This window comes from Triticum dicoccoides, chromosome 1A, assembly GCF_002162155.2.
Source record: "Triticum dicoccoides isolate Atlit2015 ecotype Zavitan chromosome 1A, WEW_v2.0, whole genome shotgun sequence".
Lineage (NCBI taxonomy): Eukaryota > Viridiplantae > Streptophyta > Magnoliopsida > Poales > Poaceae > Triticum > Triticum dicoccoides.
Window position 1 is genome coordinate 244,900,263 of NC_041380.1, and position 72,089 is coordinate 244,972,351.

The 72,089-nt window shown below is 42.3% G+C and overlaps 3 protein-coding genes and 1 long non-coding RNA gene across 4 annotated transcripts; all 4 read left to right on the forward strand.

Annotated features, from left to right (window-relative positions):
• Nucleotides 1-27,404: 27,404 nt before the first annotated feature.
• LOC119279321 lies at nt 27,405-27,788 on the forward strand. Its single transcript, XR_005138057.1, has 3 exons — nt 27,405-27,458; nt 27,567-27,668; nt 27,744-27,788. It is a non-coding gene; the product is annotated as an uncharacterized LOC119279321 (long non-coding RNA).
• An 844-nt stretch (nt 27,789-28,632) lies between these two features.
• LOC119352582 lies at nt 28,633-31,139 on the forward strand. Its single transcript, XM_037619159.1, has 9 exons — nt 28,633-28,638; nt 29,488-29,599; nt 29,694-29,770; nt 30,018-30,134; nt 30,242-30,316; nt 30,428-30,583; nt 30,658-30,720; nt 30,797-30,886; nt 30,957-31,139. Exons 1-9 carry the CDS (start codon nt 28,633-28,635, stop codon nt 31,137-31,139), a joined length of 879 nt encoding a protein of 292 aa, XP_037475056.1.
• A 770-nt stretch (nt 31,140-31,909) lies between these two features.
• Nucleotides 31,910-32,757, forward strand: LOC119352593. The gene is made up of 4 exons (XM_037619165.1): nt 31,910-32,008; nt 32,091-32,216; nt 32,295-32,498; nt 32,569-32,757. The coding sequence occupies exons 1-4, from the start codon at nt 32,006-32,008 to the stop codon at nt 32,755-32,757; spliced, it is 522 nt and encodes a 173-aa protein (XP_037475062.1). The 5' UTR covers nt 31,910-32,005.
• Nucleotides 32,758-34,328: 1,571 nt separating this feature from the next.
• LOC119267546 (ATP synthase subunit gamma, mitochondrial-like) lies at nt 34,329-38,805 on the forward strand. The gene is made up of 9 exons (XM_037548949.1): nt 34,329-34,563; nt 35,570-35,613; nt 35,696-35,848; nt 36,560-36,673; nt 36,737-36,864; nt 37,628-37,750; nt 37,862-37,981; nt 38,187-38,308; nt 38,451-38,805. The coding sequence occupies exons 1-9, from the start codon at nt 34,457-34,459 to the stop codon at nt 38,518-38,520; spliced, it is 981 nt and encodes a 326-aa protein (XP_037404846.1). The 5' UTR covers nt 34,329-34,456; the 3' UTR covers nt 38,521-38,805.
• The last annotated feature ends 33,284 nt before the right edge of the window (nt 38,806-72,089 follow it).

Genomic DNA, 72,089 nt, shown 5'->3' on the forward strand with positions numbered 1-72,089 from the left:
CATTCTTTTCCACCAATACTTCAATTTCCTCTTCATAATCTTCACATGTAGCCTTGAGTTCTTCCTCCAGTTTCCTTGATTCTAGTCTTAGCCTTCTTCAGATCTATCATGTCGACGCACATCTGGTTCTCTTGTCGTCAAATGTGCTGGTTTAGCTCCTGGATAAAAGCTGCAATTGATCTATCCTTCCTGGTGCTGATCATCTCCCAGTGTTCATCTCGGCGCCCACAAATCTGGTAGATAGTATCCTTGAGATCCTTGCGGTAGACTTCTCCAATGCGTCCGATGGCGATGTGAGCTGCCATGCTCTTTCCTAGACTCCAAGTTGGTGCATCAAAAGAAAACTCTATGGGCTCAGTGACTGGCATGAACATCCTTCCTGGAACTTGAACTTGAATCATCCAACGCTCTTCTTCGGTAAAGTGGCGTTGTAGGTTCTCGTGAGTCTTGGAACTCCTATGTTCAGGTATCTAGTGACTTCCTTCAAGTGACGTCCAAAGGGTGTATCTTCATCCGGTTGTGTGAACTTGTTCCTTGCATCCGCCATCCTAAAGAGTAGAAAAGATGAGAGGTCAGAAGAGAAGAGAGTGAATAGTGATCTAGGTCTTGTGCTTAGTGGTCGTGTCCTACAGTCAGCGTGTGCTCTGATACCATCTCTATAGCGACCAGACCTCAAACAGTCTGATCTCTGTGCTCCGATGTCATCCCTGGATCAGTAATGCTGACACCACACAATACTCGGAGGATTTATAGCAGAGTAGCAATCACACACTTATTACATCGAGTGTCTCATAAGAGAACTTATTACAATAAATATGGCTTAAGGCCATCTAATAACGATAATAGCAGAAGGCTTGGAAGATAAGTGAGTCCATCAACTCCAACGGCATCACTGAGTATAGAACACGACCTAAAAACTCCTTAATCGTCGTCTGAAAAGTCCGCAACATTAACGTTGCAGCCCGAAAATGGGTCAGCACACGGAATATGCTGGCAAGGTAACACATAGAGAGTAATGGAATGAAACAGCTATACTACATGTATATTTGGCTGGTGGAAAGCTCTATGGTTACAGTTTGCGTAAAGCCAATTTTTCCCTACTTCAAAGGAATAAAATTTAATTACTATCATGGTGGTTGTTAAACATTGAGAATGGTTGACAGCATTCTCAATCCCAATTAAGCATCATCATTAAACATACCCAACAAAATTAATTTAGAGTAACATGTTTAGATTCACATGAAAATCCAGGTACTAGATACTCAAGATGTCCATAACCGGGGACACGGCTAACCATGATTAGTTTGTTACACTCTGCAGAGGTTTGCGCACTTTTCCCCACAAGACTCGATTGCCTCCGTTTGGTTTCTCGCACTACATGGTGTTTGAGAAGACGGATGACCGAGACATAGTCTTTCAGAAGCGCTAGCACCTTACGATCGGGTAGACCGTACCACCTATATCCCCTACATCTGCTAGTCTACCACTGTAAGAATTCACATGACTTAGTCAACTATGCTAGAGCCCATAATAGCTTGTGGCTGCACACAGAAGTTTCTAGTATGAATAGTCTCATGATCCCTTTGAGCCTGGGTGGCGGTCCAAAAGAAAACAGGCAAGTCCTGGAATACCCAGGTGCCTCAATCCACCCAGATGTGTGTTTAATTTGCCACCTTAGATAAACCATTAATTAACAATCTCACATCTGTCATGGATATCACTCACCCAATCCACGTCTACTAGCATAGCATGGCATAATAAGCAAACGTAGAAGTAACTCCCAAATGTTTGATAATAACAGGTAATAGGTACTACCTCATCTACTTCCCATCCCACAATTTAATTAGATCCTAATCATGCAATGTGTGAGGATTGATCTAATGCAATAAAACTCGGTAGTAGAAAAGGTATGATCAAAGTGTTACTTGCCTTGCTGATGATCCGCGAAACCTAGCGGTTCGAAGTAACAGGCGGCGCACTCCGGGTACTCTATCGCAAACAAACAAACAAGCATACAATAAGTACTCATCTAATGCACAGGTAAAACTCAAATAAGAGATCTAACCAGAAGGTTCAACTTAAGAACTCCGGTTGGCAAAAAGAATCAAATCAAACAAAGCAACGAAAATCAAACGGCGAAAGAAAACAACTTCGTTCTAGTAATATGGATCTAGGGCAAATTTTACAGTAGCAAAATCTTGTTTAAGTTGGTTAAACGGATAGAGGGTTTCGAGACGAAACTCTAGGCGCTTGAATCGCCTAATTCCGATAAACGAGCGAAAAGTTATACTAAAACGAAAATCGGATCAGGAATCGCGATCAGAAAAATCGCGGATTTAATCCGAGAAAAAGAAAAACGACGAACGCCGATCTTTTTTTTTCCTCTTTTTTTTGGCACGGAAAACGAGGCGCGGCGAACCTCGGCGGCGGGATCCGGCGGCGGCGGCGGATGATGGCGGCGGCAGACGACGGCGGCGGCGGCTAGGGCGGGGCGGCGGCTGGGCTGGGGGCTGGCTAGGGTTTCCCTCGGGGTGGGCTGCCCCGGCTTATAAAGCTCCCCCTCGGGTCGGAGTCCTAGTCGGACACGGCCCGTAGGTCGGTTCGCATTTTTTAAAATTATTCCGCTTGGAAGAAAAATAAAAAGAAATACTAAACGGACTCCAAAAATTCCGAAATAAATTTTCACGGGCTTCTAAAATCAAGCCGCACAAGGTGAACAATTATTTGGGACCTAAATGAAATTTTGAAAAATGCACATTTTTCCTAAATTCAAATAAAACACCGAAAAACTCTAAAATAAAAGCTTATTTGATTTTATTATTAAATCCTCAATATTTCTTTATTTTGGGAAAGTCATTTTATTCCCTCTCTCATATTTTTGTAGTAGAAATAATTGATGATAAAATAAATAAAATCAAATGATCCTATTCTCAAAATTTGAGAAAACTCAAATATGAAAATAACGAAATCCCCAACTCTCTCCGTGGGTCATTGAGTTGCGTAGAATTTCTAGGATCAACCAAAATGCAAAATAAAATATGATATGCATGATGCTCTAATGTATAACATTCCAAATTAAAAATTTAGGATGTTACACTCTCAAACCCTAGTTCATCTCTTTGTGTTCAATCTTATTACCGAAATTATAGATTGGTGCTTGTGGGTGACTAGTAGTGTTGATTACATCTTATAGTTGATTACTATATGGTTTATTTGGTGGAAGATTATATGTTCAGATCCAATATGTTATTTAACACTCCTCTGATCATGAGCATGTTTATCATTTGTGAGTAGTTACTTCTGTTCTTGAGGTCACGAGAGAAATCATGTTGCAAGTAATCATGTGAATTTGATATGTCTTCGATATATTGATAGTATGTATGTTGTGGTTCTCTTAGTGATGTTTTGTGAACGTTGACTACATGACACTTCACCATATTTGGGCCTAAGGGAATGCATTGTGGAGTAGCAATTAGATGATGGGTTGCGAGAATGACAGAAGCTTAAACCCGAGTTTATGCGCTATTCCATAAGGGACCGATTGGATCCAAAAGTTTATGGTTAGAATTTATTCTTAATACTTCTCTCACAGTTGTGGATGCTTGCGGGAGGGTTAATCATAAGTAGGAGGTTTGTTCAAGTAAGAATAGCACCTAAGCACCGGTCCACCCACATATCAAATTATCAAAGTACCGAACACGAATTAAGCCAACATGATGAAAGTGACTAGATGATATTCCCGTGTACCCTCAAGAACGCTTTCCTTATAATAAGAGACCGTTTTGGCATGTCCTTTGCCTCAAAGGGATTGGGCTACCTTGCTGCACTTTTGTTACTATTATTGTTAATTGCTTGTTACAAATTATCTTGCTATCAAAATACTCCGCTACTTACAATTTTAGCATTTGCAGACATTACCTTGCTGAAAACCACTTGTCATTTCCTTCTGCTCCTTGTTGGGTTCGACACTCTTACTTATCGAAAAGAGCTACAATTGATCCCCTATACTTGTGGGTCATCAGGAGTCCGAATTGGACTAGGGGAGGGGCCGCGCCTCCCTTTCCTTCCCCTCTTCCCTCTCCCTTCCCTCTTTCCCCCTCCACGAGAAGGAAAAAGGGGGCCGAATCCTACTAGGAGTGGAGTCCTAGTAGGACTCCCCCCTTGGCGCGCCCCTGGTGGTCGGCCTCCTCCTCTCCCTCCTTTATATACATGGGCAGGGCACCCCTTGGAGACATACCAATTGTTCCAAGCCGTGTGCGGCGTCTCTCTCCACGGTTTACTCCTCCGAGCATATTCACATAGTGCTTAGGCGAAGCCCTGCGCGGATCACGTCACCACGCCATCGTGCTGACGAAACTCTCCCTCGACCCTATGCTGGATCAAGAGTTCGAGGGACATCATCGAGCTGAACGTGTGCTGAACTCGGAGGTGTCATACATTTGGTACTTGATCGGTTGGATCGCGAAGACGTTCACTACATCAACCGCGTTAACCTAACGCTTCAGCTTTCGGTCTATGAGGGTACGTGGACACACTCTCCCCCTCTCGTTGCTATGCATCTCCTAGATAAATCTTGCGTGAGCGTAGGATTTTTTTTGAAATTGCATGCTACGTTCCTTAACAGATATTTAAACCACTTCTCCTTAGGGAGATCAACATGAGTAGAAAATGATTCACAAAAGGAGGCTACTATCTTAGAGTCAAGTCCATATTTAGCGCTAAACTTTTGAAAAGCATCGGTATTCATAAAAGATTTAACACAATCATACTTAAGCTTAATACCCGACTCTTTACCTTCATCGAGTTCCCAATCTTCAGAGTTGCGTTTAATTCTTTCCAAAAGATCCCACCGGAATTCAATAGTCTTCTTCATAAAAGAACCAGTACAAGAATTATTGAGCATAGATTAACCATCACGAGAAAGTCAAGCATAAAAATTCAGAATAATAATTTCTCTTGAGAGCTCATGATTGGAGCATGAATATAACATTGACTTAATCCTCCCCCAAGCTAGAGCGATACTTTCTCCTTCACGAGGCCAAAAATTATATATGTAATTGTGATCACGATGAACTAGATGCATAGGATAAATTCTTTGGTGAATTTCCAATTTCAATCGGTTCCAATTCCAAAATCCAAAATCATCGCATAGCCTATACCATGCCAATGCTTTTCCCTTCAAAGATAAAGGGAAAACCTTCTTCTTAACTTCATGTCCGGGTAAACTTGCAAGCTTAAACAATCCACAAATTTGTTCCACATATATCAAGTGCATATCAAGATGTTCGGTTCCATCTTCCGCATAAGGATTAGCTAGTAGTTGTTCTATCATACCCAAAGGAATTTCAAATTCAATATTTTCAGTAGGTACAGTAGGTTGAGGGGTAGCTAATTGTGGTTCCGGTCGAGGTGAAGATACCCCGAACAAACCCCTCAAAGGATTGTTTTCCATAGTAACAAGTGACAATAAATTTCAGCACTGATGAGGACATCAATACCATTGTTACACCCACAGTCCCTGCTGCTATACATACTGGACCAATTACTAGAGATCGCGCATGCCAATTAAATTATCAGCTACTTTCATTTCTTGGTAATGATTCCAATGTTCATGAGAATATGATGCTGCCTAAATTGGATACATTTGTTTTGCTTACAAATGAAGGGCCTGGCATGGATAAGAGGGATGAACACAGTAGCAAGACCAAGCATGGAGATGATGGCATGCGCAAGGGGATCAAGAACGGAGTTACAAGTGATGATTTCAGGACTTTGAAGCCACCATAAGGAGTGCATGAAGCCTTGGATGAAATATACAAGATGCCACTTCATAAATTTCGTCCAGAGGCTATTCTAGGTGTTGCGTCACCTTATTATTGGGCCAGGCCCATGTATTTTCAAAATACTTAAGTATAGGCTATTTTTAGAGTCCGTTTGTGTGGGGAAAAAAGAGTTAGGGTAGGTTTCGAACCCCTCCTCCCAGGGCCACTAAATCCCCCCCCCCACCCCCGCCCTCTTCCTCCATATACAGCCCTTAGGGCATCGTTTAGACTTTGGGTTTTGTTTAGATTAAAAGTTCGACATAGCTGCAACTTCGCGTACTTCGTTTGTGTCCAACGACTAGACCAAGACGTCACAGAACCCCGCCTTCATTAATAAAGCTTTCCTCTTTTATTCGCAATATCGAAATTGCAATCTCAGTTTCTTTCTTGTTCTTCGTTTGCTCGCAGGAAATAGACCCTCGTGGTCAGGTTGATCATGCTCCGGTGTGGTCATTAACCCTCGGAAGTTGGTTTAGTGATTGCTAAGGTGCGACGTCTTCGCGCATTCGTAGTCGGATCATCAAAGTCGACTCCCACAGAAAACGATATCTATCTCATCGAAACATCGGGACACCTTCGCCTCTATCAAGTGGTATCAGATTTCCAGGTTGCTCGTTGAGATTTTACAGTTTTTCGTAGTTTAGATCGAGTCTGTTCTTCCTACCTATAGTCCACGAAAAAGCCAAAAAAAATAGGGCTAGTTCATCCTATCTGAACCAATCTGAGCCTTTGCATAATATTTTTTGTATTTGCTTTGTTGAATTTGTGGTTGCATCGTCGTGTCAAGTTGTTGGTCTTAGCGTCTAGTACTTTAGAGTTTCGAGTTCTGTTCACAGGTTGTCACGTCACCGCTGCAATATATCACCACCGCATAATCATAATCGCTGCTGCCATATACCACCACCACACCAACTTCATCGTCGCTGCCATATACCACCACCACATATTCACCACCAATCCGAGTCCATATACGCCACCACATATCCGCCGCCATCATGCCAATACGATTCCACCTGCAACATATATCCGCCATCAGTCCGAGTTCCACCAGATTCATCGCCGCCATGATAACCCACAAGTATAGGGGATCGCAACAGTTTTCGATAAGTAAGAGTGTCGAACCCAACGAGGAGCTAAAGGTAGAACAAATATTCCCTCAAGTTCTATCGACCACCGATACAACTCTACGCACGCTTGACATTCGCTTTACCTAGAACAAGTATGAAACTAGAAGTACTTTGTAGGTGTTGTTGGATAGGTTTGCAAGATAATAAAGAGTACATAAATAAAAAGTAGGGGCTGCTTAGATAAAGAAACAATAAAGTAAATATAGCGAGTGTGGAAAAGTGGTGGTAGGAGTGGCAAAATTGCCCCTCAAGCAATTGACTACTTTACTAGACCGATAGCAAGTATTATGTGGGAGAGGCCACTGCTAGCATGTCATCCCTGACTTAGAATTCTATGCACTTATGATTGGAACTATTAGCAAGCATCCGCAACTACTAATGTTCATTAAGGTAAAACCCAACCGTAGCATTAAGATATATTGGTCCCCCTTCAATCCCGTATGCATCAATTTATATGCTAGGTTGAAACTTCTGTCACTCTTGCCCTCCAATACATAGTCCTATCAACATACAACTAACCCTATGGTGTGATCCACGCGCGCGCTCATATGATGGGCACCAAAGGACAGCAACATAACCACAAGCAAATTAAATCAATCATATAAATTCATCAACCACCGTTAGGACAACGAAAATCTACTCAGACATCATAGGATGGCAACACATCATTGGATAATAATATGAAGCATAAAGCACCATGTTCAAGTAGAGGGTACAACGGGTTGCGGGAGAGTGGACCGCTGTAGATAGAGGGGGGAAGGTGATGGAGATGTTGGTGAAGATGGCAGAGGTGTTGGTGAAGATCGCAGTGATGATGATGATGGCCACGGCGGCGTTCCGGCGCCACCGGAGGAGAGGGGGGGAGGGGCCCCCTTCTTCCTCTTCTTTCTTGACCTCCTCCCTAGATGGGAGAAGGGTTTCCCCTCAGGTCCTTGGCCTCCATGGCATGGGAGGGGCGAGAGCCCCTCCGAGGTTGGATCTTTCTCTCTGGTTCTGCATTCTGTTCTGGCTCTGTTTCACCGTTTCGTGTATATATGGAGATCCGTAGCTCCGATTGGCCTGAAACCTTCGCCGTGATTTTTTTTCTGAAATTAGCTTTATTGCGGCAAAAGAAGAGCGTCAACCGCCTTACGGGTGGCTCACGAGGGTAGGGGGCGCGCCCAGGGGGGTCAGGCGCGCCCCCCCTACCTCGTGACCACCTCGGGCACCGTCTCGCGTGGATTTTTCTTCCGGAATTTTCCAAATATTCCCAAAATAAGCTCCGTCCGTTTTTATCCCGTTTGGATTCCGTTTGGTATGGATATTCTGCGAAACATAAAACATGCAACAAAGAGGAACTGGCACTGGATCAATATGTTAGTCCCAAAAATAATATAAAAAGTTGCCAAAAGTATATGAAAGTTGAATAATATTGGCATGGAACAATCAAAAATTATAGATACGACGGAGACGTATCAGCATCCCCAAGCTTAATTCCTGCTTGTCCTCGGGTAGGTAAATGATAAAAAAATAATTTTTGATGTGGAATGCTACCTAGCATAATCTTGATCGTATGTCTAATCATGGCATTAATATTAAGACACGAGTGATTCAAAGCAATAGTCTATCCTTTGACATTAAGACAATAATACTTCAAGCATACTAATAAAGCAATCATGTCTTTTCAAAATAACATGGCCAAAGAAAGTTATCCCTACAAAATCATATAGTCTGGCTATGCTCCATCTTCACCACACAAAATATTCACATCATGCACAACCCCGATGACAAGCCAAGCAATTGTTTCATACTTTTGACATTCTCAAACCTTTTCAACTTTCACGCAATACATGAGCGTGAGCCATGGACATAGCACTATAGGTGGAATAGAATATGATGGTGGAGAAGACAAAAGGAGAATATAGTCTCACATCAACTAGGCGTATCAACGGGCTATGGAGATGCCCATCAATAGATATCAATGTGAGTGAGTAGGGATTGTCATGCAACGGATGCACTAGAGCTATAAGTGTATGAAAGCTCCAACTGAAACTAAGTGGGTGTGCATCCAACTTGCTTGCTCATGAAGACCTCGGGCATTTGAGGAAGCCCATCATCGGAATATACAAGCCAAGTTCTATAATGAAAATTCCCACTAGTATATGAAAGTGATAACTCAAGAGACTCTCTATATGAAGAACATGGTGCTACTTTTAAGCACAAGTGTGGTAAAAGGATAGTAGCACTGCCCCTTCTCTCTTTTTCTCTCATTTTTTTATTTTTTTGGTGGGCTTCTTTGGCCTCTTTTTTTTATTTGGGCTTCTTTGGCCTCTTTTTTTTATTTGGGCTTCTTTGGCCTCTTTTATTTTTTTGTAAAGTCCGAAGTCTCATCCCGACTTATGGGGGAATCATAGTCTCCATCATCCTTTCCTCACTGGGGCAATGCTCTAATAATGATGATCATCACACTTTTATTTACTTACAACTTGATATTACAACTCGATATCTCGAACAAAGATATGACTCTATATGAATGCCTCCAGCGGTGTACCGGGATGTGCAATAATCTAGCGTAGCAATGACATCAAATAAACGGACAAGCCATGAAAACATCATGCTAGCTATCTTACGATCATGCAAAGCAATATGACAATGAATGCTCAAGTCATGTATATGATGATTATGGAAGTTGCATGGCAATATATATCGAAAAGGCTATGGAAATGCCATAATAGGTAGGTATGGTGGCTCTTTTGAGGAAGGTATATGGTGGGTCTATGGTACCGGCGAAAGTTGCGCGGTACTAGAGAGGCTAGCAATGATGGAAGGGTGAGAGTGCGTATAATCCATGGACTCAACATTAGTCATAAAGAACTCACATACTTATTGCAAAAATCTATTAGTCATCGAAACAAAGTACTACGCGCATGCTCCTAGGGGGATAGATTGGTAGGAAAAGACCATCGCTCGTCCCCGACCGCCACTCATAAGGAAGACAATCAATAAATAAATCATGCTCCAACTTCGTTACATAACTGTTCACCATACATGCATGCTACGGGAATCACAAACCTCAACACAAGTATTTCTACAATCCACAACCACCCACTAGTATGAGTCCAATATCACCATCTTTATATCGCAAAACTATTGCAAGGAATCAAACATATCATATTCAGTGATCTACAAGTTTTATGTAGGATTTTATGACTAACCATGTGAATGACCAATTCCTGTCATCTCTCTAAATAGATATAAGTGAAGCAAGAGGGTTTAATTCTTTCTACAAAAGATATGCCCACGCTCTAACAAATATAAGTGAAGCAAAAGAGCATTCTACAAATGGCGGTTGTCTAAGTGAAGAGAAATAGGCAATCCAAACTTCAAATGATATAAGTGAAGCTCATGAAGCATTCTGTAAAGCCATACTCAAAAGATATAAGTGAAGTGCATAGAGCATTCTATAAATCAACCAAGGACTATCTCATACCGGCATGGTGCATAAAATAAAAATGAAAACTAAATGCAAAAGACGCTCCAAGATTGCACATATCGCATGAACAAAACGAATCTGAAAACATACCGATACTTGTTGAACAAAGAGGGGATGCCTCCCCAGCATCCCAAAGCTTAGACGCTTGAGTCTCCTTGAATATTTACTTGAGGTGCCTCGGGAATCCCCAAGCTTGAGCTCTTGCCTCTCTTCCTTCTTCTCACATCGAGACCTTCTCAATCATCGAACACTTCATCCACACAAAACTTCAACAGAAAACTCGGTAAGATCCGTTAGTATAATAAAGCAAATCACTACTCTAAATACTGTTGCAAACCAATTCATATTTTGTTTTTGCATTGTGTCTACTGTAATATAACTTTTTCATGGCTTAATCCACTAATATAAATTGATAGTTTCATCAAAACAAGCAAACTATGCATCAAAAACAGAATCTGTCTAAAACAGAACAGTCTGTAATAATTTGAACATTCAGCATACTTCTGATACTTGAAAACTTCTACCAAAATTAGGAAAAATAAAAAATTTGTATAGGAAGACAGTGCAAAAATAATCAGAACCATTTGACGTTCGAGCTAAAAATGTAAAATCGCGCACTACAGCCAAAGTTTCTGTCCTGCACCGTACAAACCATCAAGCAAATGTAAACATCCTAAAGGCAAACCTTGGCACATTATTTTTATAATACAATGGAATTGTACAAGGGGATAATTATTTTTATTGAAAAGTTTCTGTAATCAAGATTCACAAAGTTGTCGTGAGCATGAACAAAGTTCAAGGAGCTCTCCCACTTCAACAGTGCTTGTCTTTCTCACTTTCACTTTCCTTTTTGAAAATTTTTTGGGTTCCCCTCTTTATTTTTGTTGTTTTTAAACTATATGAAAGCACTCAACAGAAATAAATGACTCTCTAAAACTTCCGGGTTGTCTCCCTGGCAGCACTTTCTTTAAAGCCATTAAGCTAGGCATATAGTGCTCAAGTAATGGACCCACCCGGATCCCAAGGTATATCAAAGCCAATTTTAATTAACAATGATTTGTAATTTAGTAGTGAGCACAGAGCAACATATATCAAGCAATGACGAAGTCTAACTCTCTTCCTATGCATCAGCATGTCATAAAAGAACAACTCATGCACACCTAGTAAAGGCCAATGCATAGTATAAGCAGTTTCTTGCAATTTTATCATGTTGGAAACATAGAGAGGTGGAGATATAGTTCCTCTCTCATAATAATTGCAAGTAGGAGCAGCAAGCACATGCATATTATATCTATCAAAATCATCATGTGCAACGGTAAAAGGAAACCCATCAATATAATCCTTCATAAGTGCAAACTTCTCTGATATAGTGTAGTCGGGAGAATTCAAAAAGATAATAGGACTATCATGCGTGGGTGCAATAGAAACAATTTCATGTTTAACATAAGGAACTATAGCAAGTTCATCTCCATAAGCATAATTCATATTGGCATCTTGGCCACAAGCATAGCAAGCATCATCAAAAAGGGATATTTCAAAAGAATCATAGGGATCATAACAGTCATCATAGCAATCATCCTTTGATAAGCACGAAGGGGAATTAAACAATGTATGAGTTGAAGAGTTACTCTCATTAGAAGGTGGGCACGGGTGATCAATCCGCTCTTCCTCATTTTGTTCTTCACTCTCCTCCTCATCTTTTTCATCCAATGAGCTCACAGTGTCATCAACTTCTTCTTCCATAGATTCCTGCAAAATATTAGTCTCTTCTTGGACAACGGAGACTTTCTTAATAAGTGCATTAATTTCATAATTGTATTCATAATTCTCATAGCAATATTTGAGGATAGCTAAATTTTCAGATCTATAACAAGCATCATCAATATCATCAAACTCTTTAAACATAGATTCAATTTCATAAGCACCCATAAAAGCAACAAATTCTTCTATTTGTTCCACATCATAGTAATCATATATACCTCTAGCATAAGAAGCCAAGGTTTCATTATCATTAAATTTGCATGAAAAGGGGAGGTGTGGAGAATTCATCCTAGAGCAACAAGTATAATCATATTCCGAGCATAGTTGTCTAGCATACCACTTCAATATATAAATTTGATCCCACAATAGTTTCCCTTTTTGTGTCAAGCGATAATCCCTAAAGTATTCACGTTGATCCAACGTTACTCCCATTACATAATTAAATGGGGTTTTCTCAGGATTATTAAAGTAGTACATAATATCTTTCACATAACCAGCATCGAGGGTTTTGGCAGGTTCCCCATCTCCATGAGTAGCAAGTACACCTAATTTTTTTGGTATTTCGTGTTCCATATCCATAAATAAAGATAAAGAACAACTAAGAACAGCCAATAAGAATTACTTAGTGATAAAGCAAACAAGCACACACGAGAATATTCACCCCACGCTATTACTCCCTGGCAACGGCGCCAGAAAAAGGTCTTGATAACCCACAAGTATAGGGGATCGCAATAGTTTTCGATAAGTAAGAGTGTCGAACCCAACAAGGAGCTAAAGGTAGAACAAATATTCCCTCAAGTTCTATCGAGCACCGATACAACTCTACGCATGCTTGACGTTCGCTTTACCTAGAACAAGTATGAAACTAGAAGTACTTTGTAGGTGTTGTTGGATAGGTTTGCAAGATAATAAAGAGTACGTAAATAAAAAGTAGGGGCTGCTTAGATAAAGAAACAATAAAGTAAATATAGTGAGTGTGGAAAAGTGGTGGTAGGAGTGGCGAAATTGCCCCTCAAGCAATTGACTACTTTACTAGACCGATAACAAGTATTATGTGGGAGAGGCCACTGCTAGCATGTCATCCCTGACTTGGAATTCTATGCACTTATGATTGGAACTATTAGCAAGCATCCGCAACTACTAATTTCATTAAGATAAAACCCAACCATAGCATTAAGATATATTGGTCCCCCTTCAATCCCGTATGCATTAATTTCTATGCTAGGTTGAAGCTTCTGTCACTCTTGCCCTCCAATACATAGTCCTATCAACATACAACTAACCCTATGGTGTGATCCATGCGCGCGCTCATATGATGGGCACCAAACGACAACAACATAACCACAAGCAAATTAAATCAATCATAGCAATTCATCAACCACCGATAGGACAACGAAAATCTACTCAGACATCATAGGATGGCAACACATCATTGGATAATAATATGAAGCATAAAGCACCATGTTCAAGTAGAGGGTACAGCGGGTTGCGGGAGAGTGGACTGCTGTAGATAGAGGGGGGAAGGTGATGGAGATGTTGGTGAAGATGGCGGAGGTGTTGGTGAAGATCGCGGTGATGATGATGATGGCCACGGCGGCGCTCCGGCACCACTGGAGGAGGGGGGGAGAGGGGCCCCCTTCTTCCTCTTCTTTCTTGACCTCCTCCCTAGATGGGAGAAGGGTTTCCCCTCAGGTCCTTGGCCTCCATGGCATGGGAGGGGCGAGAGCCCCTCCGAGATTGGATCTATCTCTCTGTTTTTCTCTGGTTCTGCGTTCTGTTCTGGCTCTGTTTCACCATTTCGTGTATATATGGAGATCCGTAACTCCGATTGGCCTGAAACCTTCGCCGTGATTTTTTTTCCAAAAATTAGCTTTCTTGCGGCAAAAGAAGAGTGTCAACTGCCTTACGGGTGGCTCACGAGGGTAGGGGGCGCGCCCAGGGGGGTCAGGCGCGCCCCCTACCTCGTGACCACCTCGAGCACCGTCTCGCGTGGATTTTTCTTCCGGAATTTTCCAAATATTCAAAAAATAAGCTCCGTCCGTTTTTATCCCGTTTGGATTCCGTTTGGTATGGATATTCTGCGAAACATAAAACATGCAACAAACAGGAACTGGCACTGGGCACTGGATCAATATGTTAGTCCCAAAAATAATATATAAAGTTGCCAAAAGTATATGAAAGTTGAATAATATTGGCATGGAACAATAAAAAATTATAGATACGACGGAGACGTATCACGCCACCAGTCCAAGTTCCACCAGATTCATCTCCGCCACCAGTCCTAGTCCGAGTCTAGTATTTTGTTACTCTGTTTTGGATTTCCAGATCACGCCATACTCCGAGTCGTGACAGAGTAGGACTCCCGAACGGTCGTGCTACCCGAAGTAGAAAAATAGTTCCAGTTTTAAAAAAAACTAAGTCTAGAAAATTCTGGCTAGGCAGTTTTTAGACCGTTTTTAGACTTTTTCAAAAAAATGTTGCGGAGCAAAAAAAAGAGGAAAAAAGTGCAAAGAAAAAAAGGGAAAAAGAGAAAAAAATCACAGTGTGCTCCTCCATTGTTTACGTGCAGCGCCATGATTTTGTTAGTGTTCTAGGCTCGTGTCTCTAGCACGGTCTAGCCTAGGACTAGCACAGTACTGTCGTTGAGCGTCTATTCACCTTTGCATCTCTGAATTGATTATTGCTGACCCTTTTTGCTACCATATTATAAGTCTTCCCAGCTCCACATACATCTACGTCATGCATTTGACTCTCCCTGGTAATCGCTCTATCCAAGCTTTGAGAGTTTTGACTACGACGGTTGCCGATCACTTCCTACTGCTGGGTAAGAACTGGTAAGAATTTGAGACTTGCTTGACGGATTTGTGGCACCCACCACCACCTCTTGTTAGTAGTCTGTAGGATCATATTCTTGTGTGTTTCTATTGCTGCTAACCATGGCAGGATCACAAGCCGACGAGACTGATAGGGAGAACATGACAAATAAGGAGTTGCATGATAAATTTTAGCAAATGATCAGTGGACAGGTGCAAGATGTGCTAGACAGATTTGAAGAGGCCATGGAGAAGATAGATGGCATGGAGAAGATGTTCGAAACAAAGCTTGATAACAAGTTTAATGAATTGCTCGCGCGTCTTCCACCACCACCACCGGCTGCAACTAACGCACCTCTACAACAACAACAACAACAACAACAACAATGACGACGACGACTACCTCCACATCGCGAAATAGCCCTCCGCCGAGCGAGCCGTGTCCCTCTTGCGCCTGGCCAAACTGTTGGTGTTGTCGTTGATACTTCTGTGTCTCCTGCTGCTGATGCGGAGGAGGATGATTATGCGGGAGATTACGAGGATGAGGTTGATCAAAATCAGAACTACATGCAACCACCAGCACCACAACCACCAGGTCGTCCACATGCAAATAATGGCAATGGTAGGGCTCCCCCTCGGGTACGGGATCATGATCATCTCCCTAAACTAAAATTGAATATTCCACCATTTGAGGGTAGATATGTTCCTGATATATATCTTACTTGGGAGTTAGAAACTGAACAACGATTTACATGTTTACAATATCCTGAAGAAAGACGTGTTCCTGCTGCTGTTTGTGCTTTCACTAGCTTTGCATGTGTTTGGTGGTCTGAACATTGTAGATTATATCCTATTCCAGCTACTTGGGCTGCTTTAAAAACTGCTATGGGTACTCGTTGGGTTCCACCATATTATCAATGTGAATTAATTTAAAAATTGCAGTGTTTAAGACAAGGAAAAAATTATGTAGAAGAATATTATCAGGAATTACAAACTGGCATGATTAGATGTGGTATTGTTGAGGAGAATGAAGCTATGCTTGCATGTTTTATGGGTGGATTAAATAGAGAGATTCAGACCATTCTAGAGTATAATGAGTATAATAATATCACTCGTTTATTCCATCTTGCTTGTAAAGCTGAACATGAAGTGCAGGATCGACAGACATTGGCGCGAACTAACTTTTCTGCAGGTCGATCTTCATCATGGACACCACGTGCATCCTCTACTTCCACTACACCAGCACCTCCATCAGGTGCCACCTCCAGCCGTGATACAAGAAAGCAGGCACAACCACCACTATCTGCCAAGAGCACACCTGTCGGGCCTGCGCACAGCTCTTCTTCTTCCGTGGCACCAACAGGGCACACAAGTGATATTATTTGTCATCGTTGTAAGGGAAGAGGACATTTTGCGAGAGAATGCAAATCTCAGTGTGTGATGATTGCTACTGAGAATGGTGGGTATGAGTCCGCTAGTGACTATGATGAGGAGACTTTGGCTCTTATTACACGTGACGAACACGGTGTAGATGATTTTGATCATGAGACGCAATACATGGCTCCTGAAGACGCTGGCAGGTATGAATGTTTAGTTGCTCAACGTGTTTTGAGTGTGCAGGTTACTCAAGCTGAGCAAAATCAGAGGCATAATTTGTTCCATACAAAGGGAGTTGTAAAGGAACGTTCTGTTTGCGTCATCATAGATGGAGGGAGCTGCAACAACTTGGCTAGCATGAAGATGGTGGAGAAGCTATCTCTCACCACAAGACCACATCCACATCCTTACTACATCCAAGGGTTCAACAACAGCGGCAAGGTTAAGGTAACACGTACTGTTCGTGTGCATTTTAGTGTCTCTACATATGTTGATTATGTTGATTGTGATGTGGTACCCAAGCAAGCATGTTCCTTATTACTTGGCAGACCATGGCAATTTGATAAAATTCTGTACACCATGGTAGAAACAATCAGTATACTCTTGTTCATGAGGATAAAAATATTACTTTGCTTCCTATGACTCCTGATTCCATTTTGAAAGATGATATTAATAGAGCTAATAAAGCAAAACAGGAGCAAAATAAGAGTGAAAATCAGATTGTGGCAAAAGAATTTGAGCAACAAATGAAGCGATAATAAACCATCTAGTCTTGCTTCTGAAATTGAATTGAAAAGTGCATGTTTACTTGCCACTAAATCTGATATTGGTGATCTAGATTTTAGCAAATCTGTTTACTATGCTTTTGTGTGCAAAGAGGCATTATTTTCATTCGAGGACATGCCTTCCTCTTTGCCTCATGCTGTCACTAACATTTTGCAGGAGTTTGCTGACGTCTTTCCACAAGACGTGCCACCGGGATTACCACCTATTTGAGGGATTAAGCATTAAATTGACTTAATTCCCAGTGCATCATTACCCAACCGTGTGCCATACTGTACCAATCCAGAGGAGACGAAGGAGATTATGCGTCAAGTACAGGAGCTTCTCGACAAAGGTTATATACGCGAACCCCTTAGTCCTTGTGTTGTTCCTATCATTTTAGTGCCGAAAAAGGATGGTACGTCACGTATGTGTGTTGATCGTAGAGGCATTAATAATATTACTATTCGTTATCGTCATCCTATTCCTAGGCTAGATGACATGCTTGATGAATTGAGTGGCTCTACAATATTCTCCAAAGTTGATTTGCGTCGTGGATACCATCAAATTCGTATGAAATTGGGAGATGAATGGAAAACAACATTTAAAACTAAGTTTGGATTATATGAGTGGTTAGTCATGCCTTTTGGGTTAACAAATGCACCTAGTACTTTCACGAGGTTAATGAACGAAGTTTTACGTGCTTTCATTGGACGATTTGTGGTAGCCTATTTTGATGATATACTAATTTATAGTAAATCTTTGGAGGAACATTTGGAACATTTACGTGCTGTTTTTATTGCTCTACGTGATGCATGTTTGTTTGGTAACCTTGGAAAGTGCACCTTTTGCACCAACCGAGTATCTTTTCTTGGCTATGTTGTTACTCCACAGGGAATTGAAGTTGATACAGCCAAGATTGAAGCTATTGAGAGTTGGCCGCAGCCCAAAACGGTCACACAAGTGAGGAGTTTCCTTGACCTCACTGGTTTCTATAGGCGTTTTGTGAGAGATTTCAGCACCATTGTTGCACCTCTCAACGAGCTTACAAAGAAGGATGTGCCTTTTGTTTGGGGTACCTCATAGGAAGAAGCCTTCACGGTATTGAAAGATAAGTTGACACATGCTCCTTTACTCCAACTTCCTGATTTTAATAAGACTTTTTAGCTTGAATGTGATGCTAGTGGAATTGGATTAGGAGGTGTGTTATGACAAGATGGCAAACCTGTTGCATACTTTTCTGAAAAATTGAGTGGGCCTAGTCTTAACTATTCTACTTATGATAAAGAATTATATGCTCTTGTTCGGACCTTAGAAACAGGGCAACATTATTTATGGCCCAAGGAATTTGTTATACATTCTGATCCTGAATCTTTGAAACACGTTAAAAGTCAAGCAAAACTGAATCATAGACATGCTAAATGGGTTGGATTCATTGAGACTTTCCCTGATGTCATTAAACACAAGAAGGGTAAAGAAAATGTTATTGTCGATGCATTGTCTCGTCATTATACTATGCTTTCACAACTTGACTTTAAAATATTTGGTTTGGAGACCATCAAAGATCAATATGTGCATGATGCTGAATTTAAAGATGTACTGCAGAATTGTAAGGACGGGAAAACTTGAAACAAGTTCGTTCTTAACGATGGATTTGTGTTTCGTGCTAACAAGCTATGTATTCCAGCTAGTTCCGTTCGTCTTTTGTTGTTGCGGGAGGTGCATGGAGGAGGATTAATGGGACACTTTGGCGTCAAGAAGACAGAGGATATACTTGCTACACATTTATTTTGGCCAAAGATGAGACGACATGTTGAGCGCTTTGTTGCTCTCTGCACTACATGCCAAAAAGCTAAGTCACGACTCAATCCTCATGGTTTATATATGCCTTTGCATGTACCTAGTGTTCCTTGGGAGGATATATCTATGGACTTTGTTTTAGGTTTACCTCGAACAAAGAAGGGGAGGGATAGCATATTTGTTGTCGGGAATAGATTTTCGAAAATGGCACACTTTATACCATGTCATAAAAGCGATGATGCTATTAATGTTGCTGATTTGTTCTTTCGTGAAATTATTCGCTTGCATGGTGTGCCAAATACTATTGTTTCAGATCGTGATACTAAATTTCTTAGCCACTTTTGGAGATATTTATGGGCTAAGTTGGGGACTAAACTGCTTTTTAGTACTACTTGTCACCCCCAAACTGATGGACAAACTGAAGTAGTCAATAGAACATTGTCTACTATGCTTAGGGCTGTTTTGAAGAATAATAAGAAAATGTGGGAAGAATGCTTGCCTCATATTGAATTTGCTTATAATTGTTCATTGAATTCTACTACTAAGATGTGTTCTTTTGAAATTGTGTATGGTTTCCTACCTCGTGCACCTATTGATTTGTTGCCTCTTCCATCTTCGGAGAAGGTTAATTTTGATGCTAAAGAACGTGTTGAATTGATTTAAAAATGCATGAGTTAACTAAGGAAAACATTGAGCGTATGAATGCTAAATATAAACTTGCTAGAGATAAGGGTAGAAAACATGTTGTGTTTGCACCTGGAGATCTTGTTTGGTTACATTTGCGTAAGGATAGATTTCCTAATTTGCGCAAATCAAAGATAAGGCCACGTGCTGATGGTCCTTTTAAGGTGGTAGAGAAAATAAATGATAATGCATATAAACTTGAATTGCCTGCAGATTTTGGGGTTAGTCCCACTTTTAACATTGCAGATTTGAAGCCTTATTTGGATGAGGAAGATGAGCTTCCGTCGAGGGCGACTTCATTTCAAGAAAGGGAGGAGGATAAGGACATCAATACCATTGTTACACCCACAACCCCTGCTGCTATACATACTGGACCAATTACTAGAGCTCGCGCACGCCAATTAAATTATCAGGTACTTTTGTTTCTTGGTAATGATTCTAATGTTCGTGAGAATATGATGTTGTCTAAATTGGATACATTTGTTTTGCTTACAAATGAAGGGCCTCGCATGGATAAGAGGGATGAACACTGGAGCAAGACCAAGCATGGAGGTGATGACATGCGCAAGGGGATTAAGAACGGAGTTACAAGTGATGATTTCAGGACTTTGAAGCCACCATAAGAAGTGCATGAAGCCTTGGACGAAATATAAAAGATGCCACTTTATAAATTTCGTCCAGAGGCTATTCTAGGTGTTGCGTCACCTTATTATTGGGCCAGGCCCATGTATTTTCGAAATACTTAAGTATAGGCTGTTTTTAGAGTCCGTATATGTGGGGAAACAAGAGTTAGGGTAGGTTTTGGACCCCTCCTCCAAGGGACACGAAATTCCCCCCTCTTCCTCCATATATACAGCCCTTAGGGCGTCGTTTAGACTTTGGGTTTTGTTTAGATTAAAAGTTCGCCATAGCTGCAACTTCGCGTACTTCGTTTGTGTCCAACGACCAGACCAAGACGTCACAGAACCCCACCTTCATTAATAAATCTTTCCTCTTTTATTCGCAATATCCAGATTGCAATCTCAGTTTCTTGCTTGTTCTTCGTTTGCTCGCAGGAAATAGACCCTCGTGGCCAGGTTGATCGTGCTCCGCGTGGTCAATAACCCTCGGAAGTTGGTTTAGCGATTGCTAAGGCGCGACGTCTTCGCACGTTCGTAGTCGGATCGTCAAAGTCGACTCCCACAGAAAACAATATATATCTCATCAAAACATCAGGACACCTTTGTCTCTATCAAGCACAGTATATAAAATGTTTCCTTACCAATTTTCACTTACCAAAGGCGCTTCACTCCCGGGCAACGGCGCTAGAAAATAGCCTTGATGACCCACAAGTATATGGTATCAATTGTAGCTCTTTTCCATAAGTAAGAGTGTCGAACCCAACGAGGAGAAGAAGGAAACGACAAATGGTTTTCAGCAAGGTAATGTCTGCAAGTGGTGAAATTGTAAGTAACAGAGTAGTTTGATAATGAGATGTTTAGTAACGAGCAAGTAATGATAATAGTAACAAAAGTGCAGCAAGGTAGCCCAATTCTTTTGAGGCAAAGGACAGACCAAAACGGTCTTTTATGATAAGCAAGGCGTTCTTGAGGGTGCACGGGAATTTCATCTAGTCACTTTCATCATGTTGATTTGATTCTTGTTCGCTACTTTGATAATTTGATATGTGGGTGGACCGGTGCTTAGGTGTTGTTCTTACTTGAACAAACCTCCTACTTATGATTAACCCCCTTGCAAGCATCTGCAACTACGTTAAAAGTATTAAGGATAAATCCTAACCATAGCATTAAACTTTTCGGTCCAATTGGTCCCTTACGGAATAGCGCATAAACTAGGGTTTAAGCTTCTGACACTCTCGCAACCCATCATCTAATAACTAGTCCACAATGCATTCCCTTAGACCCAAATATGGTGAAGTGGCATGTAGTCGACGTTCACATGACACCACTAAGGGAATCACAACATACATACTATCAAAATATCGAACACATATCAAGTTCACATGATTACTTGCAACATGATTTCTCCCATGACCTCAGGAACAAAAGTAACTACTCAAAAGTGATAAACATGCTCGATATCAGAGGGGTATTAAATAGCATAATGGATCTGAGAATATAACCTTCCACCAAATAAACCATATAGTAATCAACTATAAGATGTAATCAACACTACTAGTCACCCAAAAGCACCAATCTATAGTTCCGGCACAAACATTGAACACAAGAGATGAACTAGGGTTTGAGAGGAGATAGTGTTGTTGAAGATGTTGATGGAGATTGCCCTCCCCAAGATGGGAGAGTTGTTGGCGATGATGACGGCGATGACGATGATTTCCCCCTCCGGGAGGGAAGTTCCCCCGGCAGAATCGCTCCGCCGGAGGGCAAAAGTGCTCCTGCCCAAGTTCCGCCTCGAGACAGCGGCGCTCAGTCTCGAAAGTCCTCTCCTTATTTTTTCTAGGTCAAAATGACTTACATACCAGAAGATGGGCACCAGAGGTGGGTCGAGGGGAGCATAACCCACCGTGCCTGAGCTCCCTAGCACGCCCAAGTGGGTTGTGCCCACCTGGTGGCCCCCCTCTGATACTTATTGGCTCCAATATTCCTCATATATTCCATAAAAAATCTTCGTAAAGTTTCAGCTTGTTTGGAGTTGTGCAGAATAGGTGGCCTGACGTAGCTTTTCCAGATCCAGATTTCCAGCTGTCGAAATTCTCCCTCTTTGTGTGTACCTTGCATATTATGAGAGAAAAGGTATTAGAATTACTCCAAAAAGCATTATTGTGCATAAAAACATCATAAATAATAGTAAGAAAACATGATGCAAAATGGACGTACCAGACATCCCGCCAAAGACGCTTATGGCAATGACGAAACTATGCAAAGGATTCTCGTGGTGTGGAAAAGACAAGGCCAATGGTGGAAATTGTGCGGTGGCATGGGATACCGTATGCACACCAAAGTGGGTAGGAGGACTAGGATTGCCAAACCTCGGGTGGTTAAACTGTGCTATGTAGGCAAGATGGTCATGGTTGCAGCATATGGACCCCTCGCGGCCTTGGAGTGAATTCCAAATCAAGGTGCCCAAGGAATCCATGGAACTGGTCAGGGCGGCTGCCAACACCACTGTAGGTAATGGCCGCACGGTCTTGTTCTGGGAGGATCGTTGGCTTTAGGGATACTGAGTGCAAGAGCTACCACCGGGGATATACAGGGATGTGCCGAACAAAATCAGAAAGATGAAAACCGTACAAGACACGCTAACGCATGGTTCCTGGGCGTGTGACTTTGGCCTTGAGCTGACGGAGGAGCAGCTGCTCGAGTTCTTCGATATATGGGACCGCACAACCACGGTTCAACTAAACGATGAGATCCCAGACACAATATCATGGGCGTGAGAGAAGGACGGATGTTTCTCAACAAGATCAACATATGCCGCCAAGTTTTGGGGAAAGGAAGTATCCCAACTGCAAACTTCACATGGAAATCGCGAGCCCCCTCTGATGCAAATTCTTCTCCTTGCTAGCCATCAAAAATAGATGCCGGACGTCCGATCGCCTAGCGCGAAGGGGTCTACCCCATCAGGACAAGTGCCTGTTCTGTGATCAGCACGACGAGACGATCAACCACTTACTCCTCCAGTGTGTCTTCTCGTGATAAATGTGGACGATAATAGGCACGACGATGGAGTCGCCCACGTACGCACCCACCCAACTGGACGTCCTGACAGATTGGTGCACCAGCAGGACAAGCAATCGACATTCAGACAAGGACAATAGAACGATGACCATGTTGGGTATGTGGACACTATGAAAGTATCGAAATGCAATCGTGTCGACGGTGCAACACCCTCCTTACATCGGGTCATCGGGACCAAACACTTGGAGTGTAGGAATTGGAAGCGAGCGGGTTTAATCAAGGACGACCTTGACCATTTCATAGTGGAGCTAGCTAGGTGGATTAGCACGAGAGATGAGTAGGCCAACTAGGCCGGTTGTGACCGGGCAGAGTAGTGCTTGCATGCAATTACTTGTAACACTATTTGTGAAGGGTTTCTTTCACCCATTTCTCTTCTTTAAGGTCTTCTTTGGTTCATAGGGTAGGAAAATCGTAGGAACAGAAAAGTCATAGGAAATGAGATGACATGTATCTCAAATCCTATGAGTAGGAGTAGGAAAGGAGATGCCCTTTGATTCACATCATAGGATTTTTTTTTCATTGAGTCTAGACTGATGTTTATTTTCCTATGGAATGTGAATGATAGAAAGAATTCCTTCATAGAAATAGGATTCCATTTCTATAAACCAAAGGACTCTAAAAGATTTTTTTTATAAAAATCCTATCCTATGAAATTTCTACAATATTCTTCTAAACCAAATGAGATCTAAGTAGATGATATGCACACTCGTGCATATTTCAGAAAAAAGATAGATCACTAAAGTAGCGATCTAATGGGAGTATTTTTTTTGAGATATTTTACGGTGCATCATACTCCTGTAAATAGTGGGTAGTATATGGTTGATCCAATGGTCATTATTGATCCCTGTTTTTTTTTCTTGAGGACATTTTAGTAATTGGTTGTAAGGGTAGATTAGTCCTTTCTTAATGATAATGTTATTAATTAATAATATGGGTAATTGCTGTGATTATTAACGTAAGTAATCACAGCTGGAATAGAATTGCCCTATCTTAGTTCGTAGGTTTCACTTCTCGTGCGTTCTTCATTTTTCTGCCGCCGCCTGCCGCCGCCTCTCTGCCTGGCAGCCGTCGCCTGAGTCGCACAGGGGCCGCCTCTCCTTCTCCCGCCCTGCGGTCGCTCCTTCCCCCGCCCATCGGTCGCCGTTTCCTGAGTCGCACTGGGGCGGCCGCTCCGTCTCCCGCCCTGCGGGCGCCGCCGCAAGATCTTGGACGGGGCCCCAAGATCTTCAACGGCGCAGCTGGCCCGCGCCGCCCGGCGGCCCTCTCTCTCCATCGAAGGATCTTCGGACGGCGCCCGAGATCGGTTCCTCCGCGCGTCGTGGTTGAGATCCCTCGCATAGGTACGTTGCCTCTGATGCTCCCCAAACACCATAGCTGGGCGCACATGGATGCTGGCTGTGCACGCAATACAAATTCGAAAATGGCTGCTGGGTTTTCTGTCCGTGTGGATGCTGGATTAGTAGTGTGTGTGAGGTTCCTAGTTATTCTCTTTTTTCCTAGCAAGGAATAGTAGTGTGTGTGAGAACTCTCAGATTATGAGTTTGATATTGTGGGATGCATGTTACTTTGTACAAGAACATAATACAGATTTCTTAGAACATGAAAACGATGGGTTAAATTACTATGGTCAGTAGGATTCTTGGCTGCTCAGAAAATTAGTAAGGATGTCAGAGATTATTGGTTCAGTTACATATTATAATTGTTGACAATATATAATTAATATGTTTTAGTTGCAGCGTATTTTCTTTCATATAAATATGTCACAGGTTTTGCTGTTTCTTATGGCAGGATATCGGCATGGCTGGCGAAGGCATCTCGATAGATGAATTTATGGAGTACGACTCGATGGTCAGGCAGACATTTAAAAGTGAGAACGAAGAGTACAAGTTCTACTTAGGGTATGCGAAGAACAAAGGGTTTGGTGTTCGAAAGGGTGATCTGAAATATAAGGGAAACAGAGAAAATGCATACCGGAGGACGTTTGTGTGTTGCAAACAAGGATATCGTGACGTAAAGCACTTTGATGAAACCGACAAGAAAAGGACGCCAAGGGCACTCTCTCGGTGTGGTTGTCCTGCTCTTTTGCAGGTTGAGCTTCAAGCAAGCACTGGGTTGTGGTTTGTAAAGAATTTTGTTGACCAACATAGCCATCCATTCATAAATCCTGAGTTGTCACCTTTCTTGTGGTCTCATCGTGGCATGACCGATCCACAGAAGGCGGATGTCATTGAGTACTCGGTTGGTGGACTTCGCACACATCAGATAATGGATGTGATGGAGAAGCAGGCTGGTGGTTTGGGCAAGGTTGGATTTATATCTCGCGATCTGTATAACCATGTCGCGTTGGAGAAGAAGAAAAAGATAGAAGGTAGCGATGCTCAATTTATGCTGAACTACATGACAGCACAACAGATGAAAGACCCAGATTTTTTTTACAGATACACCACAGACAGTGATGGGCATCTGCAGAACATATTCTGGGCAGACGCCCAATCTCGCTTGGACTATGTTGCATTTGGTGGTGTGGTGGTGTTTGACAGCACATACCGGTTAAACAAATATAGGTTGCCATTTGTTCCATTTGTGGGGCTGAACCATCACCGCAGCACAGTCGTGTTTGGGGTTGGTCTTGTATCCGACGAGTCGGCTGACTCATATGAGTGGCTGCTTCAGGTTTTTTTGGAGGCAATGCACCAGAAGCATCCCATTTCAGCGATCACAGACGGCGACGCTTCAATGGCCAAAGCCATATCATCAGTCTGGCCCAGCACATATCACCGTCTGTGCAGCTGGCATATCGAGCAGAATATGGTGCTTCACCTCCGAAAGGAAAAGCTTAAGGAATTTAGGAAATTTATTTACTATGCCATGGAGGTTCATGAGTTTGAGAGACGCTGGTTGGCTTATAAGAAGAGATTCAGAATCACAAGGAAAAAGAAAGATGCATGGATTCACAGGATGTACGAGCTGAGAGAAAAGTGGTCTGTAGCATATAACAAGGGAAGGTATTTCCTAGGGATGTTGAGCAATCAGAGGAGTGAGTCTCTAAACTCGAGGCTTCATGTGCACCTGAATAGGAGAATGAAACTCGTTGATCTCGTGCAACACGTTGAACACTGTGTGTCAGTTTTGCGTAGGAATGAAGCAGCATTGGACGCTGTAGCTTCGCACACAATCCCCTTCACTAGATTGACTGCCGATCCACTTGAGATAAGTGCCTCATCTATTTATACCCCTGTTATGTTCAGTAAGGTAAAGGCCGAGATTGTCAACTTATCAAGATGGAATGTACTTGAGGTGGAAGAGGACACTGGTTTGGTTAGCTATGGAGTTGCTCGCAAAGAGTCGGTGCACGTTAGGTTCCATGTCACATGTATTTTTGATGGATCTAAGATGGAAAGTGCATATTGTTGTTGTAGGAAGATGGAAAGCGAGGATTTTCCATGTGCTCATATATTTTGCGTTTTGAAGTACAATGGGATATGCACCATCCCCGCATGTTGTGTGAAGGCTAGATGGACAATGCAAGCCAAGCCTGCTTTCCGTTCTGTGAGGAGTGCCAATACACATATATGGTCAGAACAGATGGATAAGTACCATGAACTGCGCAATATGGCTAGTGAGGCTTTATTCACGGCCTCAGCTAGTGAAATGCAGTCAGAAAAGGTGATGGAGTACCTGAGGAGCATATTGGACGAGGGCAACAGAAATGATGGGAATACTGGCACGCCATCATTTGTCCCTATGCCGGCTTATTTTTCTGGGGCGCGGCAATGGTTTACAGATCAAGTCCAAGACCCTAAACCAATAATAAATCCCAAAGGCAGACCAGCCAAAGAATCGAATAAGAGGTTGAAGCCATTCCTGGAGAATTTGAAAGCAAAAAATAAAACATTGAAGTAAGTGTTTGGTCATTTTGATGTGTACTGCATATGTTCATTTCTTGGTTGCAGCCTGTCAATATGGTTTACTTTTTGCAGGAAAGTTCATGGTCAGTTGAGTAAGGGGAGGAAGAAAAAAGTGAACAATACTGTAGAAGAAGGAGAAGGAGAAGGAAAAGGAGAAGGAGAAGAAGAAGAAGAAGAAGAAGAAGAAGAGGCGGCAGAAGAAGAGGATCGTGCTAAGAAGAGGAAACCGGTGAAGTAAGTTTTAAAAAAAATCATGTATCTTGTGTACTGTACTTGTGCAAGTCGAACTGTTGTTGAAGCATGTTAATATGTGCAATTTAAACAATGTTTTGCACTACACAGGAAAGCTTCAGCAAAGGTGACTGAAGTTAGTATGATGACTCGGGGGAGAAAGAGAAAAGAGAACAATGACGAAGTGTGTGCTAAGAACAAAAGACCTTTGAAGTAAGTTTATGCATTTTCAGAAGTCCATGTTGAACCCTGTGTCGATACGATGTTAATTTATTTGAGTTTGTACAGGAAAACGGCTGGAAAGTCTAAGTAGACAGACAAAGATGACAAGGGGGACAAAGAAAAGATGATAATAAAGCCACTTTCTGTTTGCCATTATTCTATCGAATTGTTGGTCACAAGTGTTATACATTCAGTTTTTTACTACGGAATTTATCATCAGTTATATTTGTACTTTGAATGAGATGTAGATGCACGCTACATTTTCCCGTTTATGAGATTGGAATTTACAAGATGCATCAGTGTTGACTCTTGTTGTTATCGTACTGCATGACTACGTGCCCATCTTCTCTTTGTGTTTCTGTGAATGAACATACTTGCAGTTTCTCTCGTGCTAATCCTTCTCACAGCGGCCATGCATGCTCGTGCCAGTCATGCGTTATACATGGAATTGATTGATCATGTTTCTATAATTGATTTGGATGTTCAGACGCTTTCTGGTGGACCATAAGCGCATCATGATCAGTCAGTAAGAGCAAGAAAACCACCATGAACTAGTACGTTCGTTCAGTTCAACATTAATGATCTGTAGGTGAAATCTAGTCTTACAAAGTGGGGATTAAAATTCTAGCAACATATATTATCATCGTGAACCAAAAAACTATTGAGTATCTTCTACATTTGTATCTCTCTTCTTGCAATTTCTTTGCGAGTATTATGTCATTCGACGTGTCCTTCTCGCCTGTAGTAGGCAACTCTGATGCTAGAGAGTATAATTTGGTCTCTAATTCTGATATTTGTTGATCCTTCTCCTTCAGAAGCAAGGCCGCAGTAGCCAATGCATCTTCATGACAATTGTCCATTGCCGTTGTGCAGTAATTGACCATCTGCTCAGCGTAGTTGTTGAGGAGGTCTTCCCGAATGAACAACTTGCAACCCAGCTGCGTACATTAATAACATGGGGGTATACGTCAATAATAAAACACTAGGAAATTCGTTCGCAACAGTGCATGAGGGTGACAACAGACCTCATGCATGTTGCATTTTAGGTAGCAACAACGCGTGTTATAATCAGTGTAATAGATGTCTCGGACTACTGGCTCGTGACAAGCACATAGCAACTCAGGCAAATCAGGATCATCTGCAATACAGTGTGAATCCAATCAGTACCGAACGCTGAAACTAGGAATCAAAGACATTTTAGGGTTCTAGGAACGCATAGCAACTCATATGAACGATTGTTGTGGCCCTGGGGAGTTAGTGCAGTACCTATGAGAGAGTGGGGATGACCACGAGAAGGTCGGTGTGACATCGTTCACCAGGGGCTTCTTCGGCGGTTGTGTGCTGCCCACGAGGAGGAGAACCAGCCGTGGATCCCAGCCAGCAGAGTTGGATCTGGATCGCCGAAGATGAGGTTGTGCTGGAACGAGATGGAAGAGGCCGAGATGTGGTTACGAGATATGCACGATTTGTTAACAAATCGGTAGATATGCGTTTCTGAAAAAAAATCAGGAGATATGCACGGTTTGTTAACAAGTCAGGAGATACCTTCCATGAAATTAGGAGACGCGCCAGCTGGTCAACCAATACGTTTAAAGGAAAATAAAACCAGTACGTTTCTTTGAAAAATAAAGTGTGGCGAGGAACATTCACGAAGGCTAAAATTATTAATACAAATAAACAAAAATAATCGAATTGAATCTTGTCGGCCAGTTTTTTAGGGTTTTTTCATCGAAAAACCATAGAAATTGCATAAAATGTTAGATGTGAACGAAAATTGGCATGTGTGCTTGCAATGTTGTTGTGTGCGTAGAACACATCACAGGCCTACCTAGCATGGGGAGGGACAAATCCTCCGTTCAAAGAAGTGCAGGACCTATGGCTTGATTTAAAGGATCCTGAAGATAACAAACTGACCTTGAAAGGTATATGATATTTTCAAAACTATTTTTTCGTTTGATAATGGAACAAATTTCATAATTACAATAATTGACAATTGTTGACAAACAACCTTTTCAGGTCTTCGTAAGAAGATGATCGGCGAAGAGAGGCCACGGTTTGTGAAGCCTTACGTCTTGTACACTATTGGCAAGTTGGTTTGCCCAACGACACAACCTTATGTTGATCCCAAATATTTGGGAATTGTCGTGGACATACATACTATAAACTCCATAAACTATGCTAAACTATCTCTCGACCACTTAATGTCAAGTGTGAGGAAGTTTGTGAATGGTGCCGCGAACTTGGAGGGGAACCTCCCACTACTGCAGGTAGTACGAACTCATTATTTTCTTTGATGTTCTTTAATTGGTCACTTATGTATTCTTTTTAATTTTCTTGCAGACTTGGTTCTATGAGAAATTCCGAGTCGACCATATTGATCGCACCATTTCATACCTTCAACGAGATAAACCATTGATCCAATACTGGGACGAAGCAAAGGCTGGAAAGGTCGACAAAGTAATATCGTAGAACTACGTAGGAGTAGGACAGGTATATGCTTACTGTTACTAGTTGTCATCTGCTCAATTTTTGCAAAATTGATCATAATATATAAAAAAATGCAGATGGTTGAGGACCTCAGACGCCCTTGGAAGCCAGTGCCCAAGGTTTCACATCAACCTACAAAGTCTGCTTTTGAGGTACGTCCTATGTAACTTGTACAATGATACTACTCGTTTCTTAGGCTGAAACTATTTGTTTGTACAAATAATTTTATGAAACAATCAGTTCTAATTTTTCTTAACTTGTAGGTCGATGGGACACTAGGCCGCGTACTCGCCCAGGTGGGAGAGATAAAAGCAATAGTGTCTCAGCAATACTCAGAGATTTCCGCACAACTGGACGGAGTACAAAGGCGCCAGAAGCAAAACAGCATGCGCTTGGAGGACTTCATTTGTGCATTCAATGTACGCATATTTCTTTTTTTTTTGTAATTCATCCTGCTAGATAAGTGCATGACTAACATTTTTTTCATTAATAGGATCATCGATTTGGCGTAGGACAGAAGGACTTTAATGAGGGTCAGAGAGTTAATAATATCAAGGTATGTCACAAAATTTCTAACTATCTTCATGTAGAGAACATATGCTAACCATTTTTTATTTTAACGTGCGAACTAGAAAACCTCAAAGAATGTTGCTGCTAGTACAAATGAAGTGCCAAAGTGTGTCTACAGCAACCCCAGCAAGAACCTTGCTGGGGAATTTGAGGTATGAATTCCATCTTGGAACAATGTTTTTTTGTCAACCATACTTACTGCTAACTTGTCCATCTGTACAGAAGGTAAAGAAAACACCTGTGGACCCCCACAAAGGAAAAACAGACAGAGATGACGCTGTGGACTCATTTGGTAAGCGTTTTAGGAGTGACAGCAAGAACTTACCCTCCCAATCTGAGGTCAGCATCACATGTCTGAACCATATTGCTAGCAAAGGTTTTATTTCAACCATATTCTTAACTTGATGACAATATTGCAGAAGGTGAAGAAAACATATGTACACCCCCAGAAGTCAAAGACTGAAAGAGACGATAGCAAGAACTTACCCTCCGAATCTGAGGTCAGCATCAGATGTCTGAACCAAATTGCTAACAAACATTATTCTCAACCCATATTCCTAACCTTAAGTCAAATATCGCAGAAGGTCAAGCCTACGTCCATGGATGCCATGGACTCCATAGGGAGGCGTGTCAGGCATGACGGCCGGAAGAAAAAGAAGTCCTCGCTCCTTCAGAGCGAGGAGTATGAATTTTACACCCCGCGCTCAGAAGGAAAAGAGCTCTATCTCAACAGACACATGACAGTAACGATGTTATGTACACACAGAATAAGAAGATGAATCCCGGGAAAAGCAACGGCCAGCAGCTAAAACAGCTCAAGGAGGACTTGATCAATTTTCAGGCAGAAACAGATCGAGTTACACAGAATATAGTAGCTGATTTTGTAAACAGTACTCCTGAGACAGCCAAGTTGGTGAAAATCAAGGACATACTTCTAACGCAGAAGTATCTTAAATGCCTTACAACACCAGATCAATCCTCCTTTGCAGCTTGGGTGGATGACGATGTAAGTGCTAACGCAATATGGTATCTTTGATTATTTATATGTTTTCCAATTAAACTAATATCTTCTTTCTTAGGTACTCGATGCGGCAATTGAACTCCTACGTTTCGACGGACTAGAAGGTGTACGAGATCATGGTACCGTGTATGTCGAAAGGTCTACCATTGTCAACATCCTGAAGAGAGATGGCACAGTCCCGAATTGTACCTTGGATGTTTTAAGCGGCAAATCAGGCACTAAATGGGGAGATAACTACCTGCAACATGACATGGTAACAACATCCACCCTTCTGTTATAATAATAAGAAATTTGATTTTTAGGCACTTCAAACCACTTACAAATTTTGCACGCAGATTTTCCTACCTTCAAATATTCCCAAGAACCACTGGTTCCTGGCTGTTGTCAACTCCCAAAAGAGGGAGATTCAAATTCTGGACTCACTCCAATCACGCAACAACCGCAAAGAAGTAATTGCTGCGGTGAGGCTCTAACAACATTTTATATAACTTACAGTTTATACGAATACGGTACTAAATTGAGTGATATGTTACTTGCAGCTTCTTGGAATGGAAACACATATTGATATAGCAGTGATGCAAAATGGAATGCAAGGAAGTACATGGCCGGACACTCAAGTGGCTTCGTGGCCTATCAAAGACTATGAAGTGCCACAGCAAACAGATGGCTGTTCCTGTGCTCTCTGGGGGTTGAAATTCATCCAATATTGGACCGGAGTGAGATTGTCGGCTATACTCAACCAGGTGCCTAATCTTCCCTATCTAACTTAACTTTCACATATACAAAGGGTCCTAACATCTACCTCCTATGCAGGATGACATAAGACAGTTCAGAAGATGGCTTGCTGCTGCCTTGCTCAATTCACCTCACAATGAGTTGAAAGTTCGGAAGGCCATACCAGCAGTTGATTTAGAAGATGATTTAGAAGACCTCGACCTCGGAGGTGATGACGGACACAACGACAGCGGAGATGTCTCAGGAGACGATGGTTCCGCACTATAGTTGTATGGCGCTAGACTTAGGGTAGAGTTAATAGGATTGGGCGTGGCGTGGTTTTTGCCCCGAAGAAGGTTTCCACACCGTTTTCAGTTTTATTACTTTATCTATACAGCGGAGATGTATCAAACAATTTTTTTGGTTGTGCTACTTCATATATACGGCAAATTGCCGTACATTTACTACTTTTATCTGCATTGAATATCTACATTAATTTTTAATTAAAGTCTTTCACACACAAAATCTTGTATTCTTTGTTTAATGATGCAATTCCCTTTGGTTTATAGGATGTGCTTCAAAAACCAAATTTCTAAGTGGCTTTACACTTCCGGTCGCAATTTCCTTGTTACTTGTGTCCTTGGAAGCAACACATTCTTTTTAAACCTGGGGTTTCAGTTCTGTATTATGCCAATGAATGATAGGCAAATGCTGTCCTGTTTGCTTACCCATTTAATCGGTGATCAGGATTTTCTTGGCCACCAACTTGGGAACTAGCCATTGCCTAACCTCTGAGTGTTTATCAGGTGTACTAATTAACTAGACTGAACTTATGACTATGACTGAATCTGAAACTGAAACTGAAACATGCTCTCTGGAATCTGAAACTAAACATTCTCTGCACTGAAACAGAAACATCCTCTCTGGAATCTGAGACTAAAAATGCTCTGCACTAATATCACATACAAAAAAAAATCTGCTGGTGCGATGGAACTCGTCCTCCTTCGAGGACCATGGCTGGATCAGGCTGGTGCGATGGAACTCGTCCTCCTTCGAGGACCATGGCTAGATCAGCTTTTACGATGGAGAAGCTAGCTTAGGAAATGGACAAAAGAAATGGGGGCCAATGGATCGATGGGTCGGATGCGAGTACCTGCATCGGCCGCGACAGATCTGTACGGCACTGGTCGGCGGCGCGTACGACCTTCACGGCGACGGGGCATGCCGGCGACGTCTCGCCTTAGTCCTCCCCGTCGGCGACCCGCTCCACATCCCGCAGCTTAGGAGGGGAACACGAACGGCGGGGACATTTAGCCGCCGACCACAGCCGCCTAGGACACCGGGGAGGGGCGGCGCCCGCGGTGCTGGCTCGTCCGGGTACGGCGGGGCGCCAAACCATACCGACCGCAAATACTGCGCGGAGGGCACTCACGGCGACCGGGGTTCGCCGTCGTCCTGTCGCCATAGCGCCGCCATCGGTCGCCCTTTTCCTTTGACCTTTCATTTTGGTTGTGTGCGTCGGCCGTCAGACTGCGGGCGAGGAAGGGCGACGATGGCTATTGAAAAAACAAATGATGACGTTAAATTCCACTAATGCCCTTCACTTGTTTTTCGGGGGAACCAGCCCGCGTTTTCGTTAAACAGTGAACTACCGAAACTACCCCTGATCGCAAAATATACTACCAGAAATCTGAAGTAGTATTTTCATATCGGGGCCATCCATACAGAAAAATGAACGGCCAAAATTCATCTGATGCACCGTAAAATGTCTCTTTTTTTCCCCTGAATGGTAGATGCTCTAAAATTCTATTACAGGCACATTCTGCCTCAGCCCCTTTTAAAGAGGCCCTTCAATGCTACTGTAGGGCTCGTCCGCCGCCGCAACCCCTCCTTTTCCCATCGAGTTTGTTGAGGCGAAGCGAACTCGCCTAGCATTTGCAAGAAATTCCAGATCCGCAAAAAGCAGAGAGGAACAACTCCACCGGCGATGGCGATGGCGATGGCGGCCCTAAGACGCGAGGGGCGGCGTGTCCTCCTCAACACCCCCTCCCCGGCAGCCACCATGGCTGCGCTCTCCCGGGCTGCCTCCCAGTCGTAAGATCCCCATCCATTTACTCCTTCCCGATCTATCCTCCGCCTATATCAGTGGTTCTCTAAATATCCGGTCGGTCTGGCGATAGATCTGATCACGTGTTCTTCGTCAAATCAAAGTTGACCTCCGAAATGCGAGGCGCGTCTGGCCTGTGTTCTGCGAATGTATGGCGCCTTTGCGCGTCTGTTTGCTGACGGTAGTTTGGGTTAAGGATCCGTGAAAGGTTCGTTAGGGTTTGAATTATCTTGGGAAAATGATATTGTAAATGGGATTCTGAATTTCTATCTGAGGAACGCTTACGATTTCTTGTTGGATTGTGTAATGTGATGATTCTTCTCGTGGTGTTGTGGTGTTTTTTTTTGTTGTGTCAAGGATACAAGATTTCGGACCATTTCTTTAGGTAATGGATGCGAGGAGACAAGAGTCATGATTGTTTGGGATTCACCATCATTTTATTTGATGCCGTTACTGTCCAAAGATTATGGCATTATGTTATATTGTGCTTTCTTGCTTCCAACTGTGAACCGTGCATTATGCTGATAATTTGTGTTTAACTAATTCTTGAAAATTTATGTGTTTAATCCTCGCTTGCTATGCAAAGGTATGACATAATGTTTATTTTGTGCTCTCATGCTACCAATTGCGAATTCTACATATTCTGCTGAAAAGTTGCCGGCTTAGTGCTCCCGTGCTATGCAAAGGCTGATGGCATTATGATTGTTATTTGCTTTCACGCTACCATTTGTAATTGTTGCATATTATGCTCCTAAGTTGTGGCCCACTAGTTTTGTAAAATATAATGCGTTGAAATTTACTGGTTTGAAGGTAATCAGGGCTTTGTTAATTTGGTTTCACTTTCTACACACAATGCCGTGCTTCCTGTGAAATTATTTGTTTGGATTACTTCAATATTCCACCATTTATTTGACAAATTCAAAGCACCGTTCAGCTGTTTGCATGATATTTATGTTAATGAGAATGTGACTATGTTGCATTTTGACCCTTCAGGCAGATTGCTCCGCTTGGTGCACGGTCGATCTCAACACAAATTGGTTAGTATTTTCATTCCAACCTGTTCTGTATTGCGTACATGGAATGGTGTCGTATTCATTGGCCTGAATTAATGATTTTCAGTGAGGAACCGCATGAAAAGTGTTAAGAACATCCAAAAGATTACGAAAGCAATGAAGATGGTTGCAGCATCAAAGCTTCGTGCTGTTCAAACAAGAACTGAGAATTCACGTGGTCTATGGCAGCCATTCACAGCTCTTCTTGGGGATGCTCCTAGTATGTCTAAGCCATCATGTCATATCTTATACAATGCTTATTTTAGCATCTGTTGTTTAATTGCCAACAGTCTTGTCCATTGTTGCTAATGGACTGGTGGCTGTTCCTGCATGTTAGGAGACTTGTTGAACTCTTGAGTAATTATTTTAGCATGTAGATGTAGAAGGTCCAAATGATGTTAGGTGTAAATTCCTAATTTTGCATCTGCATAGCGCCTATCTTGCCTATGAATTCAGCTATTAAAATACAAGTCATGTGACATTAAAATTCTACCACTGTACTCACACTCCAAAAGAGTTTTCAATTGTATAAATTTTTGTGACATATAACTCATATTTTATTAGTTAGTTGAGCTCTGATTTTGTGGGGGGCTTTTATATGTGGACCAAGGGATTAGTGATTGAAAGACACGGGATATATCTTTAGTTTCTTCGTCATAAACATCTAATACATTCAGTAATTCAGTGACCCACAGTTCTTAATTAATAAAGTAACTCATGATGGAATGGGCTCTTTTGACACCTTAGATCCAGTTAGATCTTACAACACAAACTTATCAGATGCTGTTGTTTTGTTCTTTTTGCAAGACCATGAATACTATTCTTGCAGATGATAATGTATCAATTTCTTAGTTCATGTTTTGTTCTTCTTGCAAGACCATGAATATTATTCTTTTTCTTGGGTGGTTAAAATCTTTGATACAAACATCAGGTGTAAATGTCAAGAAGAATGTTATTGTAGCCATTACATCTGACAAGGGTCTCTGTGGTGGTATCAATTCTACATCTGTTAAAGTCAGCAAAGCACTCCAGAAAATGACTTCTGGTAATTTGGTTCATGGTTATATTTTGTTATTATATGGCTATGGCTTATAACTCTAGTAATCAGGTCCAGAGAAAGAAAGCAAGTATGTCATATTAGGAGAAAAGGGGAAAGTTCAACTCATCCGTGACTCCAGGAAGCATATTGAAATGACAGTATCTGAGTTGCAGAAAAACCCTATCAATTACACACAGGTAACTGTTTTCCGGGCTTTTAATTTCTATACATTTGCTAATTGCAGTTAATTATGTGAACATGTATTTTAGTTGGAGAATTTGTTTTAGACCTTGTACCTTCTAAAACATTAGTACAACAGAGCATGCCTCTATCCAAGTATTTTCTTTTCTGCAGTTTCATGTAGATGTAGGCTTTCTGAGTTGGCTTATTTGTTTTGCAAGTATTGTTGATTCTAACTGCATGGACAGCTCCCACATAAGCATTGTTGGTTTAGTCACACACATAAGCATTGTTTGTTTGCAGTGTTACTCTTCATTCCTATTTTGGTTTGAAAAAAATCTTAGGTAATCGCAATGCAGCTGACTGATTCTACTTAACATAATTTGATCCACTTCTGTTCACTGAGCATGCATTAGCATTTCAAGTAGTTTACATTAGCTGACTTTCGTTTAAAGTGTTCTTTCATATTTACCAGTTTCTTATTCTTAGAATAGAAGGCACATGTGTTTTCCAGGTTTTATCTATGACCAACATGTAGTTCAACAGATATTTGATACTGTTAGAAACTTCACTTACAATGAAGCATCACTTACGTATCACATAATTTACAGTGTATTATAATGTTTGACTAACTGTTAGTCAAAGATAAAATAATGAAAGTATCTCTGCCTTGTATCATTGGACGGAGGGAGTATCTAATTCTGGGATCAATGGAAGGTTTATGTGTATATTTTCCCTCTTTGTGTGAATGTACTGGTTCTAAAATGATTTTTTTCCCAGGTTGCTGTGCTGGCAGATGATATCTTGAAAAATGTTGAATATGATGCTATAAGAGTTGTTTTTAACAAGTTTCAGTCTGTCATTTCATTTAGGCCTACACTGGCCACAATACTGTCCCCAGAGGTGGGTGCTCGTTCTTGAGGCATATATGAATTTGTGCTTCCATGACTCGTGCTCGCTTAAATTTGTTACCGACTAAGGTAATGTTGGCTTCAATTCTCCTCTTTTTGGTAGGTTATGGAGAAAGAATCAGAATCTGGCGGGAAGGTTGGTCAGCTGGATTCGTATGAAATTGAAGGAGGTGAAACAAAATCAGAAATCCTGCAGAATCTTACCGAGTTCCAGTTTTCTTGTGTAAGTCGTGCGTCATTGCTTGACCCTTTTGTAGTTTCATCAATATTTGGGGATGATTTCTGTGGCATTGCTCTATCCAAATCAAGTTCCAAGTTATTAGCATGTTAGTGTAAGCATTTCTTGGATAGCACAAAAAATATTTTTGTTGAAATTTTGTTGCCACGACATTGTTGATAATGATGTTTGGAATTTGTACTCTTGGCAGGTTATGTATAATGCTGTTCTAGAGAATGCGTGCAGTGAGCTTGGTGCCCGTATGTCTGCTATGGACAGCTCCAGCAGAAATGCCGGTGAAATGCTTGACCGTCTTACACTGACATACAACAGGTTACCCTTCTAGCTTTCTGTAGCTTTCAGATTTTCAATGCATGAATACATTAATCTAAGTAAAAGTATCACTTAACACATCAGCATCAGACAACATATATGTAAAAGGTGGGCGAGGATTCACCCTGTTTTATCTCTGCAGGACACGTCAAGCATCTATCACTACTGAGCTCACTGAGATCATATCGGGTGCCTCTGCTCTTGAGGGATGATGATGAAACTTTATGCCATCATCTTTTTTATTTTTCTGTTCCAATGAAGGCCACTTCTAATCTAAAAACAGCCTTTTGCATTCTCCTGTGAGTGGATCTGAGCATCAATAATTAGCCTGAATACAGGACGGATATGCCTTGTCGCGCTATCAACCTTGCTTCGTTTTGTTCAAAGTTCAGCAGATGTCCATTTATAATTTGAGGCAGCCTTTCGTTTTTTCCGTGAGCGGATCTTTGTTCTAAGTTGCAATAATTAGCCTGACTAAAGGAGGTGCTTTAAGAATATGACTTGTCTTGTTTTGTCCAAAGTGGCATCATGAGACCGCTTGTACTCTGAAATGAAGCAATAACACCCGAGCACTTTTGATCCACAAAGTAGCAAAATGGGTAACAGTTGTAAAAAGCTTGGAGCACTTTTGTCTGATCCACACAGTAGCAGGCAACGTGGGACAAAGAACCTCACCAGCCAATCAAAATTGGCGGCTGTCGTGCCCATTGTTCTCACTTTTAGTGAAATTTCACTAATTTTGGTACATACCTGCCTTTCGGTCAATATTTCAGCAATTTCAATAGTGTGCAGAATTTCAAATCATTTTTAAAGTTATCCTTGGATTTTTAAAATGTTTGGTTTGATCTCAATCAAATTCAAGTGAAAATTTTGGTCCTTTGGTCGAAATGATAACAGAAATCACTGAATTTCATTGAAATTTAGTGATTATTGACAATGGCTAAAATATTTCTGAAACAAAAAACCTGCCTTGCCATGTTGGCCAACGATCAATGATGTACATTTTCAGAACCTGCCTTGAACTTATTTGGAATTGTGAACACGCATTATTGACAATCAGCGGATTTGCAAACTGCTGCCTATGACCAATGTGTAGCATCTCCTCGTACTTCATCACTCTGCCAAAGCCACGACCGGTTTTGGAACAACGAAGGCATGACAAGGAAGCAAACTGCGACCTATGACCAATGCACCATCTCCTTGTGCATAGCCATCTTGCCTCAGCCAGTATTTTTCCCTTTGGCTATTTTTGCCGACATGTTTTCCTTGTCTTGCATCCAGGCCTTTAAAGCCTTTGTTTCCAAGCCCGCAAAACAGGCACATGTTCAGGTCACGCAACCCCAGGGAGGCCGTGAAAGAGGTTGTTGGAGAAAGTCGCTTCGCCACCCTCGGTGAGAGAGGTGAGGCCCCGAGGGGCGTCTTGGACAAGGTCGAGCCCCAGAGAACGACTATGCGGAAACTACTGACACAACCCGTTGGGACGTTGGAGCCTCGACACAAGCCCACAACGAGCTCATCGATGGAAGCCCGAAGAGGTGCGGCAGGAGCGCGGAAGGACGCCATGGTAGGTCTGTCGGTGCCTCTAGTGGAATTGATGGAGGCCCGAAATGTTGGCGGATGATTGTGTTTGTTCTGTGTATACACGTACATCTATTAGGTGTAGCTGTCCCCGCTTGTCTCCCAAGTATGTATTTTGTAAGTAGGGTATTCGCTCTGGATGGAACTACTCCTATACATATTATATATGGGGACCCATGAGGTGAACACAATTGTCTTGCACCAAATAATCTCTTCACACGGTATTAACCGTTTTTCGATCCTTGCCGCGCCGCTCCTCCATCCTCAGCGGCCGCCGCTCCCCTTGGCTGCCGCCATCGCCGCTAACTGCCGCCACCACCGTTCTCCTCTCGAGCCGCCGCCGCACCTCCTACCTTCCTTGGCCACCGCCGCTGCTTATCTCGAGCCGCCGCCGCTGCTTATCTCGAGCCGCCGCCGCCTCCTGCTGCCGCCGTTGCTCCATCTACCTACCCCACCACCATTATTGCCTACTCCCACTCCTCCTCCCAGCCGCCAATGCCCATCCCCTGCCGAGCCGCCACCGCCTTCTTCCTCTTCTCCAAAACCCTAACCCTAGCCGCACCTCTCTGTCGCCATGACCTTCTTCGGGTCTTCAGCCCGCTCCTCTGGTCACTCCAATCCCTTTTGTCGGCCCTGATCCAGGGACCATCCGTGACGCCCCCATCGCCGACCACGTCCCCATCAAGCTTTCCCACATCGCGACCAATTTTTACTCGTGAAAGACCTACTTCAATCTTCTCTTTCACGAGTATGATCTTAGCGATCATGTTGATGGCTCTGTGAACTTCTTCACCGCCCAATATGACTCCGAGTGGCTAGCGATCGACGTCACCATCATTCGATGGTTCTTCCTTATCAGCTCCGACGATATCTTCTACACCGTCGTGAATGATGGTGACTCCGCCGCCGCTGTCTGGAGCAAGATCACCGGTCTCTTCACCAACAATCGGCTACAATGTCTTCCTCTAGCAGGAGTGTTTTGGGTTACACCAAAACGACTCTTCCATTGACGAGCACTGCATGCGTCTCAAGGCGATCTTCGATCAGTTGCGTGACCTCGAGTTCAAGGTATCCGATGAACTCATGCTCTACATTGATGACCGTCCTTAATGAGGACATCGGCAACGCCGCCTCCAGCCTCACGCTCCTCATTGTGCCGACATTCAAGAAGGTCGCCGCCGCCCCGGGTTTTGGCGCCTACCCCACGCCACTGGGCATGCCTCCTCCCTACTCATCGCCCTCCACACCGTCCCTACACCAACCTAGTATGGCGACGGTGGTGACAGGTTCATGGACATTGGAGCCGTCCCGGGTTTTGGCGCCTACCCCGTGCCATCGGGCATACCTCCTTCCTACTCATCGCCGTCCACATCACCCCTACACCAACTTAGTATGGCGGCGGTGGTGACAGGTTCATGGACACTGGAGCCACTGCTCACATGGCGGCTAACCCCGGTATCTGAAGGAAATATGCCCTAAAGGCAATAATAAAGTTATTATTTATTTCCTTATTTCATGATAAATGTTTATTATTCATGCTAGAATTGTATTAACCGGAAACATAATACATGTGTGAATACATAGACAAACATAGTGTCACTAGTATGCATCTACTTGACTAGCTCGTTGAATCAATGATGGTTATGTTTCCTAACCATAGACATGAGTTGTCATTTGATTAACGGGATCACATCATTAGAGAATGATGTGATTGACTTGACCCATCTGTTAGCTTAGCACGATGATCGTTTAGTTTGTTGCTATTGCTTTCTTCATGACTTATACATGTTCCTATGACTATGAGATTATGCAACTCCCGTTTACTGGAGGAACACTTTGTGTGCTACCAAACATCACAACGTAACTAGGTGATTATAAAGGTGCTCTACAGGTGTCTCCGAAGGTACTTGTTGAGTTGGCGTATTTCGAGATTAGGATTTGTCACTCTGATTGTCGGAGAGGTATCTCTGGGCCCACTCGGGAATGCACATCACTATAAGCCTTGCAAGCATTGTAACTAATGAGTTAGTTGCGGGATGATGTATTATGGAACGAGTAAAGAGACTTGCCGGTAACGAGATTGAACTAGGTATTGAGATACCGACGATCGAATCTCGGGCAAGTAACATACTGATGACAAAGAGAACAACGTATGTTGTTATGCGGTTTGTAAAGATCTTCGTAGAATATGTGGGAGCCAATATGAGCATCCAGGTTCCGCTATTGGTTATTAACCGGAGACGTATGTCGGTCATGTCTACATAGTTCTCGAACCCGTAGGGTCCGCACGCTTAAAGTTTGATGACGGTTATATTATGAGTTTATGTGATTTGATGTACCGAAGGTAGTTCGGAGTCCCAGATGAGATCGGGGACATGACGAGGAGTCTCGAAATGGTCGAGACATAAAGATTGATATATTGGACGACTATATTCGGATATCGGAAAGGTTCCGAGTGATTCGGATATTTTCAGAGTACCGGGGAGTTACGGGAATTCACCGGGAGAAGTATCGGGCTTTATTGGGCCATACAGGAATAGAGGAGAGAGGCCAAAAGGAAGGAGGCACGCGCCCCCCCTCTGGTACGAATTGGACAAGGGGTGCAGCCCCCTTTTCCTTCTCCCTCTCCCCCTCTTTCCTTCTCTCCTACTCCGGAAAGGAAAGGGGAATCCTACTAGGACTTGGGAGTCCTAGTAGGACTCCCCACACTTGGCGCGCCTCCTCTAGGGCCGGCCTCTCCCTCCCTCCTTTATATACGGGGACAGGGGCACCTCTAGACACAAGAATTGATCTCTTGAATCTTTTAGCCGTGTGCGGTGCCCCTCTCCACCATAGTCCACCTTGATAATATCGTAGCGGTGCTTAGGCGAAGCCCTGCGACAGTAGAACATCAACATCGTCACCACGCTGTCGTGCCGACAGAACTCTTCCTCAAAGCTCGGCTGGATCAGAGTTCGAGGGACGTCATCGAGTTGAACGTGTGTAGAACTCGGAGGTGCCGTGCGTTCGGTACTTGATCGGTCAGATCGTGAAGACGCACGACTACATCAACCGTGTTGTGCTAACGCTTCCGCTTTCGGTCTACGAGGGTACGTGGACACACTCTCCCCTTTCGTTGCTATGCATCACCATGATCTTGCGTGTGCGTAGGAAAATTTTGAAATTACTACGTTCCCCAACAGTGGTATCAGAGCCAGGTTTTATGCGTAGATATTATATGCATGAGTAGAACACAAGTGAGTTGTGGGCGATACAAGTCATACTGCTTACCAGCATGTCATACTTTGGTTTGGCGGTATTTTTGGATGAAGCGGCCTGGACCGACATTACGCGTACGCTTACGCGAGACTGGTTCTACCGACGTGCTTTGCACACACGTGACTGGCGGGTGTTAGTTTCTCCAACTTTAGTTGAACCGAGTGTGGCTACGCCCGGTCCTTGGGAAGGTTAAAAGAGCACTAACTTGACGAACTATCGTTGTGGTTTTGATGCGTAGGTAAGAACGGTTCTTGCTCAGCCCATAGCAGCCACGTAAAACTTGCAATAACAAAGTAGAGGACGTCTAACTTGTTTTTGCAGGGCATGTTGTGATGTGATATGGTTAAGACATGATGCTATATTTTATTGTATGAGATGATCATGTTTTGTAACCGAGTTATCGGCAACTGACAGGAGCCATATGATTGTCGCTTTATTGTATGCAATGCAATCACCCTGTAATTGCTTTACTTTATCACTATGCGGTAGCGATAGCCGTAGAAGCAATAGTTGGCGAGACGACAACGATGCTACGATGGAGATCAAGGTGTCGCGCCGGTGACAATGGTGATCATGACGGTGCTTCGGAGATGGAGATCACAAGCACAAGATGATGATGGCCATATCATATCACTTATATTGATTGCATGTGATGTTTATCTTTTATGCATCTTATTTTGCTTTGATTGACGGTAGCATTATAAGATGATCTCTCACTAAATTTCAACATAAAAGTGTTCTCCCTGAGTATGCACCGTTGCCAAAGTTCGTCGTGCCCAGACACCACGTGATGATCGGGTGTGATAAGCTCTACGTCCATCTACAACGGGTGCAAGCCAGTTTTGCACACGCAGAATACTCAGGTTAAACTTGACGAGCCTAGCATATGCAGAATGGCCTCGGAACACTGAGACCGAAAGGCCGAGCGTGAATTGTATAGTAGATATGATTAATATAGTGATGTTCGCCATTGAAAACTATTCCATCTCACGTGATGATCGAACATGGTTTAGTTGATTTGGATCACGTGATCACTTAGATGATCAGAGGGATGCCTATCTAAGTGGGAGTTCTTAAGTAATATGATTAATTGAACTTTATTTATCATGAACTTAGTCCTGATAGTATTAGCATATCTATGTTGTAGATCAATAGCTCGCGTTTAGCTCCCCTGTTTTTATTTTTGATATGTTCCTAGAGAAAAATAAGTTGAAAGATGTTAGTAGCAAAGATGCGGACTAGCTCCGTGATCTGAGGATTATCCTCATTGCTGCACAGAAGTATTATGTCCTTGATGCACCGCTAGGTGACAGAACTATTGCAGGAGTAGATGCAGACATTTTGAACGTTTTGACAAAAGCTCGGTATGATAACTACTTGATAGTTTAGTGCACCATGCTTTATGGCTTATAACCGGGACTTCAAAAATGTTTTGAACGCCACAGAGCATATAAGATGTTCCAAGAGTTGAAATTGGTATTTCATACTCATGCCCGTGTCGAGAGGTATGAGACCTCTGACATTACTTTGCCTACAAGATGGAGGAGAATAGCTCAACCAGTAAGCATGTGCTCAAATTGTCTGAGTACTACAATCACTTGAATCAAGTGGGAGTTAATCTTCCAGATAAGATAGTGATTGACAGAGTTCTCTAGTCACTATCACCAAGTTGCTAGAACTTCGTGATGAACTATAATATGCAAGGGATAACGGAAACGATTCCCAAGCTCTTCGTGATGCTGAAATCGATGAAGGTAGAAATCAAGAAAAGCATCAAGTGTTGATGGTTAACAAGACCACTAGTTTCAAGAAAATGGCAAAGGGAAGAAGGGGAACTTCAAGAAGAACGGCAAGCAAGTTGCTGCTCAAGTGAAGAAGCCCAAGTCTGGACCTAAGCCTGAGACTAAGTGCTTCTACTGCAAAGGGACTAGTCACTGGAAGCAGAACTGCCCCAAGTATTTGGCGGATAAGAAGGATGGCAAAGTGAACAAAGGTATATTTGATATACATATTATTGATGAGTACTTTACTAGTGTTTATAGTAACCCCATAGTATTTGATATTAGTTCAGTAGCTAAGAGTAGTAACTCGAAACGGGAGTTGCAGAATGAACATAAACTAGTTAAGGGTGAAGTGACGATGTGTGTTGGAAGCAGTTCCAAGCTTGATATGATCATCATCGCACACTCCCTATACTTTCGGGATGTAACACCCATGATGCGGCTATACCTCCCATGTGTCGGAGCACGACTTAGAGGCATAACCGCATAGTAGGCATGTCGCAAGAGGGGTAATCTTTACACATCCCATGTACTGAATAAGGAAGGGATAAAGAGTTGGCTTACAATCGCCACTTCACACAATACATGAATATAGCATACATCATCCAGAATATAATCAAGGTCCGACTACGAAACCAAATAAAGCAAAGACAACCCCAAATGCTAGATCCCCGATTGTCCCGACTGGGCTCCACTACTGATCAACTGGAAACGAAACAACACAACGAACACAAACTTCATCGAGCTCCTCCTTGAGCTGGGTTGCGTCACCTGCACTGGTATCATCGACACCTGCAACTGTTTGGAAGTACCTGTGAGTCACGAGGACTCAGCAATCTCACACCCTCGCGATCAAGACTATTTAAGCTTAAGGGTAGGAAAGGGGTGGTGAGGTGGAGCTGCAGCAAACACTAGCATATATAGTGGCTAACATATGCAAATAAGAGCGAGAAGAGAAGCGAAGCAATAGTCGTGAACTAAAAGTGATCAAGAAGTGATCCTGAAACTACTTACATTCAAACATAACTCCAAAACTGTGTTCACTTCCCGGACTCCGCCGGAAAGAGACCATCACGGCTACACACGCAGTTGATGCATTTTAATTAAGTTAAGTGTCAAGTTCTCTACAACTGGACATTAACAAATTCCCATCTGCCCATAACCGCGGGCATGACTTTTGAAAGTTCAAAACCCTGCAGGGGTGTCCCAACTTAGCCCATCACAAGATCTCACGGTCAACGAAGGATATTCCTTCTCTCGGGAAGACCCGATCAGTCTCGGAATCCCGGTTACAAGACATTTCGACAATGGTAAACCAAGACCAGCAAAGCCGCCCGATGTGCCGACAAATCCCGATAGGAGTCGCACGTATCTCGTTCTCAGGGCACACCGGATGAGCGCTCCATACAACTAAAACCAAACCTCGAGTTTCCCCGAGGTGGCGCTGCAAAGGACTCTAGTTCGGACCAACACTCGAAGGAGCACTGGCCCGGGGGGCCTAAAATAAAGATGACCCTTGAGTCTGCAGAACCCAAGGGAAGGTATATGGTGGTAGGTAGGCAAATGGTAAAACCAAGGTTGGGCCTTGCTGGAGGAGTTTTATTCAAAGCGAATTGTCAAGGGGTTCCCATAACACCCAACCGCGTAAGGAACGCAAAAATCAAGGAACATAACACCGGTATGACGGAAACTAGGGCGGCAAGAGTGGAACAAAACACTAGGCATAAGGCCGAGCCTTCCACCCTTTACCAAGTATATATGTACATTAAAGTAAACAAGATATAATAATGATACCCCAACAATATCCATGTTCCAACATGGAACAAACTTCATCTCCACCTGCAACTAACAACGCTATAAGATAGGCTGAGCTAAGTGGTAACATAGCCAAACAACAGTTTGCTGGGAAAGGTGGGCTAGAGGCTTGACATGGCATTATGGGAGGCATGATATAGCAGGTGGTAGGTATCACGGCATAGCAAAAGAGAGAACAACTAGCAAGCAAAGATAGAAGTGATTTTGAGGGTATGGTCATCTTGCCTGAGACCCCGCAAGGAAGAAGAGCAAGTCCATGAAGAAGACAAACGGACGTAGTCGAACGAATCCTCACAACTCCGGAACGAAACCGAAGCTAACGAGAGAAGCAACCCGGAAAGAAGCAAGCAACAAAGTAAACAACCATCACATAAACATGGCATGATGCACAACCAAGTATGATGCATGTCCGATTTAAATATGCATGGCATGGCAAAGGGCACAAACAAAACTACAAGTTAAGTGGAGCTCAATATGCAATGAGTTGCATATTGACGGAACACCACATCAATTATTTAGTTCTCTCTCGTTTATGTACCCAACAATATTAAATGTTGTTAAACATGGCAAGAGGTGAAACAAATGAAAACTACCCATCTAGGCAAGTTTAAATGAGGCCGGAACAACAAACAACAAGTCCGGAAACTCCTCATGTGCATATTTTAGGTTTGGTACTGTTCTGCCCTAAACCATATTTTAGAGTTGTTAACCATGCAAATAGAAGTGCACCAAGTTAAACTAGGCATTTTTTCTACCCCATTTACATATAAAGTTTATTAAATTTGGAGCTACGGTTATTTAGTTATGAAATAAAGCATTTTAGCATGGCATTATGCGAAATAAACACAAACAACATTTTAAACATGGATGAAAGTGGCATATTATTAATCTACACAAAATTCTAAGCATTTTACATATAAAGTTTGTTTAAATATGATGTATGGCTAATTAGTTATTATATGCATGAACTCAAGGGGTTTTCTGTAAAACTGCCAATTCCCTGGAAATTAGGAAAATCACAGAACAGGAAAAAACCATAGCAGGCTGAAACTGGCTGGCCCGATAGGAGCGTGGGCGCTAGAGGTGGCCTCACCTAGTGGGCTGAGGCCCGGTGGGGGGGGGGTGTGCAACTGGGCCGGTTGGAGTGCCGGGCCGAGGCACGGTCAATGCGGGCAGAACCCGGTTGAGCGACGCGCTCGTTGATGCTGCTCGATGCAGCCGGCAGTGACGGGGATGGAAGCAGAGGCGTGATACAAGGGCGGGGACCAGTGGGCGCAGCGGATTCGGGCAATACGAGGGTCGGGGCGCTGGTTCCCGGCGACGAGGCCATGTAGGTTGCTGCTACCTGAAGAAAAACAACAGAGAGAGTTGAGCGAGAGAAGCAGAGAGAAGACAACGGGAAGAAGCAGAACACGAAGAAGAGGAGGCAGGGCATGGCGACACGACATGCTGGTCGCCGGCGGCGACAGAATGAGGTGGCGTCGGGGTCCGTAGGGGGAGGGTCGAAGAGGAACTTGGCACTGCGACCGGCGGACGGGCGATGAGGGGAGGTCGGGGACGACTCATTCTGGCCGAAGATGAGGCCATGGGCGGCAGCGGTTCCCTGTGGAAGAAAGACAGGGAGGGGACATTCAGAGAAGAAGATAGCAGAGAAGGAGAAAGAAGCAAGGGCACAGCCTTGGCCGTGGTCGATGCGGCACCAGGAATGGGAGCTTATCTCATGGTCACCGATGGCGGCGCGATGCGAGGTGAGGAAGGGGTGGTCCTGCTGCCCCGATGCTACAGGCGAAGGAGCTTGGGCCAGCTGGGGCCTCGGGCGCGAGCGTTCCCGCTCGGGAGGTGCTGGTGCTCACGATCCACTCGGGATCGAGCAGGGGAGGGAAGAGGAGGCACGGCGAGTGAGGTGGAGTTGGATCGAGGGGAGGCCTCGAGTGCTGGTTGGGCCATTGGGGAATACGATGGGGGTAGGTGGGTGGATCGGGAGGGATCCCTAGGAGGATTTTTGGAAGGTGGCGGCGGGTGAGGGACAATGGAGCTAGATTTTAGGGTTGGACTGCTATATATACTAGAATGTAGATAGGAAGGAGTATTTTGGATCATCCGATCAAAATTAGACGGTCGGAGATGAATAGGTTAGGGAGTCCAAATAAGAAAACGATGATGTTTTATAGACGTTTGGGGATGATCCGGACCCAACGGTAACGACTGCCCGGGTCAGGTTCGGGTAAGTTTCGGACACGCGCGAGGGGTTGATACACTGTGTAAAGAGGGGTTAGGCGAACGAGGTCAAGTGTGTGGTTGGACTGAGAAGAGAGAGGGGGAATGCAACCCGACAACCGTTTTCGGAGACCGGAAACGTCCGACGCTAGACCGCCTATACTGCCGCTATAGTTATCTGTTGGGGCGTCAAACGAACTCCAAATGCGACAAAACTTGGCAGACGGCCTACCTACAACATAAAAACACCGCATGCCAACTTTCAACCCATTCCGAGAACATTTTTCGGCCACTTATAAAATACTATTTCGGACGTGCCGTGGGCGTGTGCAAGTGTGTCTGGGCTCAGAACGGATAACGGACGGAACTGGGGGAACCCGTACGGAAGCAAGTTTTGAAAACATGATGATGCAATGCGGATGTTGACATGGCAACATGCAACACACAAGCAAATGACAAGGCAACAACAACAAATAACTGGAAGACACCTAGCGCATCGGTCTCGGGGCGTTACGCGGGATTAGTGTTGAACCTAAATAAATGTTATTTGGTGTTTGTGTTGAGCATGAATATGATTTGATCATGTTTATTGCAATACGGTTATTCATTTAAGTTAGAGAACAATTGTTGTTCTGTTTACATGAATAAAACCTTCTTTGGTCATACACACCAACGAAAATGAATTGTTGGATCTCGATCGTAGTAATACACATATTCATAATATTGAAGCCAAAAGATGCAAAGTTAATAATGATAGTGCAACTTATTTGTGGCACTGCCGTTTAGGTCATATTGGTGTAAAGCGCATGAAGAAACTCCATGCTGATGGGATTTTGGAATCACTTGATTATGAATCACTTGATTCTTGCGAACCATGCCTTATGGGCAAGATGACTAAAACTCCGTTCTCCGGAACAATGGAGCAAGCAACTGACTTTTTGGAAATAATACATACTGATGTATGCGATCCAATGAGTGTTGAGGCTCGCGGCGAGTATCATTATTTTTGACCTTCACAGAATGATTTGAGCAGATATGGGTATATCTACTTGATGAAACATAAGTCTGAAACATTTCAAAAGTTCATATAATTTCAGAGTGAAGTGGAAAATCATCGTAACAAGAAAAATAAAGTTTCTACGATCTGATCGTGGAGGAGAATATTTGAGTTACGAGTTTGGTCTTCATTTGAAACAATGCGGAATAGTTTTGCAACTGACACCACATGGAACACCACAACATAATGGTGTGTCCGAACATCGTAACCGTACTTTATTAGATATGGTGCAATCTATGATGTCTCTTACTGATTTACCACTATCGTTTTGGGGTTATGCATTAGAGATAGCTGCATTCACGTTAAATAGGGCACCATCTAAATCCGTTGAGACGACACTATATGAACTATGGTTTGGCAAGAAACCAAAGTTGTTGTTTCTTAAAGTTTGGAGTTGCAATGCTTATGTGAAAAGGTTTCCACCTGGTAAGCTTGAACCCAAATCAGAGAAATGCGTCTTCATAGGATACCCAAAGGAGACTATTGGGTACACCTTCTAATCATAGATCCAAAGGCTATTTGTTGCTAAGAATGGATTCTTTCTAGAGAAGGAGTTTCTGTCGAAATAAGTGAGTGGGAGGAAAGTAGAACTTGATGAGGTAACTGTACCTGCTCCCTTATTGGAAAGTAGTTCATCACAGAAATCTATTCCTGTGACTACTACACCAATTAGTGAGGAAGCTAATGATGATGATCATGTAACTTCAGATCAAGTTACTACCGAACCTCGTAGGTAAACCAGAGTGAGATCCGCACCAGAGTGGTATGGTAATCATGTTCTGGAGGTCATGTTACTTGACCATGATGAACCTACAAACTATGAGGAAGCGATGATGAGCCCAGATTCTGCGAAATGTCTTGAGGCCATGAAATCTGAGATGAGATCCATGTATGAGAACAAAGTGTGGACTCTGGTTGACTTGCCCGATGATCAGCAAGCCATAGAAAATAAATGGATCTTCAAGAGGAAGACGGACGCTGATAGTAGTGTTACTATCTACAAAGCTAGACATGTCAAAAAAGGTTTTTTGACAAAGTTCAAGGTGTTGACTATGATGAGATTTTCTCACTTGTAGCGATGCTTAAATATATCTGAATCATGTTAGCAAATTGCCATATTTTACGAAATCTGGCAAATGGATGTCAAAACTACATTCCTTAATGGATTTCTTAAAGAAGAGTTATATATGATGCAACCAGAAGTTTTTGTCAGTCCTAAAGGTGCTAACAAAATGTGCAAGCTCCAGCGATCCATCTATGCACTGGTGCAAGCATCTCAGAGTTGGAATATATGCTTTGATAAGTTGATCAAATCATATATAGTTTTATACAGACTTGCGGTGAAGCCTGTATTTACAAGAAAGTGAGTGGGAGCACTACAACATTTCTGATAAATATATGTGAATGACATATTGTTGATCGGAAATAATGTAGAATTATTCTACAAAGCATAAAGGAGTGTTTGAAAGGATTTTTTTTCAAATAAAGACCTCGGTGAAGCTGCTTACATATTGAGCATCAAGATCTATAGAGATAGATCAAGACGCTGATAAGTTTTTTCAATGAATACATACCTTGACAAGATTTTGAAGTAGCTCAAAATGGAACAGACAAAGAAAGAGTTCTTGCCTGTGTTACAAGGTGTGAAATTGAGTAAGACTCAAAGCCCGACCACGACAGAAGATAGAAAGAGAATGAAAGTCATTCCCTATGCCTTAGCCATAGGTTCTATAAAGTATGCCATGCTGTGTACCAGATCTATTGTATACCCTACACTAATTTTGGCAAGGGAGTACAATAGTGATCTAGGAGTAGATCACTGGACAACGGTCAAAATTATCCTTAGTGGAATAAGGATATGTTTATCGATTATGGAGGTGACAAAAGGTTCGTCGTAAAGGGTTATGTTGATGCAAATTTTGACACTGATACAGATGACTCTAAGTCTCAATCTGGATACATTTTAAAAGTGGGAGCAATTAGCTAGAGTAGCTCCGTGTAGAGCATTGTTGATATAGAAATTTGCAAAATACACACGGATCTGAATGTGGCAGACCCGTAGACTAAACTTCTCTCACAAGCAAAACATGATCACACCTTAGTACTCTTTGGGTGTTAATCACATAATGATGTGAACTAGATTATGACTCTAGTAAACCCTTTGGGTGTTGGTCACATGACGATGTGAACTATGGGTGTTAATCACATGGTGATGTGAACTATTGGTGTTAAATCACATGGCAATGTGAACTAGATTATTGACTCTAGTGCAAGTGGGAGACTGAAGGAAATATGCCCTAGAGGCAATAATAAAGTTATTATTTATTTCCTTATTTCATGATAAATGTTTATTATTCATGCTAGAATTGTATTAACCGGAAACATAATACATGTGTGAATACATAGACAAACATAGTGTCACTAGTATGCCTCTACTTGACTAGCTCGTTTAATCAATGATGGTTATGTTTCCTAACCATAGACATGAGTTGTCATATGATTAACGGGATCACATCATTAGAGAATGATGTGATTGACTTGACCCATCCGTTAGCTTAGCACAATGATCTTTAGTTTGTTGCTATTGCTTTCTTCATGACTTATACATGTTCCTATGACTATGAGATTATGCAACTCCTGTTTACCGGAGGAACACTTTGTATGCTACCAAACGTCACAACATAACTGGGTGATTATAAAGGTTCTCTACAGGTGTCTCCGAAGGTACTTGTTAAGTTGGCGTATTTCGAGATTAGGATTTGTCACTCCGATTGTCGGAGAGGTATCTCTGGGACCACTCGGTAATGCACATCACTATAAGCCTTGCAAGCATTGTAACTAATGAGTTAGTTGCGGCATGATGTATTACGGAACGAGTAAAGAGACTTGCCGGTAACGAGATTGAACTAGGTATTGAGATACCGACGATCTAATCTCGGGCAAGTGACATACCGATGACAAAAGGAACAACGTATGTTGTTATGTGGTTTGACCGATAAAGATCTTCGTAGAATATGTGGGAGCCAATATGAGCATCCAGGTTCCGCTATTGGTTATTGACCAGAGACGTATCTCGGTCATGTCTACATAGTTCTCGAACCCGTAGGGTCCGCACGCTTAAAGTTTGATGATGGTTATATTATGAGTTTATGTGATTTGATGTACCAAAGGTAGTTCAGAGCCCCGGATGAGATCGGGGACATGACGAGGAGTCTCGAAATGGTTGAGACGTAAAGATCGATATATTGGACGACTATATTCGGACATCGGAAATGTTCCGAGTGATTCGGGTATTTTCGGAGTACCAAGGAGTTACGGGAATTCACCGGGTGAAGTATTGGGCCTTATTGGGCCATACGTGAATAGAGGAGAGAGGCCAAAAGGAAGGAGGCGCACGCCCCCCTCTAGTCCGAATTGGACAAGGGGTGCAGCCCCCTTTTTCTTCTCCCTCTCCCCCTCTTTCCTTCTCTCCTACTCCGGAAAGGAAAGGGGAATCCTACTAGGACTTGGGAGTCCTAGTAGGACTCCCCACACTTGGCGCGCCCCCTCTAGGGCCGGCCTCTCCCTCCCTCCTTTATATACGGGGCACCTCCAGACACAACAATTGATCTCTTGGATCTTTTAGCCGTGTGCGGTGCCCCTCTCCACCATAGTCCACCTCGATAATATCGTAGTGGTGCTTAGGGGAATCCCTACGACAGTAGAACATCAACATCGTCACCACGCCGTTGTGCTGACAGAACTCTCCCTCAAAGCTTGGCTAGATCGGAGTTCGAGGGACGTCATCGAGTTGAACGTGTGCAGAACTCGGAGGTGCCGTGTGTTCGGTACTTGATCGGTCGGATCGTGAAGACGTACGACTACATCAACCGCGTTGTGCTAACGCTTTCGCTTTCGGTCTATGAGGGTACGTGGACACACTCTCCCCTCTCGTTGCTATGCATCACCATGATCTTGCGTGTGCGTAGGAAAATTTTGAAATTACTATGTTCCCCAATAGTATCCTTATCACCTCTCGACCCACCATCACTTCCACCCGCATTATTGTTGGCGATGGGTCCACTCTTCCCATTACACACATCATTCATACCGGTTCCCTTCATCATTCGCATCCTTATCACTTAACAATATTGTTGTGTCTCCACACCTCATTAAAAACCTTATTTTGTTCGTACTTTAACTCATGATAATCCTGTCACTGTTGAGTTTGACATGTTCAGTTTTTCTGTTAAGGATGCATGTAACCGGATGGTTCTACACCGATGTGACAACCCGAGTGATCTCTATCCTACCAAGTCATCATCGTCGTCTTGCGCACCTGCGCCGGCCGCCCTATCAGCCGGCGTGTGGCACACTCTTCTTGGTCACCCCAGCTCCGCCTCTCCCAGTCATCTCCTTAAGGGATATTCATTTTCATAATAAAACCGATGCTTACACATGTCATGCTTGTCATGTGGGTAAACATGTCCGACTTCCATTTAGCTCGTCATCCACCATACGCCATTTCCTTTTGAGTTAATTCATAGTGATGTTTGGACATCTCCTATTGCAAGTAATACTAGTTACCTATATTATGTTGTGATCTTAGATGTTTTTTGCACTTTTTTTGGTCTTTCCCCTATGACATAAGTCCTTTGCTACACACTCTCTCGTTGTGTTCTTCTCTTATGTGTCCATCCAGTTTGGTCACTCCATTCATGCACTACAGACTCACAATAGAAAGGAATTCGACAACCTTGCCATTCACTCCCTCCTCAGCTCCCATGGCACCATCTTCCGCCTCACGTGTCCATACACCTCCTAGCAAAATGGTCGTGCCGACTCATTCTTCGCACCCTAAATGACTATGCCCGCACTCTTTTATTCCATGCCAACATCCCTCCTTGATTTTGGCCTGACGCCCTAGCTACAACATCTTTGCTCCTCAATGTTCGCCCTTGTCGCATTCATTGGAATTATATATTGCATCTGTATTCCAAGACGCTATGACTGCGCGCGGTGGTGGTGGTGGTGGGGGGTGTTGACGGATGGTTGTGTTTGTTCTGTATATGCACACACATGTATTAGGTGTAGTTGTCCCTCTTGTCTCCCAAGTCTATATTCCGTAATTAGAGTACTAACCGTGGACGGAATTAACCCTGTACGTGTTATATATGGGCACCCATGAGGTGAATACAATTGTCTTGCACCAAATATCTCTCCACACGGAAGGTTGGGGCGAAGTTGATACGGGCATACAACGGAAGCCGGGAAGGATACAACGGCAACTTTTCGGTGATGCGAGCGGAGGTGGTGACGTCACATGCCCTTGTAGCCCTTGGTTCTGTGATTCCTCTGCAGCGGTACAAGGTTGGATCTCGGAAGCCCGTATCCAGGCACACCGTCTTGTGTGGTACTTGTGTATGTCCTTTCTTTGTGGGTTTGTGACATTGTTACATCACAGATCACCACGTATGAGGAAGAAGCTAGCGAACCACCATGCACCGCCAACCCCTTCCTCCTTTGTGATCCTTTTGCCGTACCAGGAGGTGCCCGCGGCTAGCACGAGCTTTTCGGAGGTCGGTAGAGGTCACCATCGGGTCTTGCGAGCTTTGTGGAGCCAGTGTTGCTCTCACTGCCTAAGGGTCGCGAGGAGTGAAAGTGCATTATATCAACTAGAGGGGGTGGGGTGAATAGGCGATTTTGACAAATTGGTCACTAAGGAAATACTACTTGAGGAATTTGCTAAGTGATGAACTACAAGAAGCGAAATAAGTACTCAGGTGCATGCATAACAGGGCAGTAGCATAGTCATCATGATGAAATGAAACATACACAAGGCACATGTAGTGAGTAAAACAGGATAAGCAGGCTGAGGACAAAGTGACTGAAGAAATAAGATTAAGGAAATTGGGGAAGTCTTCAGTCAAAGTCTTCAAACAATAACAATCAATATCATCAACTTGAGCGAGGAAATGAAAGGGTTGAGCAAATAGAACCAGTAGCTCGGTGAAGACAACGATTTGGTAGACCAGTTTCAACTGCTATGACAGTTGTACATCTGGTTGGAGCGTCTAGGTATTTAAACCAAAGGACACACAGTCCTCACCGTATTCTCCTTGAGCCAAGGTCACACAGACCTCGCCCAATCACTCATGGTAAGTCTTCACACATGACTTCCAAACCTTCACAGATTTGGTCACTTGTGTTGGAAAATGTAGCATGTAATTTCAAAAAATTCCCTACGCTCATGTAAGATCTATCTAGGAGATGCATAGCAACGAGAGGGGGAGAGTGTGTCTACTTACCCTCGTAGACCAAAAGCGGAAGCGTTTGACAACGCGGTTGATGTAGTCGAACTTCTTCTAGCTTCGACCGATCAAGCACCGAACGTACGGTACCTCCAAGTTCTACACACGTTCAGCGTGATGACGTCCCTCGCCTTCTTGATCTAGCAAGGTGTCGAGGAAGTAGATGAGTTCCGTCAGCATGACGGCATGGTGACGGTGATGGTGAAGTGATTCTCGCAGGGCTTCGCCTAAGCACCGCAAAACTATGACCAGGGGTGTAAACTATGGAGGGGGGGGGTGCCACACATGGCTAACGATTGTTGTTGTGTGTTCTAGGCGTCCCCTCCCCATGTATATATAGGTGGGAGGGGAGGAGAGGTAGCCATGGGGTGCCCCAAGTAAGAGGAATCCTATTTGGGGTCCTCCCCAATTCGGCCTCCCCCCTTTCCTTATTTTCAGAGGGGGGAAAGGGAAGAGGAAGGAGAGAAGGAAAAGAGGGGGGGGACCCCTCTTTCCCTTCCCCACTCAGCCTCCTTCCTGGGGGTGGGGAGCCACCCCTTGTGGGATGGTGTGCTCCCATCCTATGGCCCATATGGCCTATATCTTTCCCCTGTGGGTTCCGGTAACCCCCCGGTACTTCGATAAATACCCGATACTATCCGGAACACTTCTGGTGTACGAATACTATCATCCTATATATATTAATATTTACCACTCGACCATTTCAAGACTCATCGTCATGTCCGTGATCTCATCCGAGACTCCAAACAAGATTCGGTCACCCAATCACATAACTCATATAATACTAAATCGTCATCAAACGTTAAGCGTGCGGACCCTACGGGTTTGAGAACTATGTAGACATGACCGAGACACCTCTCCGGTGAATAACCAATAGGGGAACCTGGATGCTCATATTGGCTCCTACATATTCTACGAAGATCTTTATTGGTCGAACTATTATGACAACATACATTATTCCCTTTGTCATCGGTATGTTACTTGCCCAAGATTCGATCGTCGGTATCCACATACCTAGTTCAATCTCGTTACCGGCAAGTATCTTTACTCGTTCTGTAATACATCATCTTGTAGCTAACTCATTAGTCACTTTGCTTGCAAGGCTTCATATGACGTGCATTACCGAGAGGGCCCAGTGATACCTCTCTGATACTCGGAGTGACAAATCCTAATCTCGATCTATGCCAACCCAGCAAACACCTTCGGAGATACCTGTAGATCATCTTTATAATCACCTAGTTACATTGTGACGTTTGATAGCACATAAGGTATTCCTCTAGTATTCGGGAGTTACATAATCTCACAGTCAAAGGAATATGTATATGATATGAAGAAAGCAATAGCAATAAAAATGAATGATCAATATGCTAAGCTAACAGATGGGTCTTGTCCATCACATCATTCTCCTAATGATGTGATCCCATTTATCAAATGACAACTCATGTCCATGGTCAGGAAACCTTAACCATCTTTGATCAACGAGCTAGTCAAGTAGAGGCTCACTAGGGACATAATGTTTGTCTATGTATTCACACATGTATTTGTGTTTACGATCAATACAATTCTAGCATTAATAATAAACATTTATCATGCATAAGGAAATATAAAATAACAACTTTATTATTGCCTCTAGGGCATATTTCCTTCAGTTTCCCACTTGCACTAGAGTCAATAATCTAGATTACATTGTAATGATTCTAACACTCATGGAGTCTTGGTGCTGATCATGTTTTGCTCATGGAAGAGGCTTAGTCAACGGGCCTGCTACGTTCAAATTCGTATGTATTTTGCAAATCTCTATGTCTCCCTCCTTGACTTGATCACAGATGGAGCTGAAGCGTCTCTTGATGTGTTTGGTTCTTTTGTGAAATCTGGATTCCTTTGCTAAGGCAATTTCTCCAGTATTGTGGTACGTCTCTGTCGTATCTACTTTTCCAAACACTTTTGCCCTTGTTTTGGACTCTAACTTGCATGATTTGAATGGAACTAACCCGGACTAACGTTGTTTTCAGCAGAATTACCATGGTGTTATTTATGTGCAAAACAAAAGTTCTCGGAGTGACCTGAAACTTCACGGAACATCTTCTCGGAAATAATAAAAAATCCTTGCAAAAGATGAAGACCAGGGGCCCACACCCTAACCACGAGGGTGGGGGGCGCGCCCCTACCTCTTGGCCCCCCTGGAGCTCCTCCGACCTCGACTCCAACTCTATATATTTGCTTTAGGGGAGAAAAAAATAAAGGAGAATGATTCATTGCGTTTTACGATACGGAGCCACCGCCAAGCCCTAAAACCTCTCGGGAGGGCTGATCTGGAGTCCGTTCGGGGCTCCGGAGAGGGGAATCCGTCGCCATCATCATCATCAACCTTCCTCCATCACCAATTTCATGATGCTCACCGCCGTGCGTGAGTAATTCCATCATAGGCTTGCTGGACGGTGATGGGTTGGATGAGATTTATCATGTAATTGAGTTAGTTTTGTTAGGGTTTGATCCCGAGTATCCACTATGTTCTGAGATTGATGTTGCTATGACTTTGCTATGCTTAATGCTTGTCACTAGGGCCCGAGTGCATGATTTCAGATCCGAACCTATTATGTTTTCATCAATATATGAGGGTTCTTGATCCTATCTTGCAAGTCTATAGTCACCTATTATGTGTTATGATCTGTTAACCCCGAACTGACAATAATCGGGATACTTACCGGTGATGACCGTAGTTTGAGGAGTTCATGTATTCACTATGTGTTAATGCTTTGGTCCGGTACTCTATTAAAAGGAGGCCTTAATATCCCTTAGTTTCCGCTAGGACCCCGCTGCCACGGGAGGGTAGGACAAAAGATGTCATGCAAGTTCTTTTCCATAAGCACGTATGACTATATTCGGAATACATGCCTACATTACATTGATGAATTGGAGCTAGTTCTGTGTCAACCTAGGTTATGAATGTTACATGATGAAGCGCATCCGGCATAATTCTCCATCACTGATCCATTGCCTACGGGCTTTCCATATATTGTTCTTCGCTTATTTACTTTTCCGTTGCTATTGCTATCATCACTACAAAATACCAAAAACATTACTTCTGCTACCGTTACCTTTTACTATCGTTACCACTACTATCATATTACTTTGCTACTAAATACTTTGCTGCAGATATTAAGTTTCTAGGTGTGGTTGAATTGACAACTCAGCTGCTAATACTTGAGAATATTCTTTGGCTCCCCTTGTGTCGAATAAATAAATTTGGGTTGAATACTCTACCCTCGAAAACTGTTGCGATACCCTATACTTGTGGGTTATCAAGACTATTTTCTGGCGCCGTTGCCGGGGAGCATAGCTCTATTCTTTGAGTCACTTGGGATTTATATCTGCTTATCATTATGAAGAACTTGAGAGATCCAAAAACCAAGATTTACCCCTCAACTACGAGGGGAGGTAAGGAACTGCCATCTAGCTCTGCACTTGATTCACCTTATGTTTTGAGTAAGTTTGCGACACCTAAACCTGCTTTTGCTATTTGTTCTGATATGTCGCATGTTATTGATGATGCCACTTCTACTATGCACGATACTTATGATGAAACTACTTCTATGCTTTATACTACTGTGCCACTTGGTGAATTTCTTGATGAACAACTTGCTAGGGTTGGAGAGAATGAAAATATTGAATCTGATAATATTGATGAAAGTGAGGATGAAGACTCTCCCTCTAATGAATATGAATCACCTGTTATTCCTGAGGGTTATGTTTTTGAAAAAGAAGTTGCTTTAGCTATTTTAGCTTGCAAAGATAGATACGAACTCAAGAGGTTATTAGCTAAATGGAAGGAACAATCTCTTAATGCTAGAATGAAACCTGACCCTGCTTTTGCTACTTCACCTATCTGTGTTACCGATAAGGATTATGAATTCTCGGTTGATCCTGATATAATTACTTTGGTTGAATCTGATCCTTTTCATGGCTATGAATCTGAAATTGTTGTTGCACATCTTACTAAATTAAATGATATAGCCACCCTGTTCACTAATGATGAGAGAACTCGTTACTTTTATATCCTTAAAATATTTCCATTATCATTAAAGGGTGATGCTAAGATATGGTATAATTCTCTTGATCCTGGTTGTGTGCGTAGTCCCTAGGATATGATTTATTACTTCTCTGCTAAATATTTCCCTGCTCATAAGAAACAAGCTGCCTTAAGGGATATATATAATTTTGTGCAAATTGAAGAAGAGAGTCTCCCACAAGCTTGGAGGAGGCTTCTCAAGTTACTTAATGCTTTGCCTGATCATCCTCTTAAGAAAATGAAATACTTGATATCTTTTATAATGGACTAACCTATGCTTCCAGAGATTACCTGGATAGTTGTGCTGGTTCTGTTTTCAGGGAAAGAACACCAGATGAAGCTGAAATTCTATTGAATAATATGTTGACAAATGAAAATAATTGGACACTTTCTGAGCCTATTCCTAAACCAACTCCGAAGAAGAGAGGTGTTCTACTTCTCTGTCCTGAAGATATGCAAGAGGCAAAGAAATCTATGAAAGAAAAAGGTATTAAAGCTGAAGATGTTAAGAATTTACCTCCTATTGAAGAAATACATGGTCTTAATTTACCGCCTGTTGAAGAAACATATGATCTTAATCCTTCACCTATTGAAGAAACTCATGGTCTTGATAACCCGACACAGGTAGTAAAGGTAAACTCTCTCTATAGATATGATAAAGCTGAAATCCCATTTACTAAGTTTGCTAGCCCATGCTTAGATGAGTTTGATAAATTTATGGTTAAGCAAGAAGACTTCAATGCTTATTTTGGTAGACAATTGAAATACAATTCAAATATGCTTGAACACTTGGGTGATTATATGGCTAATGTCAAAGGTGAACTTAAACTTATTAGTAAACATGCTTCTATGGTTACCACTCAAGTAGAACAAGTACTTAAGGCTCAAAATGATTTACTCAATGAATTGAATAGTAAGGAAAATGATAATGTTGTTAGAGTTATGACTAGAGGTGGTAAAATGACTCTGGAACCTTTGTATCCTTAAGGCCATCCTAAGAGAATTGAGCAAGATCCTCAGAGAAATAATATAGATGCACCTAGTCCTTCTAAAAGGAAGAAAAAGAAAAATGATAGGACTTTGCATGCTTCTAGTGAACCTATTACTGAAACACCTGAGAATCCAAATGATATTTCTATTTCGGATGCTGAAACACAATCTGGTAATGAACCTAAAACTACTGATAATGTTAATGATAATGTTCATGTTGATGCTCAACCTAGCAATGATAATGATATAGAAATCGAACCTGCTGTTGATCTTGATAACCCACAATCAAAGAATCAACGTTATGATAAGAAATTCTTTGTTGCTAGGAAACATGGTAAAGAAAGAGAACCATGAGTTCAGAAACCCATGCCTTTTCCTCCCAAACCATCCAAGAAAAAGGATGATGAGGATTTTGAGTGCTTTGCTGAAATGATTAGACCTATCTTTTTTGCGTATGCGATTAACTGATATGCTTAAAATGAACCCTTATGCTAAGTACATGAAAGAAATTGTTACAAATAAGAGAAAGATACCGGAAGCTGAAATTTCCACCATGCTTGCTAATTATACTTTTAAGGGTGGAATACCAAAGAAACTTGGAGATCCAGGAGTACCCACTATACCATGCTCCATTAAAAGAAACTATGTTAAAACTGCTTTATGCGATCTTGGAGCCAGTGTTAGTGTTATGCCTCTCTCTTTATATCGTAGACTTGATTTCAATAAGTTGACACCTACTGAAATATCTTTGCAAATGGCTGATAAATCAACTGCTACACCTGTCGGTATTCGTGAGGATGTGCCTGTTGTGGTTGCAAACGTTACTATTTTAACGGACTTTGTTATTCTTGATATTCCCGAGGACGATAGTATGTCTATTATTCTTGGAAGACCCTTTTTGAATACTGTATGGGGCTGTTATTGATTGCACTAAAGGCAATGCCACTTTTCATGTTAATGGTAATGAGCATATGGTACACTTTCCGAGGAAACAACCTCAAGTTCATAGTATCAACTCTGTTGGAAAAATTCCATCAATTATATTTGGAGGTTTTGAATTTCCTCTTCCTACTGTCAAGAAGAAATATGATATTCTTATTATTGGGGATGTGCATATCCCTGTTGAGATAACATAGTGTTATTCGAAATTTCTTCGGTTCCATGTTATTCGGAATGAGTTTGTTAACAAGACTTGATCAACCTTGTTAGTGGATTCCTTTTGATGAGCATGAGATGGATGGAACTAGAAGACACAACTCTCTGTACCCTCCTTTTACTTCCTGTTATTTATATTAAATAAAATAAAAATAAGTATTTTCCGTCTGTTATCTGAATTATCCATGCAATATAAAAATACCTCAAAAATAAAAGTTCTCCAAATGCCCTGAAATTTAAATATGATTTTTCTGGAATATTTGGGAATATTTGGCACTGAGAACACAGCAGGAAGGGCATCCACCTGGCCACGAGGGTGGAGGGCACGCCCTACCCCCTTGGGCACGCCCCCTACCTCGTGGGCCCATGGTGGCCCTCCTCCACTTACTCCTGCACCCACACGGTCCTTCCTCCCACAAACACGAATATCCAGCTCAAACCCAAGTCCAAGCTCATTTTGCTGCCATTTTCAATCTCCTTGCTCAAAGCACCTCTCACAAAACTGCTTGGGGAGATTGTTCCTTGGTATGTGACTCCTCCATTGGTCCAATTAGTTTTTGTTCTAGTGCTTTATTCATTGCAAATTTGTGCTGCCTAGGTGACCATGTTCTTGAGCTTGCATGTCAAATTTATATGGTCAAAAGTAGTTCTAATGCATGATATAGGCTCTAGGCACTTGTAGGAGTTGTTGCTATCAATTTTGTTGAGCTTGGTTCACTTTTATTTGAAATTACTAAAAAATTCAGATTTTTTCAGAAAATAATGAAGAGATTTTTGAGGGGCTCATCGAGCCAAAGCTCGAAGGAAAAGCAAAAAATGAAAAAGCAGAGAGGCCCAAATATAATCTGCCTCGCACCACGGAGGTTCGGCCGTGTGAATGGCCTTCCGATGATTTCCTAAGAGAAGCCGGGATTTATGATGATTTTTATGAATTGGCTGAGAATGCAGGCCTCACCGCCTTCCTCCACGACCAACGCGACCAGTATCTCTTACTCACCAATATCTTTGTGCAAAACTTTTATTTCCATTCTAGGAGCTCACCACCTACGGTGGAGTTCTATTTATATGATGAGCATAAGGAGGTGTCACTTTATGATTTTTGTCGGGTTTGTTTGGTCCCTTTCGAGGGCACGACAGAGGAACCACATCGCGGCGATGTGGATGGGTTTATTGATACCATTGCTGTAGGGGAAACGAGGAAGGTTTCCGATGCACGAATCACTAGCATACATTTTCCTGTTTTACGCTACTTTGCAATATTTGCTAGTCGTTGCTTAATTGGTCATGGAAACTATGGAAACCTTAGTGTTCCTGATATTATTATTTTGTTCCACGGTTTATTCAGTGATAACTCTGTTAGTATGGGCGGTATTATTGATAAACGGTTAAGTCTGAACCGTACAAAGGGCCCCATCTTTGGAGGCATCTATACTTCACGCCTAGCTGCACATTTTAACATACCTATTAGGCATTATGAGAAGGAAGAAAAATTGCTGCCCACTGTTTATTTAGATTATAAGAGTATGGTGGCACACGATTTTATTGTTAAGAATAGGGAAGGGGAGCTTAAATACAAATTGTTCTTTCATAAACATCATCCTGAGACTATTACCATGCCTGCTCCTTCATTGTTTGATTTATCTTAAGGCCAGTACCTTGTTCCGTTAGAGGCTATTCACGCTCACCGGAACCCTACATTAGCCACAGAGCCAGAGTCAGAACCACAAGTTGATCCTCCACGACAGTCTAATTACCGTTTGGATCTGGAGATGATTGCCAACAAGTGGCAATCAGAGTCTTCTTCATTGCAGTACGACCCCAACTATTACTATGGATATCCGCCAGGCCAGCCGTGGCCATAGACCAACTTAGGCCAAAAGCCTAAGCTTGGGGGAGTACGTATTTCCCACTGACATTACATTCATGTTCACACACTCATTGCTAGATGTCGGTGCTCATACTTTTTCATTGTATCATCCATGCTAGTTTATTTTCCTTTTTATGCTTTTTTCTTGTGTTTTTAATAAACCTTAAGAAAAACCAAAAAAATAGTTGTAACTTTTAATTAGTTTATTTTCCATGCTTGTAGTAGTAATCAAAAAGAAAACCCCAAAAAGATTTCCTATTCTTCTTTTGCTTGTTGGGAGCTTTCCCGTGTAAATAGTTTTATTTATTTTCTTTTCTTTGGGGGTCGATAGGAGAAGACCATAATTAAATTGTTGAAGCGGCTCTTATATGCATTATTGTTGATCTGACAAAAGAGCCCATATTGCCTTGTCTTCTCCTATTTATTGAATGCTTGCAGATTCCATCTTAGTCCAATGCACATGCACTCTTACTATTATCCAGATCATTCGGTCGTGCAAGTGAAAGGCAATAATGATGATTATATGATGGACTGATTGAGATGAGAAAGATGGTATGAACTCGACCTCTCTTGTTTTTGTAAATATGATTAGTTCATCATTCCTGATTCAGCCTATTATGAATAAACATGTTTGCAATGACAACTAGAGATCATAGTTTCTTGTGCCATGCTTAATTAGCTAGGAGCTTATAATGGTTTACCTTGCGTGCCAACATGCTATTAAAATGGTTGTGATGTGGTATGATAGGGTGGTATCCTCCTCTGAATGATTTAAGTGACTTGACTTGGCGCATGTTCACGCATGTAGTTGAAACAAAATCAACATAGCCTTCACGATATTTATGTTCATGGTGGATTATATCCTACTCATGCTTGCATTCGGTGTTGATTAATTTTAATGCATGTTCATGACTGTTGTCGCTCTCTAGCTGGTCGCTTCCCAGTCTTTTGCTAGCCTTCACCTGTACTAAGCGGGAACACTGCTTGTGCATCCAACTCCATAAACCCCAAACTTGTTCCATATGAGTCCACCATACCTACCTATATATGGTATCTACCTGCCGTTCCAAGTAAATTCGTATGTGCCAAACTCTAAACCTTCAAATAAATATCCTGTTTTGTATGCTCGAATAGCTCATGTATCTACTAGGGCTGTCCATATCTTCCATGTTAGGCGGGTTATTCTCAAGAGGAGTGGACTCCGCTCCTCACTCACGAGAAAATGGCTGGTCAACCGGATGCCCAGTCCCATGATTTATGCAAACTAAATCAAAATAATTGCAAACAAAACTCCCCCTGGGACTCATTTTAGTTGGAGGCACTTGTTGTTTCGAGCAAGCCATGGATTGATGCTTGTTGGTGGTCGGGGAGTATAAACTTTACCATTCTGTTTGGGAACCGCCTATAATGTGTGTAGCATGGAAGATATCGCCATGTCTTGGTTGTTATGTTGACAATGAAAGTATACCGCTCAAAATATTATTCACCTCTATTTCAAAACCAAGCTCTGGCACCTCTACAAATCCTTGCTTACCTCTGTGAAGGGCCTATCTATTTACTTTCATGTTGAGTCATCATCCTCTTATTAAAAAGCACCATTTGGAGAGCACCACTGTCATTTGCATTCATTACTGTTAGTTTACATTGAATATGACTTGACTGGATCTCTTTTACCATGAATTACAATGTCTAGTCAGTCCTTGATCTTTAAAGGTGCTCTGCATTTATGTTTTGTGGTCTCAGAAAGGGCTAGCGAGATACCATCTTGTTATATCATATTATGATTGTTTTGAGAAAGTGTTGCCATCCGAGATTTATTATTATTGCTCGCTAGTTGAATATGCCATTGATATGAGTAAACATGAGACCTATGCGTTATTATGAATATGGTTAGTTCATAATCTTTGCTGAAAACTTGAATGCTGGCTTTACATATTTACAACAACAAGAGCAAATAGAGTTTGTAAAAGTTTTTCTTTTATCACTTTAAGTTTATCAACTGAATTGCTTGAGGACAAGCAAATGTTTAAGCTTGGGGGACTTGATACGTTCCGTCGTATCTACTTTTCCAAACACTTTTGCCCTTGTTTTGGACTCTAACTTGCATGATTTGAATGGAACTAACCCGGACTGACGCTGTTTTCAGCAGAATTACCAAGGTGTTATTTATGTGCAGAAACTAAAGTTCTCGGAATGACCTGAAACTTCACGGAACATCTTCTCGGAAATAATAAAAAATCCTTGAAAAAGATGAAGACCAGGGGGCCCACACCCTAGCCACGAGGGTGGGGGGCGTGCCCCTACCTCGTGGCCCCCCTGGAGCTCCTCCGACCTCGACTCCAACTCTATATATTTGCTTTCTAGGAGAAAAAAATAAAGGAGAAGGATTCATCACGTTTTACGATACGGAGCCGCCGCCAAGCCCTAAAACCTCTCGGGAGGGCTGATCTGGAGTCCGTTCGGGGCTCCGGAGAGGGGAATCCGTCGCCATCGTCATCATCAACCTTCCTCCATCACCAATTTCATTATGCTCACCGCCGTGCGTGAGTAATTCCATCGTAGGCTTGCTGGACGGTGATGGTTTGGATGAGATTTATCATGTAATCGAGTTAGTTTTGTTAGGGTTTGATCCCTAGTATCCAGTATGTTCTGAGATTGATGTTTCTATGACTTTGCTATGCTTAATGCTTGTCATTAGGGCCCGAGTGCCATGATTTCAGATCCGAACCTATTATGTTTTCATCAATATATGAGAGTTCTTGATCCTATCTTGCAAGTCTATAGTCACCTATTATGTGTTATGATCCGTTAACCCCGAAGTGACAATAATCGGGATACTTACCGGTGATGACCGTAATTTGAGGAGTTCATGTATTCACTATGTGTTAATGCTTTGGTCCGGTACTCTATTAAAAGGAGGCCTTAATATCCCTTAGTTTCTGCTAGGACCCCGCTGCCACGGGAGGGTAGGATAAAATATGTCATGCATATTCTTTTCCATAAGCACGTATGACTATATTCGGAATACATGCCTACATTACATTGATGAATTGGAGCTAGTTCTGTGTCACCCTAGGTTATGACTGTTACATGATGAACCTCATCCGGCATAATTCTCCATCACTGATCCATTGCCTATGAGCTTTCCATATATTGTTCTTCGCTTATTTACTTTTCCGTTGCTATTGCTATCATCACTACAAAATACCAAAAACATTACTTCTGCTACCGTTACCTTTTACTATCATTACCACAACTATCATATTACTTGCTACTAAATACTTTGCTGCAGATATTAAGTTTCCAGGTGTGGTTGAATTGACAACTCAGCTACTAATACTTGAGAATATTCTTTGGCTCCCCTTGTGTTGAATTAATAAATTTGGGTTGAATACTCTACCCTCGAAAACTGTTGCGATCCCCTATACTTGTGGGTTATCATATTGTCACAAAAGATTTTCATTGGACCCGATGCACTAGGCATTACACCTAGATTGGATGTGAAATCCTTCATCCAGACTCCTTTATTTGCTGCTTCCGAAGCTGCTATGTATTCCGCTTCACACGTAGATCCCGCCACAACGCTCTAGTTGGAACTGCATCAACAGACAGCTCCACCATTCAATATAAATACGTATCTGGTTTGTGACTTAGAGTCATCCGGATCAATGTCAAAACTACCATCGACGTAACCATTTACGACAAGCTCTTTATCACCTCCATAAACGAGAAACATATCCTTAGTCCTTTTCAGGTACTTCAGGATGTTCTTGACCGCTGTCCAGTGATCCACTCCTGGATTACTTTTGTACCTCCCTGCTAAACATATAGCAAGGCACACATCAGGTCTGGTAAACAACATAACATACATGATAGAACCTATGGCTGAGGCATAGAGAATGACTTTCATTTTCTCTCTATCTTCTGTAGTGGTCGGGCATTTGCTACCTCTTGAGCATTGTGTTGGTTTTCCCTTGAAGAGGAAAGGGTGATGCAGCAAAGTAGCGTAAGTATTTCCCTCAGTTTTTGAGAACCAAGGTATCAATCCACTAGGAGACTACACGCAAGTCCCTCGTACCTACACAAACAAATAAGAACCTCGCAACCAACGCGATAAAGGGGTTGTCAATACCTTCACGGTCACTTACGAGAGTGAGATCTGATAGAAATAATAATAATAAGATAAATATTTTTGGTATTTTTATGATATAGATTGAAAGTAAAGATTGCAAAATAAATGGCGCCAGAAATAGTTAGTTGACGGGAGATTAATATAATAGAGAATAGACCCGGGGGCCATAGGTTTCACTAGTGGCTTCTCTCAAGATAGCATAAGTATCACGGTGGGTGAACAAATTACTGTCGAGCAATTGATAGAAAAGTGCATAATTATGAGAATATCTAGGCATGATCATGTATACAGGCATCACGTCCGCGACAAGTAGACCGAAACGATTCTGCATCTACCACTATTACTCCACACATCGACCGCTATCCAGCATGCCTCTAGAGTATTAAGTTCATAAGAACAGAGTAACACATTAGGCAAGATGACATGATGTAGAGGGATAAACTCAAGCAATGTGATATAAACCCCATCTTTTTATCCTCGATGGCAACAATACAATACGTGCCTTGCTTCCCCTGCTGTCGCTGGGAAAGGACACCACAAGATTGAACCCAAAGCTAAGCACTTCTCCCATTGCAAGAAAGATCAATCTAGTAGGCCAAACCAAACTGATAATTCAAAGAGACTTGCATAGATAACCAATCATACATATAAGATTTCAGAGAAGAATCAAACATTTTTCATAGATAAACTTGATCATAAACCCACAATTCATCGGATCTCGACAAACACACCACAAAAAGAGTTACATCGAATAGATCTCCAAGAAGATCGAGGAGAACTTTGTATTGAGATCCAAAGAGAGAGAAGAAGCCATCTAGCTAATAACTATGGACCCAAAGGTCTGAGGTAAACTACTCACACGTCATCGGAGAGGCTACAATGTTGATGTAGAAGCCCTCCGTGATTGATTCCCCCTCCGGCGGAGCTCCAGAAAAGGCCCCAAGATGGGATCTCTTGGGTACAGAAGGTTGCGGTGGTGGAAATAGGGTTTCATGGTGCTCATGGATGTTTTCGGGGTATATGGATATATATAGGAGGAAGAAGTAGGTCGGTGGAGCCACGAGGGGCCCACGAGGGTTGGGGGCGCGCCTCCCTGCCTCGTGGCCTCCTCGTTGATTTCTTGATGTCCACTCTAAGTCCTCTTGATCACGTTTGTTCCAAAAATAACTGCCCCGAAGGTTTCATTCCGTTTGGATTCCATTTGATATTCCTTTTCTGCGAAACACTGAAATAGACAAAAAAGCCAGCAATTTGCACTGGGCCTTGGGTTAGTAGGTTAGTCCCAAAAATAATATAAAAGTGTATAAATAAGCCCATTAACATCCAAAACAGATAATATAATAGCATGGAACAATAATTAATTATAGATACATTGGAGACGTATCAAGCATCCCCAAGCTTAATTCCTGCTTGTCCTCGAGTAGGTAAATGATAAAAACAGAATTTTTGCTGTGGAATGCTACCTAGCATATTTCTCAATGTAATTTTCTTTATTGTGGCATGAATGTTCAGATCCGAAAGATTCAAGACAAAAGTTTAATATTGACATACAAATAATAATACTTCAAGCATACTAACAAAGCAATCGTGTCTTCTCAAAATAACATGGCCAAAGAAAGTTATCCCTACAAAATCATATAGTCTGGCTATGCTCTATATTCATATCACAAAGTATTTAATCATGCACAACCCCAATGACAAGCCAAGCAATTGTTTCATACTTTTGGTGTTCTCAAACTTTTTCAATCTTCACGCAATACATGAGCATGAGCCATGGACATAGCACTATAGGTGGAATAGAATGGTAGTTGTGGAGAAGATAAAAAGGAGAAGATAGTCTCACATCAACTAGGTGTATCAACGGGCTATGGAGATGCCCATCTATAGATATCAATGTGAGTGAGTAGGGATTGCCATGCAACGGATGCACTAGAGCTATAAGTGTATGAAAGCTTAAAAAGAAACTAAGTGGGTGTGCATCCAACTCGCTTGCTCACGAAGACCTAGGGCATTTTGAGGAAGCCCATCATTGGAATATACAAGCCAAGTTCTATAATGTAGAATTTACACTAGTATATGAAAGTGACAACATAGGAGACTCTCTATCATGAAGATCATGGTGCTACTTTGAAGCACAAGTGTGGTAAAAGGATAGTAACATTGCCCCTTCTCTCTTTTTCTCTCATTTTTTATTTGGGCCTTTACTCTCTTTTTTCTTTTTTATGGCCTCTTTTTCTTTTTCTTTTTTTTTATTCGGAGTCTCATCCCGACTTGTGGGGGAATCATAGTCTCCATCATCCTTTCCTCACTTGGGACAATGCTCTAATAATGATGATCATCACACTTTTATTTACTTACAACTCAAAGATTACAACTCAATACCTAGAACAAAATATGACTCTATGTGAATGCCTCCGGCGGTGTACCGGGATGTGCAATGAATCATGAGTGACATGTATGAAAGAATTATGAACAGCGGCTTTGCCACAAATACGATGTCAACTACATTATCATGCAAAACAATATGACAATGATGAAGGGTGTCATAATAACGGAACGATGGAAAGTTGCATGACAATATGTCTCGGAATGGCTATGGAAATGCCATAATAGGTAGGTATGGTGGCTGTTTTGAGGAAGGTATATGGTGGGTTTAAGGTACCAGCGAAAGTTGCGTGGTACTAGAGAGGCTAGCAATGGTGGAAGGGTGAGAGTGCGTATAATCCATGGACTCAACAATAGTCATAAAGAACTCACATACTTATTGCAAAAATTTATTAGTTATCGAAACAAAGTACTACGCGCATGCTCCTAGGGGATAGATTGGTAGGAAAAGACCATCGCTCGTCCCCGACCGCCACTCATAAGGAAGACAATCAATAAATAAGTCGTGCTCCGACTTCATCACATAACGGTTCACCATACGTGCATGCTACGGGAATCACAAACTTCAACACAAGTATTTCTTAAATTCACAACTACTCAACTAGCATGACTCTAATATCACCATCTCCATATCTCAAAACAATCATCAAGTATCAAACTTCTCATACTATTCAATGCACCTTTTTATGATAGTTTTTATTATACCCATCTTGGATGCCTATCATATTAGGACCAATTTTATAACCAAAGAAAATTACCATGCTGTTCTAAAGGACTCTCAAAATAATATAAGTGAAGCATGAGAGATCAATAATTTCTATAAAATAAAACCACCACCGTGCTCTAAAAGATATAAGTGAAGCACTATTGCAAAATTATATAGCTCAAAAGATATAAGTGAAACACATAGAGTATTCTAATAAATTCCAATTCATGTGTGTCTCTCCCAAAAGGTGTGTACAGCACGTATGATTGTGGTAAACTAAAAAGCAAAGACTCAAATCATACAAGACGCTCCAAGCAAAACACATATCATGTGGTGAATAAAAATATAGCCTCAAGTAAAGTTACCGATAGAAGAAGACGAAAGAGGGGATGCCTTCCGGGTGATTCCCAAGCTTAGGCTGTTGGTTGTCCTTGAATTTTACCTTGGGATGCCTTGGGCATCCCCAATCTTAGCCTCTTGC

Coding starts and splice junctions, on each gene's coding strand:
- LOC119352582 (XM_037619159.1), top strand. Junction 29,771..30,017: donor TGTACACTATTGGCAAGTTG/GTTTGCCCAACG, acceptor ATTTTCTTGCAG/ACTTGGTTCTATGAGAAATT. Junction 30,721..30,796: donor AGAGAGTTAATAATATCAAG/GTATGTCACAAA, acceptor CGTGCGAACTAG/AAAACCTCAAAGAATGTTGC.
- LOC119352593 (XM_037619165.1), top strand. Junction 32,217..32,294: donor GCAAAGAAGTAATTGCTGCG/GTGAGGCTCTAA, acceptor TGTTACTTGCAG/CTTCTTGGAATGGAAACACA. Junction 32,499..32,568: donor TGTCGGCTATACTCAACCAG/GTGCCTAATCTT, acceptor CCTCCTATGCAG/GATGACATAAGACAGTTCAG.
- LOC119267546 (XM_037548949.1), top strand. CDS start 34,457: ATGGCGATGGCGATGGCGGCCCTAAGACGCGAGGGGCGGCGTGTCCTC. Junction 37,982..38,186: donor CCGAGTTCCAGTTTTCTTGT/GTAAGTCGTGCG, acceptor TACTCTTGGCAG/GTTATGTATAATGCTGTTCT. Junction 38,309..38,450: donor CTTACACTGACATACAACAG/GTTACCCTTCTA, acceptor TTATCTCTGCAG/GACACGTCAAGCATCTATCA.